At 40.6% G+C, this 72,089-nt stretch overlaps 3 protein-coding genes across 4 annotated transcripts; 2 read left to right on the top strand and 1 right to left on the bottom strand.

The window, feature by feature from the left end:
* Window positions 1-14,915: 14,915 nt before the first annotated feature.
* On the bottom strand, window positions 14,916-20,496 carry luc7l3 (LUC7-like 3 pre-mRNA splicing factor). 2 transcript variants are annotated; one of them, XM_083897096.1, is made up of 11 exons: window positions 20,312-20,496; window positions 19,835-19,901; window positions 19,695-19,734; window positions 19,470-19,614; window positions 19,259-19,336; window positions 18,907-19,011; window positions 18,479-18,640; window positions 17,948-18,303; window positions 17,595-17,785; window positions 17,272-17,492; window positions 14,916-15,475 (listed from the first exon to the last, which is right to left on the bottom strand). In XM_083897096.1, the coding sequence occupies exons 1-10, from the start codon at window positions 20,408-20,410 to the stop codon at window positions 17,305-17,307; spliced, it is 1,431 nt and encodes a 476-aa protein (XP_083753222.1). In that variant the 5' UTR covers window positions 20,411-20,496; the 3' UTR covers window positions 14,916-15,475; window positions 17,272-17,304. The 2 variants fall into 2 exon arrangements, with proteins under 2 accessions (XP_083753222.1, XP_083753221.1); XM_083897095.1 differs by having other exon boundaries at window positions 14,916-17,492.
* Window positions 20,497-21,816: 1,320 nt separating this feature from the next.
* ankrd40 (ankyrin repeat domain 40) lies at window positions 21,817-27,821 on the top strand. Its single transcript, XM_083895974.1, has 5 exons — window positions 21,817-22,227; window positions 23,351-23,499; window positions 23,607-24,239; window positions 24,455-24,636; window positions 25,394-27,821. Exons 1-5 carry the CDS (start codon window positions 22,094-22,096, stop codon window positions 25,535-25,537), a joined length of 1,242 nt encoding a protein of 413 aa, XP_083752100.1. The 5' UTR covers window positions 21,817-22,093; the 3' UTR covers window positions 25,538-27,821.
* Window positions 27,822-35,004: 7,183 nt separating this feature from the next.
* wfikkn2a (info WAP, follistatin/kazal, immunoglobulin, kunitz and netrin domain containing 2a) lies at window positions 35,005-38,255 on the top strand (the record flags this gene model as incomplete). Its single annotated transcript, XM_083896190.1, has 3 exons — window positions 35,005-35,217; window positions 36,580-36,896; window positions 37,091-38,255. 3 exons carry the CDS (start codon window positions 35,005-35,007, stop codon window positions 38,253-38,255), a joined length of 1,695 nt encoding a protein of 564 aa, XP_083752316.1.
* Between the last annotated feature and the right edge of the window lie 33,834 nt (window positions 38,256-72,089).

Raw genomic sequence — 72,089 nt, 5'->3', positions numbered from 1 at the left:
AAATAAGGACATTTCAAAGTGACCCCGAACTTGTGAATGGTAGTGTACATACATACACATAGCTTATCGTAGGGCGAGATTTAACCTTTCCATTTTTCCATTTTAAAAATGAGAAATGGGAATGCGACTGGTTTGAAAACTTGAGTCCGAGACCCTTAAATCTTCTTGCATTTCAAACGCCTGATTTTTGTTCAATCTGGTCCGTCACTGACGCGTCTGTGTGAGTATAAAAGACGGCGCTACAAGCTGCAGAGTTGTCAGTGGACGGGTACATGACTGATCTCTGAACAAGGAAAATAGGGGAGGATCAATGCGGTGTTACTAAAGCCCTGGATTGATGAAAGGCCAATGGATTCACGATGCAGGAGCCACCTCCTAAAACCCTGCAATCGCTTCATAGTGTGAGAGCAGCACATTAAAACTTCTAAAATATACCTGTGAGTGTGTGTGAATACTTGGCAGTAATAAAGGGAGAGCGTTTTGCTTATGGCATCTGCACAGATAAACATTCGCTCCTTGCCGTCAATGGAGAGTCCAAAGCGCTTGTGTGTGCATTTTACCACCTCCGAGGCTCCAGGACATATACCCACCTTTGTGAGCGCAGCGTCGATCAATAACTGTAAGGATAATTCATTGCAAAAGACGGATTCCTTGGGCTGTGACACTTTGCACGTGGATCGTCCAGAAATTACAGGCTTTTGGGGGAGATTTACACCCTCGGGTTATCGTGTGTTTAACTTCCCTGTGACACTAAAGGAAGAATAATGTAAGCAGTGAAGATTGGTTTCCATAAAAACACTGGCAGTTGCTGCAATTTGCAGGTGCAGGTTAGTATTTATTCTGTAGATTCACATCATCACGTGTACATTATACTCAACATCCCATGTTTATATATCCTGCTGAAGCTGCTACTATGGAAATTGGGGGCTTCTTTGGTGTGTTTATTTATTTTTATTTTTTTTACAACCTTAATGGCATCGATAACGTTTCGTCACTGCCTCCTTCGCTGTCCTTCGCACACCCACTCCGCTTATATTCGAGCAGCTGTTCTGCTTTGATGTCCGGCCTGACGCTTTTATCTTGTCATCGTGTTATTTCATTGTAACGCCATGCAAAAGCCTGAGGGGGAACAACAAATACCCGAGGCCCTGCCTCTTTCTGTCAGCTGTGTCTTATGGATGAGAGGAAGGAGCTTGGGTATTGGGCGAGGGGGAGACGGGGAAAATAAAAAGGACCAGTTTATGTTTGAACTAGAGCAGAGGGGGAATTTCCTCTGACCATAGACTGTTTTGACGAGCCTAATTAACGCAATGCATGATTAATGGGATGTTAATGTAAAGAAAAGGGATGCGGTGCATGGGCGAGGGGGGAAACAACGCTGCATCATCAGCATTTTCTTTGAGGGAAGTTAGAGGAGAACACTGACACTGTGTGTGTGTGACAGACCTATTGTGTGTGATTGAGCAACAAAATGTTATAATTAGCAAAGTGAGGGTTTGAGTAATGATATGAGCATTACACCCACTGTTCCCACCGTTATTGCCTGTGTGTATCACCTTCCCGCAACCACCTGACCACACTGGGACTAAGGTCATTCAGCCATACAATAACTGTCACTGCCTTCAATTCCTTTTTTAACCTACATTATTATTTGTTTCAAAGCATGACATGTTTTCACTGTCGTTTGGATAAACTGAAACAATAACTCAAACTACAGCATTATGTTACACGAAGAGGCACAGAAGAAATATGATGAAAAGTTTTCCTACTGAGCCATTTTGCAGCACTTTTATACGCAGCCCCCTAAGTGACATGAGAAAAAATAAAATAAAATGACGGAAAAAATATATGTATTTAAATCTCGAGTTTCCAAAAAAAAAAAAAAAAAAATTTAAAAAAAGGAAAAAAAAATGTTTTCAAATTTTTTTTGAAACTCGAGATCTCGACTTTGAAACTAAGTCAAGATCTCGAGTTTCCAAAAAACTTATTAATAATTTGAAAAAAATAAATTTCATAATTTTTTGGAAATGTTTGAGCGGCTGGCAGTCAAAAGAAACATAAGTTTTCAAAAAATCCAAAAAAGAAAAATTTTCAATCGTTTTATTTATTCATATTTTTTGAAAACTCGAGATCTCGACTTTGAAACACGAGATCTTGAGTTTCCAAAAAATGATGAAATTTTTTTTTTTTTTTTTGGAAACTCGAGATCTCGACTTTGATCAATTTGTTTTCATCAACATTTAGTGCTGAAAAATGCGACTGACCCCTTACACTACAATAGCACAAACCTGGCTCTCTTAAACCTGTAGTGGAACCTTAATGCCAATGATCACAGAATCCTGTCCTTGAATCTCACCCATTTCGTATGAATTAATATTTGTAAGACATTTACCCGCCCATCTATTACATAACTATTACTAAACATTCTTTTGAATTGAGGCACCTTCCAGACAAAGGTTAAAAAGACTGGGAGATAAGCTATGTGCATTAAATCAAACATAGACGTGTAACTAAAAAGTACCTCCCCAGAGAAGATGCACTAGTCATTATGGAATAATCCATAAAGAATCTTTAGGTCTGTAACATATACGTGTGTGATTGACAATGCTTCTTCACAGAAGGCCAAACAATAAATCGATCTCGTAGCCATGCGCACACAAGTGGATCAATACCAATGAACCGAGAGACCAATTATCACCAGATTTAAAACGAGCTAAATAGATTCCTCCTGTAATGAGAAGCCTTGAGGTGCCACTGCCTGAGATCCATGCCTAAATATAAAGGATGTTAATGGTATACTAATGATGCTGGAGCTCATCACTCGCAGGGCTAAAAAAAGAAAAAGAGTCACAGCGCGCAGCTGAAATGAAGCGTGCATTTGTTTGGTAAACTTTATTTTTGGCTTCACATAAAGAAGGAAAGGCAGTGCGATAGTCACTGAAAACAACAAGCGTCCACGTCGATGCTCTTCTCGTTTTTTTTCGGCCAGACTTTGGTGATTATTGTCATTTGTTCTGCTCTGGTGCGGTACAGCGACCAGTTGTTGTTGTTTTTGGTACATATTAGGCAAGGTCAGCTTGAGCTGTTGCCATGGAGACAGTGTTACATCAGGGGGAGGGTAAAAAAAAAAAAAAAAAAAAAAAATGTGTCAATGAGTATGTTCTTCATGGAGCTGAGTTGAGAACTCATCCGTCAGTTGTCAGACTTTCCCCTGTAGCCACAGCGCTGACTCGTCTGAGTTTGTTACATTTACGTTTAACTTGAATGCCACAAGTCGTTAAAAATATCCTCTCCCAATTCCAGCTGCTTGAGCTACATGTGATGTTGTTCCTCTACAAAATAATGCAAGTTATTCTGCCGAAAAATGTCTACCGCACTCTTTTTTTTGTTGGAGGTGGATGCTGATTGGCTGCTTGAGTACATTACAGAGCTATTTGGACACTGAGCTGATGGGATGAGTAAAACATGTATAACTGTGTTTATAACCACATACTAATGAGATTAATTCAATATGTATTAATGCTTAAAGGTGCATTATGTAATAAATCTAAAGCAACTGGCCATAAAATCCTCCTAATATGTCACAGAGACTCAGGAATAATGTTCATATAACAAACTGAACTCACCAACAACAACAGTACAGACAAAATATTTGCATTAAAAAAAACGTGTTGCAGACTGCAAATCATGTTTATGTTTTGAAATCATGTTTTGGCATGTGCCGCCACCTACGTCTCAGCTGCCGCGCAACCACGGGTTGCCAGTTGCCAGTCAGAAAATGAAACCTAAAAGACCTCGGTATTTTGAATTTGAATGTAGTAACCGTTTTTGGCCACATTCTTACATATTGAACCATTAACTAATGCTAATAGTGTGTACTTATTATAAAGTGTTACGTTAAAAATGCTCATTATTATCACTGCTTTTTAAAGCTTTAAGAGGGGAGATGACACAGGGGACCAGGCTTGTCCTCACTTCAGTGCCCGCAAGAAGACTTTGATGCTCGAGTGCTGGGAGGACTGAAAACTGTGATCGGCTGCCTCCTTGGGTTCTGGCTCCAGGTGGCTCATGTATGTGTGGCCAGAACTGCAAACACTGCAGGGAGTAAAGAGGGAAAAGAAAAAGAGGAGCATGAAGGAAGAGATAGTCAGATCGATAGACGGAAAGAAAGAGGGCTGCTGGGCTGTTACTCGTCGAGCCTGAGCCCATTCCTGTGGTGGAGCCATCTGCTGAGGCTCAGGGAAGGAGGGAGACAAAGTGGAGTGCAATCACTAAAGCTCCACGCTGGTCCAGTCACGACCACTGGGAGTTGTGTTTGCACAAGTGAATCTGAAAAAAAAAAAAGGTAAAGGCGTCCAGCTCAATGCAATGCAACCAGTCAGACTGGACTCCGATAAAGTGTATCGGACAGGAAGTGCAGCCTGCGGCGTAAATGATGGCGTATCAAACGCCACACATTTTTTACTTATTTTTTTTTGCCAAACCAATCATACAGAAACAGATGGCTACAGTATTAGGACTGCCATATTCACAACTTAATCAAATAAGTGCACTGGAACTGAGGACCACAGTCAAAACTCACATATGGCAGGAAGTGGAGGCGTGAGAATGACAAAATATGGCTGAATGTGATATAGGGCTCTATTTTGGTGGCAGTGCAATGACCAGCGTTTTTTAAGGAGTGAAATTCATTTTTTAAAATGCACCTTTTCCCCCCACTGTCATTGTGAGATCATTGCATAAATCTGTCTATATTTATCTATGAATTAACGTCGGTGGATCTTCGAGCATCCTTTGTCCACAGCTGATTTATGAAAAGCTTCTCCCTCAGTTCTTTTTAATCTCCACAGCCTCCTGAAGGCAGCACAGCATGTTAATAAAATGTGCAGCCCCACATTCCAGATTTGGGAAGTGCTGCACGCAGAACACCATGCTCTCACACGCGGATGTTCACTTTGTGTGTCTTTATTAAATAATATGCAAATGACACCAGGCTGCAATAAAGTGGCACCGTGCAGAACAACGCACATCGGTCCATCAGTATTCTGTTATTGAACTGGGTGATGCTCAATTACAGCTGCTCATTAATCCGGTGCATCCTTTATTTTTTATTTTTTTTTACACGTTTATTTTTTTCATTACCATCATCATCGCACAAGTTAAACGAAAAATGCACAGCATCTGTCTCTGTCTGCAGATTAGAGCTGATCATTGCTCCACACAACAACCACATGATTTTTAGTTTTTAGGGGTTTTTTTGGGGGGTGAGAAGCCGTTCTCGATCTGTTGTTGTGCATCAATTTGAATGGCACAGCTGTTAACACAGCAGTGAGACAGTGAGAGGATAGAATTAACTTGTCGTCGGTCACCGCAGCCTTAGGATTTGTATTCCAGCCTTCACTTTTGCACTTTACACTCCACCACTATACTACGACAGTACGCTGCACTCCATGACCCTACAGCTCTGTGCGCTTGCATGATTAAAATAAAAAGTGGCACATTATCCATGTCGGCATCAGAAATGTGTGCTAGTGTAAATAGTGTAAATCCAAATTTGACCAAGCTTAATTTCATTCATGATTAACACATGTGATGTGCTTATTAAAGTTTCTGCATCTCAGCATCTCGTTGTACAACTTGTATAATGACAATAAAGGCATTCTATTCTATTCATTGGGAAATACTGTAGATTATGGAACACATATTCACCATTAACTATTTGCTTACTAACGGTAAGTAACTAACGGCTTCTTTTATAGAAACAAGTCTTGTTTCTCCCTCAGATCCAGGAAGCTCCTGATATCTGCAACGTTCTTGCCACTACTTGATTATGGCGATGTTGTGTACATGTGTGCCTCTAACAGCTGTCTACAGTCTCTGACACCAGTCTATCATTGTGCTCTGAGGTTCATCATTGGCAGTAGTCGCCTCACCCATCACTGTGAACTGTATGCTAATGCTTCCATGTATTCCCTCTCTGTAAGACGCTACACACACTGGATGACTCTTGTCTATAAGGCTCTTCTCGGCTTGGTTCCTGCTTATTTAAGCACTTTTCTTCAGAGAACCAGAAGCCACTACGCCTTGCGTTCAAATGACATTTTGCACTTGTCTGCTCCACGTGTTCGGACCGAAATGGGGAAAAAAGCTTTCAGTTTCTCTGCCCCTGCTGCTTGGAATACTCTACAAACTGAACTTAAAATGCCAGCTTTTATTTCATTAGGAGCTTTCCGCTCCATCTTAAAAGACAGACAACAGAAATCCTTTGAACAGTGTCTATGTTCTTAAATTGTTACTGTGATCACAACTCCTGCATTTTATGTTGATCTAGTTGCAATTTTATATTTCAATGTTTTGTTTTGTAAATGTTGCATTTGATGCTTCTTATTTAACTTTTGATGTGTGCTGCTGCCTTTCTTGGCCAGGTCACCCTTGTGAAAGAGATCTTGATCTCCATGGGTCTTTTATCTGGTTAAATAAAGGTTAAATAATAATAAAAAAAACATATATAAGTAGTATAGTAGCACTTTATTTAGTAAATATTAAGCATATTAACACCGTATGTAGGAAAAAACTTAAGTCATGTTGTAAAAGAGGTAGAATTAGGTGTTAATATTTGTTTAATAATTACTAATAAAGGGCAAGTATGCGACTTATGTCGCATATGTTAGTAAGCACCTAGTTAATGGTGAATATGTGTTCCCTAATCTAAAGTGTTACCCAGCATTGTACCTGCTTTCGGACCAATTATTATTTATTACAACAGTGATCACATGTCCACCAGTCTGAGTTGTATTTATGTCTTGATTTGTGCTACTTTGATGACTACTGGTGGAAAGGAGGGACAAAGTTTCAAGACTTCATTTTAACTTGTGAAACGTTTCTTTTCAGGGTGGAATTTTCTGTTGTTGCTGCTGCTCACTACCAGAATGAACCACAAAGTAAAGCCACACAAGCAGGTAAAACGGTAAAGAAGTGCATGCGATGGTGGTGGAGGCACTATAAGATAATGGAGACAAAGCATATGAATGAACTTGCAGCAACATAAACTGCTGCTTTGCTGCAGTTTGGGGGGTTTTGTGCAACACCAGGGAGCAGGTGGAGTGCCTGGGTGGATATATCACTGCATCTCCTGCATGAACAAAGAAAACACACTCTCAGCTTACAATAGAAGATTAGAGCTACAGCTGTGAAATGAGCACTGGATAGGCACACCAGCTCAGCACAAATGGCAGATGACTTGAAGGGAAATTATATTCCCCATTCAGGACATGAGTGACAGCTGATATCAAGTGTGTATGTGTGTGAATTCGATCATTAATCAGACGGCCCATCGACGCCGCTGATGATGAATTGCTTTCCCCGACGCATCATCTACATGCGGCTTTCCCTCTTGAGCCTCACTTTAGATCGACTGTGTTTGTGTCTGTGTGGAAGAGAAAAAGTCGAGGAAAGGAGAGGACAATCTATCTCCATTATCCTTTTTTCACCCCAGTTATTTAGCGTCACATCAGGCTGACTCCCTCAGTCTCCCCCACTGTCTCAGTGTTTCACCCCCCCCACCCTGTCTTTTTCAGCTCACTGTCTTCCATCCTGTTGTTTCCTTCTGTGTTTCTACAGGCTGCAACTCTCACCCTGGGGAAATTCTTTCCTAATGACTTGAACAGATTGTGTGTGTCACAGTGAATGGGATGTTAGCATTGCCTGGGCAAGACAATGTTTTAAGTCAATTGCTAGTGCATGTGTGTCTTCTATGCCCCTGTGTGTGTGTGTGTGTGTAGATGAGCATACAATGAAAAGCTCAATGTCTCAAGATGCACTGCATCTGCTCATACCTACAGTGTAAGAGGTTGATCAAAAATAGGTACATACTGCCACCTGGTGGTCAATAATAATAAGTAAGTTGAATGTAGTGAATGAATTAAGCATGTTTTAATATTATACAAGTGCAATCCTGAGCAGTAAACCAGATTCAGCCACATATCCAGCACCTAAACAAAATAAATCTACTTAGTTGAGCACTTTGCACAACTCTCAAGGCCAGAACCTCCCCTCCATGCTTCATTATGCCATATTTCAGCATCAATCCCAGAAATAAACAGACCATCTGAAGCCCACCTGCTACGGTGGTGTCTTGGGACTGAGAGGTGGGGGGAAAATTACATTATCATTTCACAGCCAATTATAAGACGAGGCTCCCGCCTGTGACTGAGCAGTCACCGGGAGCAGAGGTCACAGCTGGGCTAGTCCACCTGCACAATCAGCCATGATTATGTGTAATTAAAGGATCATCTGCTTGTCGGGAACACAAACATACAACTGTTCTCTATTGAGAAAACAGAATGGAGAACTGCTATTTCCCTGCTGGCGAGTGGAATAATTGAACCAAACAAAAAGTGCACCACGGGACCAGAGGCCACTGACTGTAATCACACTCTTAACCACCATCAAGGGTGATTATATCAGTTCATAGAAAGTGTTTTTCTGTTTTATGCCTTTATTTTGTAGAACAATCTGTGTGGTGTAAGTTATTTTTAAAAGAGATGGCTGCATTGTACCCAATAATTACACTCGGGTGATAAACTCACACAGAGTTCTCCTTGGGTTTGGAAAGGTCAGTGCCAATTTAAAAACAACAAACAAACAAAAAAGGGTATGTGACACATTATGTATGGGTGGGAATAAATGCAAATACTTTACAGTCCTTATCCTAGGTATCCTCTCCACTGAGGTGGGCCCATTTTTCTATGTCTTCCTGTGAATGTTTTCCATCGACACTGGAATGCTTTCCTGCGTACAGTATATACCATAGGCAGGCCAACGTAGTTGTTGCTGTCGATCCCGCAGACCTCCAGGTCCGTCAGCAAGAAGGTTTCCACATGACGCAGAGGGATCATAGTCTTCAGCTGCAGCACGACACGTCTGCTCTTCAAGTTCAGCTGTCTCGCAAGTGCGTCGGAGCAGAACGTTGCAGAAGCGCTGGGACGTGCCACGTCACCCTTTGAGGGTAGCATTTGTGGCAACGCTGCTTCCCCTTTTTCAGCAAATAAATTAATGAAAAAAATGCCCAAAACATGATTTAAATTATAGCTGCAAAAAGTAAGTCAATAGAGAAGGTTACACGAAAAAAAGACCAATTTTTAAATAAAACAAAATGAAAATCACTGAGAATCAGCCTGAGAACGAGGCGGCCAGTGGGGACAGATTCAGTCCGGTGAATTAAAGTGCTTGTGCAGTTACTCATCCAATAAACTCTGCCCCTCTGTGTTCAGCAGTCCCGCTCTCCTCAGCACCTTGTCCACATTGGGAATCAGCCTTGCGTGGAAGTCCCACAGCCGTTTGTCCACATGGTGCTGATCTATCGGCGTTGAGTGGTTAGCCATACGGGTGTGAATGATCCGACAAACTTGTGGCGGTACTTTGAATTGCTGTCCAAACTTCTTAAACACCAGATGAACTGAAGTTTGCTCCACCATCCTTGGTTGAATTATCATCTTGCATGGATTAAATAGGCTTTCAGGCTCCTCTCTATAAATGTGGTCCAGAATGTTATGTCCCAGCACCCCCTTCCATTGCAGCAGGTGGAACCTTTTACTTGGTTCAAAGTGTTGTTTAGGAAAGAGATGGCTCTCAATGAGGAACACCCCCGTATTTGGGTGCTGCGGTTGGAGCATGTTCATCAGGGACATCAAGTTGGTGTGCTGGTACGGCATAATAATCTCATCTATGTCGTTCAGCAGGACGTAGCGTGATCGGGCCATGGATCTGTAAATGCACTCATTAAGCGTGGCCTGCTGGCCATAATAGTGCACTTCGCCTGCATGCTTTGAGAACAGCCAGCCTTTAGAAGGAATCAAATATTGGTCAATGGGCCATGGAACCACCTCCACGAAGCCCTCTTGGATGTAGGCCTGCAAGAGGCGGTCGAGGTCTTGGCCACAGCTGGTGTTATAGATCACCACTCTGTCCACAGAAAGCAACCTGTACATCTCCAGGGTCTGAGCAACCTGGAGCACATTATTGTAGTCCCCAAACAGGCTGGAGATGCAGACTGTGAAATCAAACTGAAATGTTTCCATCACATTCTCTTTCATCTCTTTGTTTCTTATGGGTAACCAAAGGTGGTCGGGTTCAATGTCACTGTTTGGCTGAGTCAAAAGAGTAACAAGTGTTGCGATGCAGTTTTCAGGGATCGGACACGTGACGTGTGTAGCAACGTAGGGAAAGCCAAAGCGCTCTGGGTTTATTATAATCTCTGATGGAGTTGGGACTGACATGTAACCATGACACCAGAAATAACAGTAAAGGGGTTTGACGTCGTCAATTTTAAAAATGCCAATGATGGTTATATCAAAGCCCTTCCTCCTCTGGTCCATGAAGGCTGACACCAGTAGATGTTTGGTGTTGCTGAGGCGGGTGATGGTCTGCTCAGAGATCTGAATGGGGACAGTTTTTGGAGGCCTACCCCAGGTTGGGATGTGCCACAATGTCCTGGATGTCCCGTAGAGGATGAGAGTTAAGATCATGGAAGTAATCAAGACGAAGGTCCATAGTTTTTTCATCTTGGACAAGGAACCAGATGTCTTGTATCATATACGGTAGCCAGATGCGCCTGCGCATGTAGTTGAATACTTACGGGGTTACCCAGGAGCACCGCAGAGTGAGTCAGGAAGTTAGGAGAGTGTTGCTGACACGAATAGGACTCATTCTCCATCATTTACATCATGGATTCCAAACACTACACAAAGTCTTCAGCTGTAGTAAGTTTCTAATGGGCTGGACTCGTGGGTAATGTTTTAATTCATCAATCACGAAGGAAAGAGAAAGTTGTGTGAAGGGTTTGCACATTAATTTCCACTTGCCGTACATCCAAGTTACATCCCTGTCCACATGTATCCAAGCCTGTCTTAGGATCACATATGCATAGAAATATTCCTTTGACGTTCTAGGTTGTGAATGACGATCAATAGGTTCGAACAGTAAGACAACGTAATCCAATATCACGTAGTGACCTGACGGTCAAAAAACCTTATTACACCAAACTAAGTACAGCTAAAACGGACACCAACCCCAATCTGCTATATATTTTCGACATCAAAGGGTTCATGGTGCCTTTTGTCTTAAAGAACAAATCAAAGGCACCGTCTGTAACAATGCGGCCAAAAACAGTTACGATACAAGTCTACCTATTTAACCACTCGACTACCGCTGTTATTCTCTCTGTGCATGTCAGAAGAAGGCCATTAGGTTAAATTAGAAAGTGACAAAAGCCCAATTTATACTCCTGCGTAAAGTGCTCTGCGTAGGTTACGCAGAGACTCCGCGTCGACGTAGAGCCTGTCGGAGAGCCTCTGCGTCAATAAGTGTCCGTCACTCCGTCAAGGGACAACGGAGACGGCAAGGGCTGCGATTGGTCCTCAGGACAGGCCCAGCGGAGCTGCTCTGTGCCGTCTCACAGTGCGCACCGAGCGTCCACAGAGGCGGAGCTGATCCCCGCCGAGAACGTCGCTGCCAAACTATAAATACGTCATATCTTAATACACACAGCACATGTTTAGACTCTAAATGGCCAATTTCTCGCCTCAAATTATCTTAAAACTGCGTTCCGTGACACAGAACAGGCTCGAGGTCATTGTTGGGTGAGCAATGGCGTCCGAGAGAGAAAGACTGTTGTTGTTGGAACAGTGGCCGTTTCTCACTTTTCTGTCATGGAACCCAGTTTTAAGATAATTTGAGGCGAGAAATTGGCCATTTAGAGTCTAAACATGTGCTGTGTGTATTAAGATATGACGTACTATAGTTTGGCAGCGACGTTGTCGGCGGTGATCAGCTCCACCTCTGTGGACGCTCGGTGCGCACTGTGGCCTCCACAGAGGAGCTCGGCCTGTCCTGAGGACTAATCGCAGCTCTTGCGGTCTCCGTTGTCCCTTGACGAAGTGACGGACACTTAAAAAACATTTCTCTCCGACAGGCTCTCCGTTGACGCAGAGGGCTCTGCGTAACCTACGTAGAGCACTTTACGTTGGAGTATAAATTGGGCTTAAATGGCTTAGCCTATGCTCACTACTTATCATGCTAAAAGGAAAACATGTATACCCCCACTTACATCCACATCCCATATTCAGGAACATTTTCACCTTTCCCAGAACTGAATTGTCTGTCGATATCCTCTTTGTGGATAAAGACATGGGATTTTAGGTCAGTCTGATCAAATTAACTTCATTTGTTTTTAGAGATAAAACTTTTAAATCAGTCAAATTTGACCTGAACACAACACAAGGGTATAATGTATACTGTTCATGTATAAAGAAAATACTCTGTTTCAGGCAGTGGTGTTGTGGAGGGAATACAACCTGTTCGTGTCCACCACAAAGACCCAGTGTTGTAAAGTTGCAACAAATAAGTAACGAGCTCTAAATTAAATTTGATGCATCTATTCCACAATAACTAAATATGTACATGCTCTAGACTTTGTGATAACCACAAAAAAGTATATATACAATAATATAAAATACATTTTACTTACTTAAATCTGATGCTTCCAGTCCAATGAAACAAAAATATTTTTTTCGGAGGAAATCTTGAGAGGTTGTGTGCGTTCATGGCCATAAAGGGAGACTTATAAACAATTGTAACATCCACAAGCAGCATTGTGAGACTGAGCAATAGAACCCAATGGCTATGTAAATGTGGTAAGAAACCAGATACAATAATAACGGTTTGTTTTTTTGGGATGGCTAAATGTAACGTTGTAATTTTACAACTGTTGTAAATCACACTGTAACAAGTAATCCTGCACCAATGCTAAACTACACCTAACCCCACATTAGCTACTACAAACAATTTCAGTACTGTATTATTTGACAGATGGATTACAGCCAGAATACAGATGACCATGGACTCTTTTACCAAAAGAATGAGGCGACCCGAGGGACAGACCGATAACAATAGAGATCTCAGCACTCTTAGCAGTCTAGTTGGCATAATGCAATTAGTTTTCCCAGGCAGTGATTGGAGATTTAGTTTTGACCCTAATGTCTATGTTCTGCACTCATTAGTGACATCCTCTGGGATATTTTTGTTTTAGTTTTTGTGTTAACTCCCAGTCTCTTAGACAAGGAGAAAAGCTTCAGCACGTCAAGAGCTAAATTTCACGTGTTGTCTAATTCCAAACTAACAATCTATGGGCCTGATTTACTAAAGCTTTGCGCGTGCAAAAACGTGTGCAAACTGGATTGCACACGCAGATTAGCGTTGATGCTGATCTACTAACAGGGCGCAACGAGGAGCGCATCCCTCAGACGGGCAAAATAGCACCCGCAACCCATTTAGCGTTCTTGCCTTAATGCATATGCAATATGGGGCGTTTACACGCTATTTTGCGTGTGATGGGAGGAGAAAATGTAAATATGTTATTTTAGCACGCGCAAAGTGATTTATCAAACCTGAAACTGATTGCGGTGTTTATTTTTGCGTCTATATTTAGCACGTTTGAAAGGCAGGTCTTAACTGGCACAGCGGTGCGCGGCGCGCACATGGCTGCGGTTATTTATAGTTATATATATTTGTAAATCAGGAAATTACGCTTTCCCCAACTACGCGTTCACAGATGACGCACATTCGTTTCTTATTTGGTATATCTGAATAAATTAAATATTGATATCCAGAGGAGAAATGTATGTTTGTACTGGTATGGGCTTACCTTGGTCTGCAGTTTGTGGTTCAAGGAGGGCTCGTACCTATGTTACCCGGTTAAGACCGGAGGAACGGGGAACCCCGCTTTACCTTAACGTGTCCAGCTCTAACCTGGTCTACACGGCGAAGCGCAGGTGGCACAGTGCGCACACGTCACCAAAACCTCACAGGCAGGTTACCCTAACCCTAACCCTTCCAGTTCCAGACACATTTAAATGCAATAAATAATCACAACAATCACTATTTAATGTAATTATATGAATCAGCTATAGATATATCATCTATATCGACTGTCCCGTCGCCTCTGACGTCAGATCAAAGGCTGTTGGCACGCGTAATGGAAACTCAGCCTGACTGAATGAACACAGATCCAGGGACGGACTGGGACTAAAAAGCCGTTGTGATGATCCGCTTTATTTATTTATTCACTTATCGATAAGAAAGTCACTCATCCATTAGAGCCATAAAAACAGCAGAACTCGCTCCCTGGCAGCTGTCAGTGAGCTGCAGGTGAGTCAGGAGGAGAGCGCAGCACCTTCTTTCTTTTTTTTTTACGGCAACATCCATAGTCCATAGTTTTCTTTGTTTGATACGTCAGGTAATGATGGAGCTGTCCAAAATACCGACGCAGGATTATAATAATAATAATAATATAAAAAGGTCCTATGGACCCGGGGAACAATATGTCATATATGCCTCGATCCCAGTTATCTGCTCATCGCAGAACGTCACTTTCTGTTGAGTGGCTTCAAATTTAATTCAGCGCTTCCGTTGAGTCTGCTCTTTCTCCATGTGGACAACTCTTGACTCGCGCAAAATCCTCATTTAAATAGGGCGGTCTTAACCACTTCTGCGCCTGTAGTCAATTGCGGCCGCAATGTTAGTAGTTCACCCGCAAAACGTAATCCAGTAGCGGGCGCAGTCTTTCTGCTCGCGCAAGCAATTTAGCGCTCGCTATTTGGAATCTTAGTAAATCAGGCCCTATGTGTCTAAATCTGAGCCTTACTCACTGAAAATTACCCGGTGTATTAAAAAAACTGTGGTTTGAATACATTACTAATAAATGTAACACTTAATGTTAATGGCATCAATGGACACACTGCACATATTAGGGTATAAATTGGATTACCTTATAAATGAAAAGAGAAAAAAACCCAACATGGACAAGTTTTTACTTTTTATTCATCAAGACAACATTGACATTAAAAGCAGAGCAAAAGTAAACAAATCTTCAGTCTGAAAACCCTTTGATCAAAATCAAAACAGTATATTTTACAATGAGGGGACAATCAACGTGAGCTCTAAGTGGAGGAGAAAAGAGACACTAGCTCAAACACTGTACAAGCGCTTTTAACTGACTTTATTAAAAAAAAAAAAAGAGGTCAAAAAGTGGAACCTGACAAACCAAAGCAAATCACAAGAACCGTTTTTATTCCATTTTCACTAAATGCCAAGAAACAAGGAAGTAGTATTAAGAGTTTCAAAACAAAAAAAAACTCATAGTGAACTATTTTGGTATTTTAAGTGATGTCTGGCTGGTATCTAGACCAACAAATACATCAGATGAACCACAGCTATACCCTCGTTCAGCCAAAGGATTTGCAGTGAACATAAAAAAAATCAATTAATATCTTTACTCTCATTTACACATGTATGTTTGGTGGATATTCCACTACACATTTGTGGTTCACCTTGTTTTTAAGCAGCGAAGTGTCAGGTTCAGGGTATAGGATTGGGTATGCTCTTCTACTTCTTCCTCCACCAGATATGCCAGCTTCCCCTGTTGAGCAAAAAATGTTGAGAGAAAAACAATGTTAGCCAGGGACCCACAACATGCGTTTGCTGTAACTGCTGCTACAGGAGCAACCACCACTCAAATAATAGTAACTCAAACAAAGTTGACTAACAGGAGATAGCAGAACAAACAAGAGACACTGCTAATGATGCACAAGTACTCACAAGTAATCTATTCACTAGTACAAGGGACATATGTCTGCAAACGTTATACGTTGCAAAATAGTTGAGTTAACAACCTGAAGCCCATACTTCTGGCCACTAGCTTGGATGAAAAACTTTCAAAATTAGTGACAGAACTGGTTGATATTACCTGTCCAAGCTGAAAGTGCACTTGTTAAGCCAAGTTCACACTACACGACTACACGGAGAATGGCTGTGCATCACACACGCTACACGACAAACAATTAGATGACATTTCTAGCAGACTGAAAACAAGATCAGGCTCTACGAGGCATTGGGGAGTCATTGGCAGTTCTCTTCGGACAGATTCACGTTTACAACTGGGCAATTAGCCGTAACTTGCAAATTTTGTCAGTGAGTGGATTGTTGAGCTGAAAATAGTATAGTGTAAACTTGGCATTAAGAACACAACCACATTAATGTTTCAACTCAAATGTTGTCCTGTAAAAACAGTGACAGGATCAACTACTGGCATAGGTATATCAAGCAGGCTGTCTGTGCATCTCAGCATTTAAAAAAATAAAAAAATACGTGTCTCTGACATATTCAGTGACCTTTTCCCTAAAGCTTAAAAATACAAAAACAAAGAAACACAAAAAAATATATTTTTTAACACAATCAAGCTGTCAAAGTTCATGTTTTGAAGAAACTGTTTTTTTTCTGACAGGCAAGAGTATTCAGAAATGGATGTGGGTAGAGAAAGGAGTACCTGGGGTGAGTACCTGCACAGTTTGACAGTCAGAGTATCCATGATTTTTAATTTGCCCTTTTCACATGTGGTCTCGCTCACAACACCAACGCTGTGAGGTATGGAAGTCAGCTGCAATTCATCCAATAAACCCTACCCTCCAGTTAGTTAGTTATGTTAGGCCCCCAGTGCTTTAAGTCCCCCCAAACACACACTGCATGGCATTATCAGGCACAGTAAGCTGGACAACAAATCCATGGCATTTAAGTTATAATTCTGCAAAATAAATTACTTGTATTTCCAAAAACGTTGATGAAAGTACATCTGTGTGTTTAACATATGAGAAAGCGAAATTCTGATATTTGTGGAGATTTATATACATGTATGTATTAACATGTAGAAACAGCCTCCCTTAATGGAGTGTAATTTCTCAACAAATGAAAATCGTTACATTTTTCTACTTATATATATATATGAAACAAAATATATATAAACAGGCAAATACAACTTTTGATTCAATTTTTTTTTTGCCAATTTGTCCACAAAGACAAATATACATCTATAAAGGATCAAAAACCGATACAAAACGAGGGGTACCTCTGGGCATGTTTGCTCAGGGCTACACTGGCCTTTCCCTCTTGGCTTTGAGTGAATGTTTTCTACCTTCTTCTCATTCATCGGGCCTAGTCCTTCATCTTCTGTGCATACTTATGATGCACTATTTGAAAACAGGATAAAGATATATGCATATAGTACATAAGACAAAATTATAGGCATTGAACTGAACATAAACAGGGTGGGAGAGGGGGGAGAGGGTAGGGTGGGGGAAATGGGAGAGGTATAGGGGGGAGTGCAAGGGTGGTAAGGTTGGGTTGAGAGCCAGAGGGGAGCAAGGAGGAGGACGCACTTACCTGAGCCTGATCTGAGGTCCTATCAGATCAGTTTTAATTGGACTGAGTGTCACCTTCAGAATGGAAGAGTTCTTGCTGGCCATTGAGAAGAGGGGAGGAGGCAGAGGCGGCCGCCTCCGACTCCATCGGTTCCACTTCGGATGAAAGATTGATGGCAGCTGCATCACCGTCAGAGTGTTTGTCTTTCTTAGAGCTGCTCCTTTCCTCTGTCGTCTTACGGTCTGAGAGAACATAAAGTCATTAGGAAGTTCATTGTTCTTCACGGTTTAAAGTTACAATTTGGTAAAGTGACTTGCAACTGGTAATTGGAAATTAGCCACTACCTTTGTCTTTCGATGACCGCTCTTTGTCCTTGTCTCTTTCCTTCTCTCTGTCCCTGTCCTTGCTGTGGCTGCGATGGCGGTGAGATTTGCGCTCTGAGCTGCGTGACCTCCTCCTTTCACGACTGCGGGAGCGGCGTTTTCTGTCAGAGCGATCGCGGCTGCGTCTCCTCTCCCTGTCTCTATCCCGGCTCCTACAGAAAGAGGGAAGTCAGAAATATTGTAATATTCTGACTCGAACAGCAGTATATGGTTATGTATAGTCAAGTGGTCCACATATTAGTTAGTTAGGAGGAACAATTTATCGTTACTAAACTAAATAAACTAAGAATATGGTTAAAGAAAGCCAGTTATACCTGCTGCGTTTGCGTTCCCTGTCCTTGTCTCTGCTCCTGGACCTCCGGCGATCACGGGATCTGCTCCTTTTCCTGTCAGAAGCTCGACTGGAGTGGCGGCTGTTAGAGTGGCTACGGCGAGCCCTCCTGTCCCTCTCCCTGTCTCTATCTCGGTCACGTTCTCTGTCCCTCTCACGCTCCCTCTCCCTCTCTCGTTCCTTCTCCTTCTCCCGCTCTTTCTCTCGCTCCTTCTCCTTTTCTTCCTCCTCTTTGCGCTTTTTCTCTCTTTCCTCCCTCTCGCGCTCACGATCTTCTCTGTCCTTTTTGACTGCTGGGGTTTCGCCCGGGGGTTCTTCTGAGCGGCGACGCAGTTTCTCCTAGGAGTAAATAAGAGACATCTTTAGTGAAAACTAAACATTCTAGATGGAATACCCACTTTTATTTCAGTATGTATTTGTAAGTACTTGTATTTCAATCTCTACTTCTGGTGCAAGAAGTATCCAACAACTTATCATCTCATCAGCTATGTATGTAGAGTTTGAGAAGTGTTACCTTGAGCTCCTCTACAGTAGATTTGATCTTGGCATAGCCCATATGCTGCTTGCCCATCAAGTGGTCATCCACTCTGGACTGTGCATCACCCACAATGAGGAAGGCACCACACACCTCACACACCTCCATCTGTTTCTCCTGGGCTGCAAAGCTCTCAATGGTCTGATAAAAAAAATTAGGAAAAATGGTAAGTGTAAAGTCTGAAGAGCACATCTGCTGGCTTGATGTGCACAGATTTTCTTTGGGGACAGTTAATTCAAGGACTGCATTTAATTAAGACACAACTAAGATTAATGACAAGTGGGATCATTTCAAGTCCAAGCTTGGTTTGACTTTTGAAAGAAATTGTTTTTATTAAAAACAAAATCACACAACCAGCACAGAACAGTGTATGTAAGCTGCTGATTAGCCAAAGATAAGTGACTCACTGAGGGTGTGGAGCTAAGCAGTTCCCTCTCTTCCTTTAGCTGCTCAACCAGCTTCATCATCCCCTGGGCCTCCTCCACTCTGCCTTCTGACCCCAGCTCTTCAATCTGGAGGAAATCAAAATAAAGACAATTTCAAGTAATCATTTTACTCATAGACTACATTTCTGTGGGATTCTTTCAATATTTTTTAAAATTTGAAACATAATAATAATAATAATAATAATAATAATATGTGACAGATAATAACATTCAAATGTGTTCTTGTTGTTTCAGTATCGTCCAAATTACCAAGCAAATATGGACTAAGTATAAAGAAATAACAGTGCAAGTCATTTTCAGATGTGTCACAAACCTGTACAACTAGGTCTTCAATCTTATCGGTCAAAACCAGACTTTTCTCGTTCTCATTCTTTCCTGATGGACCAGGACCCTAGAGAAATAAACACACTGCATCTCAGATATCACCAGAAAAAGCCATGTACTTTTAAGACAACAGAGGTCACGTCAGACCAAAGGCACACAGTTAAAGGAAGAAAACCATGTCCTCAAAACAAAGCACCAACCCCTGCATTCTGTTGAGCCTGGGAAAGAGCAAGTCGAGCATGCCCTCTGCGAATCCGCCGTTCCACCTCTGCCAGGAGAGACTGCAGATAGCGCAGGAAGTCCCTCTCATAACCCTCTTTCATGAATCGAGAGCTCTTCTCATACCTGAATAAAGAAGGTAGATTACTGAGCAGAATATGTCAAAAGACACAGAAATGATTTCTTAAATCATGACCACAACTTACACTTTTCGCAGATTTTCATCATGGATTTTCTCACAGGGACCTGGAGTGGTGCATTAAAAGACAATTATTTCCCAGAATGACAGATGCATGTTTCAGCTGTATTAGAGGGGTTAAACGGGGTCCAACAGTTGTTGACTTACCCAAGTCGGAGCGGGTATTCGTGAAAAGCTCTGCTGGACAGAACCCACACAGATAGTATCGACAAACCTAATGGAGGAATAAGATATATTCAAAATTAAACTGAGAGTTACTACACACGTGACGTATGCCAAGCATAACTTTGGTACCTTTAACAAATTTAAAAAAGATTAAATTTGACCTAACAAAAATGCACAGCACCGATATATTAAACAATAGCACTATCTATCACCACGCTAGCAACAACATATCGTTGTATCATTAGCATTAGCAGGTTCATTCGAACACGAGACACAATATATATATATTTATAAACGCCATCTTAAGCGAGCAACCCCATAGTGTTCATTTGTCTACACAAGGGCTAAGGGGCGTTGGGTGCCCCCATCCAAATACCGTTATTCCAGGCATCGAATAACTGACATTATGCTATCTAATAAAAACTAGCCAGGCTAACGTTAGCTGTAATGCTAACTTACGCTTTCATCGTCCCATCGCACGTTTGATCGCTTCTCGTTAGGGGCCAAGTTTCTATCTCTGCCCATTAACTCATCGAGTAACTGGGCTGCTGAGAGCATGTTTGGCCCGAGATTGTGTTGCTTTGCTTCAAGAATACAGTCGTATACTGTGAGGAACCAGTCCGCACCATCTATTGCGCGCAAAGTCCCTCTAGTCAAAATGGCAGTCGTCGTAGGTAACAACAACGCCCGTGCATGGTTCAGACTCGACCAGTGCAGCAGAGACCTCTGAACCGGAAGTGAAAGTGAAGAGCTTATTAACGAGTTAATTTACTGCTATTAATGTCTTATCACTATCGGCAGTTCTATCTCATTCAGAAATTCGTACATAAAATCTTTTGGTTCATTCCAAACATTCCAGCTGACGTTTTTACTTCATATACATTTTGGAAATATTTTATCCCATTGGAAATTAATAAATAGGGCAAATCAAAGACAAGCAGACGGATCAAAGGCAACCGTGTAAACTTCGAATGGTGTACAGCATGCAGGAAACTATTAGAAGAAACATGCGAAATGAGTACTCAATTTCTGAATTGCATTGCTCCAAGGAATGTACATCTTCTTTTGACTTCTGCCTGTGGCGATCATCTGCCTCCAAGGAATGTAAACAATGCATAGAATAAAACAGGGGTAAAACCAAGATAATGCATTAAGTTACTCAAAGACAGAATTAAAACATCCACTATGTCCAAGAGAGATACGTGTTATGACAATGAGAGTGCATGGCTTAATCCTAAAAAAAAACCCATAATATAATAAAATCTGTAACTCTACACATTTCCTGATAATACCACATTTAATGTGAAATAATAATTAAAAAAAATACATATATGTTTATGTTGTTTTATTTATTTATTTATTCAAGGTTTTAATGAAAATGTCCGCAGACCTCTGCAGTAAAATTCGGCTCAATACAATACCAGTCACATTTAGGGACCGTCAGTTAATTCTGGGTAATTTAACTGATTTCAACAAGCTTCCATTTATCCCATCATTTGATCCACTCACTACATATTAATGCCAATGTCACTAGCCTAGATTATATATCACCTCTTGCATTTTACAGTTACAATTTGTATTTATTTAAAAAAATGAATAAACCAATGTGTCATAATGTGGGAATTTATATTTCATTTTTTTCTAACTACTGCCCACTGGTGCCTGCCCCAACAGTGTGCCCCCGTCCCACTGATATATCCCCACATCTTTTGAAATTACCCATTTATCCCTCAAACCCACCGCCGATACGTTCATATTTATTTATTTTTACATACGAGTTTAGTTCAGTACAAGGGAAACAACGTAGAGGGCACAATAACATGGGAACCAACGTTTGGATCCACTGTTGTCACATTTAAACATGTCCCCCGCTGAGGAGCGGCGTTTGGCAGTCCGCTGACTGAGCCCTGGTGCCGCTGATGTGTCGGTCGAGTGTGCCAAGAGAAGCTTGCAAGGACAGCCTTTGTCGCATTGTAATCGCCACCGATTCCGACAAAGAACGCGACATTTCGCCAGGCGAAGCGGTTTAATGTCACAAGCTAGCAGCAAAGATCAAGCTATTACCTTTCCAATCTAGCTAGTGGCCAGGGCTAGCCGGGTAGCTAATGCTAGGTAGCAGGGCTATAATTAGTGACCCGTGTGTCATCGGCAGTAAATTCGTGAGGCGATTAGTATTGACAGCCTAACCCGAGAGGTGTTTCTGTTTCATATGAGCCCACAACGCTAGTTGTTTGTACCAAAATGTCTACGAGTTCGTTGGATAAAGAATTACAGGAGCGACTGAGAGAGGCGTCTGCCATCGGGGACATCGACGAAGTGCGGTCACTGGTGGACAGCGGCGTAAATGTTAACTCGCAGAACGAGATTAATGGATGGTGAGTGTTTTTAAACGTGTCCTCCATTACGCACGCCGACGTGTGTTGATGTGCAGATATCCAGTGCTATGCGCTTTATAGAAAAGTTCAAGTCGGATTATAATCATATTAATGTTTCAGGGATTAAAACGCTCAGTGTAATCTTGTTAGCCAGGGAAAAGTTCATTAGTCAGCCTGACCTGCCGCGTTTTTATCTCTCATCCAGATGACAACATAAATGTCTTGTTTGATAGTATTTCTTGAAGGTTTGAACAGGGTTCCCACGCAGCATGGAAAAGTATAGAATTTAATTTGAGTAATTTCCAGGTCTGGATTAGTATGGACAAGGGGGAACATATGGAAACATGTTTGTGTTGTTTCCAGACTTTTATCTCACTTTCTATAATTAAATATATTAATATATACAAATCAAAACAAGTTACTAACGCAACATCGCCTACCTCTAGATGATATAGATGAAGCTATTCAAACTGGCTGTAGAATGGTGTCGAGTTACCATGGTTACCGTTACTGACTGCGATTCTCATTTATTTATTGTTTTCCATCGTTGAGCCAGCCACCTATTGTCGGCTGCAACAGTGTCATGGGTCGATGCAAGTTTTCTGGGTGCTGGCTTCATGAACAATTAGTGAAGGATTTTAAAACCATTTATTTCCAATATAAGCATCTATTCAGATATTTAATATTGACTGAAAAAAATCCTCCAAGAAGTCTGGAAAAGTATGGAATTATGTAATGGAAAATGCGTAGGAACTCGTTTCTCTTAATACAACAGGTATGACCAGAATAAAACTTGACAAGCCTGTTCTCATTGCTGCTATGTACTGTGTAGTGACTTCATTAAACTACAAAGTGATTTTGGAAGTATGCAACATTTATGTAGTGTGTAATCGGTGAATGTGTTTGTTTCAGTTCACTAAACTTTTGAGTCTGGGGTGATATTTCTCTTAAATATTACATGTCAGTGACTCCAGCTTCCTTATTTAAATACACAGCCTGTGTGATGGTAGGGAGAAATAGGTTGATGCCAGTCCTCAAATCATGTCAACGCATACAAAAATTCACATGTTGCTGTGTTTTCGGTTCATTAAGCTTTGTTCTCTGTCTTTAATAATCCCTCCAGGACATGTCTACACTGGGCATGCAAGAGAAACCATAAGCAGATAGTGTCCTACTTGCTCAGTTGTGGAGCTGACAAAGAAATCCTCACAGCTAAGGATGAGCTGGCTTCACAACTCACATCCAAACCAGAGATCAAACGACTGTTAGGAGGTAATCTACATGCGTCTTTCCCCTTTTTGCTGTTTGTGTTTTTGCCCCCCCCAGTTGTTTCCAAGGAACTAATTCTCTCTTCTGTCCTCGCATAATTACCTTTACAGTTGAGGTGGAGGAAGTCACTGAAGACAAAGAGCCCCAATTGCCAATCATTCCCAACTACCTGTCTAACCCACCCTTCATCTACTCCAAGAGCAAGTCAGAGATCATCCTAGCTCAGCAAGTTACACAGAATGGTTCTGGAGAACATATTGAGGACATGCAGAGCGATTCAGGCTCTATTTCTCCAACCCACGAGCCTCAGATATCACAGAGCCTAGTCTCTGACTGTCCCACACTTCCCTCAAACGCTGCTCCTCTCAGCCAAGCCCCGACTGGGGATTTCATTCCTGTGACTGAGCAAAACGGCATGTCACCCACTTCACCCTCGCCCCACAACCATGCTGTGGTTAACTGCACAGTGCCCATGGACTTATCAGTTGAACCACACCTCGTCAACCATGCTGACTACCCACATACAGTTGCACACAATGGCACCATTTGCTCACCACCGCTGACCTCACCCAGCTTGGCCAGCAACAGTGGGAACCAGGTCCCAGCTCCAGTGGCCAACACTAATCCAACCATGAGCAGGCAGCAGTCAATTCCACAGCAACTGAGCTACAGCCAGGCCAGTGGGACCATGCCAGCTTTCCAGCCTTTCTTCTTCACCAGCACCTTCCCTGTCAATGTGCAAGGTGAGAGTGAAATTGCATGTTTAGGTGTTTACATCCTGGAAAATGGCACAATATCATTCATTGTAAATGACCACTTTTAAAATCATGCTGGTGCCTCTTGAAGTCCATGTAAGTGTACAGTTGTAAAGCCTGTGGGACTTTCACTGAGGGAAATATTAATGTTTTTCTTTAAGCGGCTGTTAATAGAGAATTTTCACTGTGGTCTTGCTCTTCAGAGTTGGTGCTCAAAGTGCGTATCCAGAACCCCAATGCACGGGAGAATGACTTCATTGAGATAGAGCTGGACCGCCAGGAGCTCACCTACCGCTCCCTGCTGAGGGTCTGTTGTCGTGAGTTGGATATCAGTGCTGAGCATGTGGAGAAGATCCGCAAGCTGCCAAACACAATGTTAAGAAAGGTATCGGACCCGAACAGAACCATTAGTAGATTGGACATTAGTTCATGTTGTCACCCTGTTTCATGTTTATACAAGGTAACGTTCATGGTACAAGCAGCTCCTAAATATAGAGCTGAATGCAAAATGTGTAGCAACATTTGAATATGTTGATATTTGGACTTGGACTGGTTTTTCCCTTCATCTTAATACAGTATTTCAATAGAGGAAAAGTTTCAGACATTTACTGCCTTCGCACATTGTGTGGAAGCTTCAACTGAAAGACTTCTCATTCACTTTGAATGGAGCAGCATTGAGTGTTGTAACACTGCATTCTGAGCCTGAATGTGGTAAATGCAGAGCACAAATTGACTATCACTAATTGGTGTGTGCAAAACTACTAATTCTAATTCTCGCTCATGACTCGTGTCAACTGAACATGAGTTGTTTGACAACATGACCCTTTTTTTTTATTTTTTAAAGCTGGTGTACACTCTGTGTCATTACTTATAACTCTCTCTATTGGTCAACATGCCAATTTGCCATTTGTTTTTCAGTTTATTCACTTAAACTGTGAGATGTCAGAAAAATGCCACATTGTTCCCCAAAGCAACATGACAATATTTGATGGTTTCCTCCTCTTTTTACTGTAGTATGTCTCTTAGTTAAGGTATAATATATCTTGAATGGAACTTCTATACTGTTGCGCTAATGGAAAAAAGGAATGATTGATAGTTGAAAAGTTGTTGATTCAAAACAAAATTGTGTCTCTCCTATCCAGGACAAAGACGTGGCTCGGCTGCAGGACTTTCAGGAGCTCGAGGTTGTGTTGGAGAAAGCAGAAGGCCTTTCTCTTTTCTCTGGGACTGGGGGCTTAACAGACAGACCCTGCTACAATATGAAGGCCTCCCGCCTCACCTACTAGAGCTAGCAACAAGCTTGAGGTCTCTTTGTGTTACATGGGCTTCAGTAGCCACCCTCCAGCAACCGTTAACTAGTTGCCTGCCCAAATCCCTTGTTACAGCTTTGTTTGGATTTGGTGTTTCACCAATTTTCTCACTGGGGTTTCCCCCCCCCCCCCAAACGTTCCGTAGCTATTGTACTGTCCTCCTCTGGCCCTCCTGCTGCTTAGTGTACCCAACCAGTTCTAAGCGATTACTGATGCATGGTATACTCTGTTTTGTGAGAAAGTATTTGGGTCCCTCACCCCTCTCATTGTCTGTTTTCTCTCGCCTCCTGCTGCACTTTGCGCCAAGGCTGTAGTAGGACAATAGAGGGGGACATTGCCCTGCCTTTTTCACAGACTGGACTTGAACGGGATTCTGCAATAGCCTTATTATGGACACATCCTTATACCGGATGTGAACTTTGGTCACAGTAGGAAAAAAAAGAAAGAGGATCTGTTGAGACTGGGAGCAGAGGATGACGGGAAGTTTTGACATAACTCTCACTGATAAGATCACCTCAACCTTTAGTCCAGAGAACAGGACGAGTTGCAGCACAGTGGACTTGCACACAGACACCTGGATTTCTAACAGATTGAGGCGTTTTCAGTTCTCGGATATTCTAGCTGGCATACACACATACAAGCTTTAGGCACAAACCTTAGTGTCTTTGCCTTCAGAGAGCACCTGTTGCTGGCCCTCGTAGTCATTGTGAACTCGCAGCAGGGGATAACTTTGGACTAATTGTAATTTATTTGCTAAGAACAAATGCAGAATACTTCATTCTGTATCCATTTGGTTTGGAGTACAGCTTTTCCTTTATATTATATTTAAGTAATTCAGTCATGCACTGTGGAAAAGGAAAAAAATCTTCTTGTTTTCTCTTTAAATACTTATAATGCAGTATCACTTCTAGGGGTAGGGCGTGTTACTCCGTTCAGTTAGCGTCACATTTGAACTGTCAACTAACTGTGAAATTTGTCCTTTTTTTTTCGGTTTTTGAGTCATGTTGATTCTTTCGTAAGAGAAACGCATTCGAGTCAAAAGGTTGAAGTCCCAGCAAAGTTTGTGTATGAGGCTCACTTTTAATTTATCATATAAATTAAGACCTCAGTTAGACTATTCTCTGATGCTGTCTATTTGTGTAACTGTAATTAGAATCAAAACCAAAAACTAACCTAGCCAGCACAGATAATGATTGCAGAAAAAAAAAAGCTGTCACTGCTTGAGTGGAGCCTTGTTCAATTTTATTTTTTTTTTCCCCCACGTTAAGAGGAAAGAAAAATATTACAGCGCATGATCTTGTTTTATTGATTGAGTGCTTCCTTGTACCTCCAACACTAATCCAAATGATAATTCCTGATCTATCTTGCACTGTGCCACTGCAAACAACATAGAATATCATTATGGCTTCAGTTTGTTTGTTGAGGCCAGTATAGTGCGATTATGTATTTTTTATTAAAGAACTTATTCATTTATGTTCTGTCGATGTTTCCTGGTACCTTAAATAGAGAAGTTGGTATCCGTCTTAATTGCAGACATAAAAAAACACATATATATTAGGAAATTAACAGGCTCTTGGCCTGTTGTGTCACAATAATATTGTTTATGCTGCTTTCATCAAGGCTTTTTATTCCTTTAATTCTCAGCGCTGGGTCTCGTTCATTGTAGGCAGTGCACTTGATGCTCATCACATCATACAATCATAGGTTTCTAACCCAGTGGTAACCGTTTAATTTTCAAATGTTCACCTGAAGCTCTTACTGTTCTTTGTATGGTTTCTGATATATTTGTTATTAATTTGTATAATTATTTTATAACCAGCTGGGCCTGTTGTGTTTTGTGTCAAAAAGCCTGCTGTGTTTTTGCGAGAATGGTAGGAGATGTAGGCAGATGCTTTTGTTGAAGCCAGGTTTGGATGCGTGTTTCCAGAAAGTTTGCTGTGTGTGACTTGAGGACTGCAGAGAGTGCTTATTTTTTATGTCCCCACTTTTGTTGTGCCACACGTTTAAGGCAAGAGTTTGGTTGAGAATGTGGGAGGAAAAAAAAGCCTAATTTGTGACCGTGGGTGAGTGAGAGCAGTAGCATGTTTGATATGGGTTTTTATAGGAAGGTCTTTTGATTCTGTGGGAAGGAGATGACAAATACTGTATTTGTCGGGTTGCTTACTGTTCTAGAAAAAATTGACTTAACCTATGCATTCAGAGCCTAATATTTTTATATACAGTTGAGTATACGTCCTGTGTACGTGCAGAAATAATCTTAGGCACTGTTTTATGTTGTGTGTTTTTTGTTCTGGAAACCTGTATCTGTTCTTTGATAAAGCATGGTAAACGACCTGATCTCTTCCCTCTTTGCCTCTCTAAGCAGCCTTGTGTCTTAGGAAAGCTTGGGTTAATCAAAGTCATATTTAATTTTTTAATAAAGGGGATCAGATGTGTTTAAAATATACAGCAATGTTTTAGCTAAGCGAGCCACTAGAGGGTGCACAACATCAAATATTGGCTTTAGTTTGGCCACAGAGGAGTTTTCTGTGCATAATCCATTCCAATAAGAACTATAATTTGAATATGCATTGTTTATATTGCTGGCCCATTTCATCTTTACTCAGAAAAGCATCAGTGTCTGGTTGCATTTGTCCTTGCTGTGCAAGATGATGCAGCTCATGCTCATGCCCTAAGAATAGTTTGAGTAAATCAATAAAACTACTGGGGACTGAATGATGATGCATAATTCTCGGCTGGATGACATCCATTCTCATGCAGCTTATAACTCCTTCAGTTTCAGGACGACTGATAATCGTTATTCAATCGTTATCAATTTTACTTGTTTCCTTTGAACTGATAATTTAAATGTTTAACCAAAATGATTGCAGGTTCAAATGTAGCCGTATTCAGAGGCAGAATACAACATTTATAGAAGATCCTACCTGCACTGTTATTGTAATAAACTGCTAGTAAAGTCGACTAAGTTTCTCAGACAATAATGTGATGAATGAATGGATAAATCCTTTCATGGGAAAATTGTATTTCTCATTAAAGAAGTGTATATATTGAGATTTTCTTGATAAATTAAATTCCCAACTAATGGCAACAGCATGGCGGCAACAGCACCTTTGTGTTGGAGTATAAATGAAAACACAACTAAGCGCTTGTGAAAAGTTCTGGACGTGAATTGTCCTGCTCAAAAAAACCTGGTCGCGTTTGGTCCCGTCTGCCACTGCGCCGATGCTGCATACGCTCAGTCAGTCAGGTCTGAAAGTATCTGTATTATATGTATTATATAAAGTATAAATATTGCTTATTTGGCAATGAAATGTTAAGAAAATTATGCTCCCTCTTTACAGATTCCAGTTCCTTTAAACTATTAGTTTAATATACAAGTTTATTACTACTTATTAGGTGCACTATGATCTTACATGCCCCCCAAAAATGTTCCTTATTTCATGTCTTAATATTGATGCACGCTCCAGCTGTAGTTTTGTCTAGTCCGTTCTCTCCTGACCTGCATTTGAGCAGCAAGCCATCGTTGTACATTCTGTTATGTTCCCTTTCTGATTTAAAGAACATAAACAAAGTAATTTAAGGTCATACTGACCCTTTCGTGGATCTGTGAAATCCTCCAGAGAAACGAGTACAAGTGTTCATGTGGTGAGCAGATGTTCGGACTGTGCGATCTGGAGGCACAAATATTGCGTAAATGTGTGTTTAGAGAAGTTAGTCGTGTGTATTGTAAATGTAGGAACAAGCAATGTCGTAAACAACAGGGTCTAAACATTTCACATGTCTGTCCATCGGCATGTTGGGTTGTGTGTCTAGACTGGGGCTGAAGAATCAGCTTAGAGCCCTGCTGTGGCTGGACGTGTCTCTCTCCTTTGTTCTGGAGTGAGACACTTCTAATAAGCTTAGTATGAACAGTCATAACATTTCCATTGTTTTGAACCTGCTCCACAGGCCTCAGGCGTCGGTGAAAGAAGCCGTGGACCTGCACTTCCGGCCAAGCACTTCCATTCATTTGGACAGTCTGAACAGAGCCTTAATTCTAACCTTAACCACAACTTTAATGCCTAAACCCAACTTCAACCTAAACACAATTCAAATCTTAGCCCTAAACTTGTCCGCTTCCTCAGAAATGAGGCTCGGCTTTATTAGAACCAGGCTTCGGTCGCCAAGGGGACTAGTGTTGTGTCGGTCATGAGTGATTCGTTTGAAAGAACGAGTCACTTGAGTGAACGAACTGCCTGGGATCACTTCGTGAACTGATTCGTTTCCTTCTTAGTTCAGTTGAGCTCAGCAGCGAACGTGGCGGCCGGGAGTGGAACTGCCGTGTTCACTTGTGAAGTCGTTCGCCGACGCGGTCACTCGCTCGTGAATCTTCGGCAAACGACGCCAGCCAACGTGCGCCGAGCGGGGAGGGAGTGACTAGTGAGAAAAGAACTGTGTCTGCCGTGCTGCTGTGATTCGTTTGCGCCGTCAGTCACTGACTCACTCGTGATTCGCGAACGCTGTCGACGTGAATGTCGCGAACGAACTGACACACAGAGAACTGGAGAACTGTGGCTGAGGACATGAATCTCGTTCGCGTTGTCACTCACTCAATGACCCGCGGAGCGAACCTACTGCACTGAAGGGTGGAGGTGAGTCACGTGGCAGGGCACTGGGCTCCTGCTAAGCACTGAACGATTCAGTGAACACATTTTTTGAACGAATCATTTTAATGAACTGATTCAAGTGATTCCGTACACTCAAATGAACTGCCGATCACATCACTAAAGGGGGCTACTGGTCCTGACAAGGTCGGTGTTTATGCCAGAACAGGTCCTAAAGAGGTAACGAATACACATACACCATTGCCAGGACGTGGACACCAGTTGGCATAAGTCCAAATGTCCAAAAACATCCAATCTTATACCACCAATGGAGACATCACATGCCCCCTCTCAGTTGTTTTGAACTGAGCTCAGAAAGATGGGGAGGGTGCAGAGAAGGTCAAAGTCAAGGTCTGTTTTCAGACAATGCATGTCCTGAAGGCAGATAGACAGTCGGAATGCCCTGCATGAGGTCCTCTGCGTGGTTTTATTCGATATTGGACATGCCCTGTAGCCCCAGTGTTGGCTATGCTGAGAATGCAGGGTCTTAAGGGGTAAGGTTAGGGGTGGAGGGCCAGAGGGGAAGAGTGGGAGAGCAAACACTGAAAATACAGCTTGACTATGTTTTTGCCTTTGAATACATTTGAGAGCATATGTGTGTCAATATAAAAGCCATTGTATTGCCTGCTTAACAATGTGATTGTTTGGAATATACTCTTAAGTCTTTTGTGTGCACTCATTTACATGAAGTTGACATGAAACTTACCTGAATGTGTGTCTAAGTTTGTGTTTGTGTGTGGTCTGCCAGCCAGTGTGTGTTGTCAGTGAGAACTCAAAGAGATCAGACCAGACTAGACTGCAGGGTTTGGTCTCAGCAGGGACTCAGCATGGGAGGCTTGTTTGAGTTTTGATGGACATGGAAATTTAAGCAGTTTCTATATTTTCACAAGTGTCACTGACTAAATGAAATTCCTACTGTGTAGTAGTAATAGGGGCCCACGGTTGGTGTAGTGGTTAGCACTCTTGCCTTTGCAGCAAGAAGGAGTTTGCATGTTCTCCCCGTGTGTGCGTAAATTGGTCACTCTAAATTGACCGTAGGTGTGTGAGTGAATGGTTGTTTGTCTCTATATGTTGCCCTGCGATGGACTGGCGAACCGTCCAGGGTGTACCCCTAGGGCCTTTCGCCCTATGTCAGCTGAGATAGGCACAGCACCCCCCGCGACCCTCTGGTGGAGGATAAAGCGGTAGATAATGGATGGATGCTAAAGATTAATACTTGGTTTAATGTAGTTGGAAAATGAGGAAAAATAAAGTTTAAATAGAAGTCTATGGGAAATTAACTACTTTTTTGAGGGGTTAATGGTCTCAATACTAGTTTTAGGTGATGTCAAGTATCTTGCCTTTAAGAGAAAAATCGACACATATGAGTGGACACCAGTGTGTTCATTTCCATCCTCATTCCTTAATCCTTCCGGATTCTTCCTCTCTATAAAGGCTCCTTTCATTTCCTCAGTCCCATCCTCTCCTACCATCACTCCACCCTCTCCCTCCCTATTAGCTTCCAGCAGGCTTGCTGTGACCATGTTACTTGGCATGTGGGAGTGTCGTGTGTGATGTCACCTGTTCCTTTTATCTTTTATTCTTACGTTTAAGAGTTACTTAATAGGCCCCACTTGAGTTGAATAACTGCTCCACAATCTTACAAAGCAAATCAAAACAAACCACTTTTTGCTTAAACGGAGGTCTAGAGCCATCATGAAGTTGAGCCTATCTTCCAAACCGCATAAAGAGTACAAGATACTCAAGATACATCCATCTTTAAGCGAAAAGGAGGCACGGGCCACTCTGTTCCTTGCCATGACGGTCTTTCATATCTTTAAGAGGACTGGTGCAATCAAGGGACTTTCTGACAAAGAGATATCCTCCCACATCTCTCGTGTGGTGTTTAAATCACGGAAAGGAATTGCTGTGGCCGCACAAAACGTCCCTCACATCAGAAAAGCCAAGTCTTTGGCTAAGGCTGTCATTGAAGAGCTTCAGAAGAAGTATGGAGACCAGCTGAAGTACATGCTGCTCGAACAGAATCCGGTTGTGGAAGGTTTTGTTGTCCGCTGCCTCAAGAAACACATTAAAAGGCAGTTTCAGCAGAGGAACCGGAACGAAGAAACCAAGGAGCGTTTTCCCTTGCTCCTACTTTTTTTGTCCCTTGCTGGTTACGTCCTCATGCTCATTGGCTTGACAATGGGGATCTTTGTATTTGCATAGTCCGAATACACAAATCACAGTTTTGCCTTGGCAATCATGATGCACATTTCTCTGTCCTTGGTTCATGTAAGGAACAACTTACTCCGATAAACTTTAAATTTAGGAGAAAATGGTGATCCTGGCTGTGCCAGTATACAATGTTCTGTAGCACCTACCAAAGGGGAGAAGTTGTAATGAGTCCCGGTGTGACTTTGCCTGATTTTCCACAATGAATAGGGAGCTGGTTTTCAAAAAACGATCCTGTCTGCAGACCTTATCCGTTGCAGTCTGTTCTTGTCCTGTTTGGTGACTCGTCCAAAGTGGACAGTGACGGAAGTACAGCAATCAGACATTGGTTATTGCTGTATAGCAGGAGATCAGCAACTCATGTGGCAGGCTGAACTTCTTGAGCTGGTGCAGGAAGCACATCGTGTGGATCCCAGAAACTTGTATGGCAATGGGGGGGGGGGGGGTTTGTCATGAAGTCATTGTCTCCACAGTCTTAAGCATGTTCAGCTCCTGGTCGGTCTGACAACTGTGCAACCTAGCATCTGTTTGCAGACTTGTTACTATCTCTGATGAGGTTTGTAACAGTTGCATAGTATGCAATGGTCAGGAGTTTAACAGAACTGTCACTTAAGGCGAGGTTGTTGGTAGAGGGAGAAGAGAATTTGGGAGAATGCAAATCCATGGTGGATCCAGAGATGTGTGGGTCTCTTGCATCTCCTGCTCGTCCCACTGAGAGTCGCCGCTACTCCAGCTAGCGGCAACTCTTTCTGGAACAATGAATGGCAGAGAAAAGGTCTGACCTTCCTCCTGAAGGTATCAGATCACTGAAGAATGAACTTAAAATGCACTTAATTAAACTCACACAAACAGAAACCGTATCAGTGAGTGAAGCACCGACACTGCCTTCAGTGGCACCATAGAGCTTCCCTCGTGTCAGTATCGAGTGGAGTCATGGCCTGCTACCAATCACCAACCATACAAACCAAACAAAAAAAAAAATACATTTCCATACTTTGTACCACTATCATTGGTTTTAAATCCTAGAGGATTTATCATCTCAATTTGGTTCAGTGTAGTGTTCATTTGTTATTGAAATTTGTTGGAAGTTTCATAGCATGTCATGACCAGTTTAAGAAGAGTGCCGGCCTGAACCCTGAACCGTCATTGCACCTCCTACAGGCAACAGGAAATGAAATGTTTTTTTTTTTCCCTGTAACTTCCCTGCACATTGTTCAAAACGAACTTGATCTGTGTGATAAGAGTCCTGCCCCAAAGAATGTATGTGAATATTGACTCAGTTATAGCGCCACCAGCTGGCAACAGGAAATGCCATATTTTAGGTCCCTTCCCAAATGTTCTGCAGAGGAAAAAAAAAAAACAGAAAAAGTGGAAGGGAATCCATATTGTAGGCCTCAACCATATAAAGTAATCATTGTAAATGCCACGTGTATTAGTAATATAATATAATAAAATATATTAAAACAACATATTTCATGGAGGAAGTAAAGCATCAGTGAGTTTGGTGCCATCTTCTGGAGATTAGCCATTTGTTCTGGTGGAGAGCAGAGACTGTTTTATAATGCAGCGTCTAGTAAATGTGTTTTAATCAGATTCCATGGATAATGGGGAACAAAGGGATAATGAGCCATATGATGACTGTGTGAATAAGGAGGTGCAGCTATATATATATATATTTCTACTTTTTGTAATGTATTTATAAGTGCAGACCATAATCATAATGTTTAATTTGTGCACTAATGTTAAACGTGCCATATGTAACAAATGTGGCCAAAAACGGTTACTACATTCAAATTCAAAATACCGAGGTCTTTTAGGTTTCGTATTCTGACGTAACTGGCAACCCGTGGTTGCTCGGCAGCTGAGACTCAACTGACTGCAGTGATTGGTAGACGGCGGTAGGTGGCGCCACATGCCAAAACATGATTTCAAAACTTAAACATGATTTGCAGTCTGCAAAATATTTTTTTTAATGCAAATATTTTGGCTGTACTGTTGTTGTTGGTGAGTTCAGTTTGTTATATGAACATTATTCCCGAGTCTCTGTGACATATTAGGAGGATTTTACGGCCAGTTGCTTTAGATTTATTACACAATGCACCTTTAAAATCTTCCTCCAATTATAACAGGTTAAATGAACCTCCCTTGCAGCAACTTTGCAAACTAAGGGTTAAGGCAGCAGCAGCAGCAGCAGCAGCGCCTTGCACACAGGTGTCTTCTCCCCAGTCCTTTATGTAACAGCCCATGCAAACTGTGGGACAATTCTCTTTTTCTTCAATTAAGTTGATCATAACTGTAACCCAGCTGGGTTTCGCTGTGACAGGTCACTGTAATCCACTCTGCGTTAGATGTTAAGTGGGGTTTTGCGCAGCGCAGCCTTAATCTCTCGCTACTACTAACACGCGGGTGACAAACCTGAAGAGCTCTCCACATCGACGCCGCTCTCGCCTGCTTCGCTGCGCCTGATTCCAGCGCTCAGGACTTTGTTTTTGAGGAGAGAGAGAGAGAGAGTGTCTCTTCCAAAGCTGTGCCATCGCTGGAATTTGTTTTCTCCCAGGTCTCTCTTGTTGGTTGCGTTACGCGCCCGACATGTGGTGGATGCTGTTCCCCCGCTGGATTTGGTTTCTTGTGGGACACTGGTACATTTTGCCCCTTCACGTGGACAGATGCCGCGTCAGCGCGATGCCCATGTCGGTGGCCAAAGTGGTGTACTCTCACGCGGGTCTGTGCCCGAATGAGCTGAACCCCAACCTGTGGGTGGATGCGATGAGCACCTGTATGCGCGAGTGTGAATCTGACCAGGTGAGTGGTTCACCTGCCACTGATGCGTGTGTGGAACTGTGAAAATGATGCCTGTGATACGGAATATATAGTGATTTCCTTTATACACTAGTATAACATGAATGTCATAAAAAAAGAATATATATATATCTATAATATTGCAGATATAGTTGTGACATAAATGAACACCAAAGAATGATTGTTTAAAACCCCCCCCCCAAAAAAACAGAGTCCAAATAACACATTTATTATTTTCTACATGTTATTACTAAAACAATTGAACCACTGATAATATGTGCCTTCATATTTACAAGTTAATTGTATGCACATTGTTCAAGTTTACAGAATTTGAGAAGTTTTTTTTTTATATTGAATATGGAGTTTACAATAATTGTCAAGGTTAAAGCAGCAAAAACATGACATGAGTGTGTGAGTTTGTCTAATATAGTTTAGAAGAAGCTTGGACATCAGTGTTGTCCTCTATAGAGCAGGTTCTGTCATATCCTGTGGTAGACTTAGGGTCTCATCACTAAGCCTGTCTAAATGTATAAACAGCATAATGGCTTGATTATTAATTCCTGTCAATTTCTGCTTCTTCTTCTTTTTTATTCATTTGTGGGTTTTTTTTGTATTCTGTTTATTTATTTTACTCTGTGTTGCTTCCTGGAGAGTTACAACTAAAATCAGCACGCAGGAAACAAATTCAAAAAACCCCAAAACCCCATGTTATGCCAATATAAACCCCCCCCCCACGCTGTATGCGTTATTTTATCTGTCATTCTTTTACGCAACCTTTTTGAAAATGGCAGATATATAAAACTTCCAAAAAAGAGTACAAAAAATAGAAAAAAATGTCAGATAACTTACTCTAATCATGGGTTACGCAGTATGAGGAGTCAATAGAAAACCCTTGGGGATCAGTCTATGATTCAAAAAACGTCAGTTCACACCTCAGTCTCTTGATCAGTTCTCATCCAGTTTCAGACCTCCATTGTGGATGCATCTTTTGGACATATATAGTGAGCTCCAAAGTTTATACTATAGCTGAATAACCACATAAGGTAGTTTAGGTAACAGTTTCAGGTTTAAAATACAAATAAAACAACAACATTGATTTAATAAGATTTTAGTCCCTCCAGTGTCTTCAGATAAAGAGTCCTCCCTGATTTCAGTGTTTAGCTCTTTCACCTAAGCTTGTGCTATTATGGAGGGTCCACATTGAGGGGAAATGGACACAAAATCCCAAACTAAATAACTAGCCCTGTGGGGGGGCAGGGGTATATCCACAGGCAGGGATTTAAGAGAGAGAATATTATGCCGCACGTAATTTCTTATTTGAAATACCTAAAAAAAAACAATTGTTTTTTTTTTCTCCAACCCTAGGACTGTGAGTCGTTCGAGAAGTGCTGCCCTAATGTGTGTGGCAATAAGAGCTGTGTGGCCGCACGCTATATCGACATCAAGGGCAACGGGGGACCCATTGGAATGCCAAAGGGTGCCACCTGCGACAAATTCATGTGCTCCCAGCAGGGGTCCGAGTGTGACATCTGGGACAGTCAGCCTGTCTGTAAGTGCCGCGATCGCTGCGAGAGGGAGCCCCACTTCACGTGTGCATCCGATGGCATGACATATTATAACAAGTGCTACATGGACGCTGAGGCTTGTTCCAAGGGTATCTCTATCTCTGAGGTCACCTGCAGGTAACATGTTAAGTATTTTAGATCCATCTACTTTCTGTTTTTGTTTTGATGAGGTAAAGTTTCCTTTCAGTCACCGTAATCGAAAGCACTTCTAATAATGGATGATTCCAGTATGGATGCCAAGTTTACAGTACGGCAGTTTTTTTTATATAAGAGCGTTTGACTAATTCCTTTGTTATTCACCTCACCTACAGGTATCACCTGACTTGGCCAGACACCAGCCCAATCCCCGCAGAGACCACCCAACACCCCACCACTGCCCGACAGACCACTCTCCCGGCTGACATCCAACTACCCATGATACACAGCGGCCCCAGCGAACTAGCTGTTTTTGTTGGCGAGACGGCTAGTTTCCTGTGTGAGGTTTCGGGGAAGCCTCGTCCGGAAGTCACCTGGGAGAAACAGCTGAAGGGCAAAGAGAACACCATAATAAGACCTAATCATGTACGTGGGAACACTGTGGTGACTAACATTGGCCAGCTGGTCATATACAATGCACAACTTCAGGATGCCGGCATTTATACATGCACTGCCAAGAATGTCGGCGGAAGCGTGTCATCACACTTCCCCTTGGCGGTAATCAGTAAGAGTGCAGAAGGGAATAGTACCGACCTGCCTTTCCCAGCTGAAGAGTGCCTCAAGAGCCCGGACACGGACGACTGTGGCGACGAGAGCATGAGCTGGTACTACGAGCCAAAAAGGAACAATTGCTTCACCTTCACCTACAGTCAGTGCAATAAAAACCGCAACCATTTTGACACCTATGAAGCCTGCATGCTGTCATGCGGAGGAGAGCTCGCAGCTCCCTGTAGCCTACCAAGCATCCAGGGGCCTTGCAAGGCGTATGAGCCTCGCTGGGCTTACAGCAACGGCATCAAAAAGTGCCAGTCTTTTGTCTACGGAGGCTGCGGCGCCAACGAGAACAACTTTGAATCCAAAGAGGCCTGCGAAGAGATGTGTCCCTTTCCAAAGAATCACAACTGCAAGATGTGCAAACCCCGAGGCAAGATGGTCAGCAGTTTCTGCAAGAGTGACTTTGTGATCCTGGGGCGCGTGACTGAACTGACGGAGGAGCAAGAGTCAGGCCACGCGCTGGTGACAGTGGAGGAGATCTTGAAGGACGAGAAGATGGGTCTGAGGTTCTTTGGCAAGGAGCCGCTGGAGGTGACTCTTCTGAACATGGACTGGAACTGTCCCTGCCCCAACATCACTGTCAGCAAAGGGCAGCTCATCATTATGGGAGATGTTCAAAATGGGATGGCCGTACTGCAGCCTGACAGCTTTGTAGGCTCCTCCAGCACTCGCAGAATCAGGAAGTTACGTGAGTTTATCCACAAGAAAACCTGTGACTTTCTTTAAGATTTCTCTACCCGGGTCTTTTCAAATCTCGCAATCGCATTGTTTTCAGACGATCACAGTAAATGCTCCACTTACCTCACCAGTCTGCACGAATGCAAGGAAACACAGATCTGGTCACTTAATGCAGGTGACATTGCAGGTTCTCTTTCCAGTTGTCAAGGTTTTTCTTTCTCTCTTTTGTTCCTTATTGCTCAGTTGACAAACAAATCTGATAATCACGTGTCATAGTTTTGATATTTCTTGATCATTTTCATTCATGATTTTATTCACAGTCAGAACTGTATTTCTTTTTCTTATTAGAATCACATTTATGTAGTTCTCATGTCCACAACTAAGACACTGAAAAAGGAATATGCATTTACTCTGCGTACAGTATTTAATCTATGTAACTGTTAACTGATTATTATTAAATGTTATACTGTAGCTTTCATTGACAAATGTTATATGTAATTACTCCAGTCTAATTCTTTTAGCATTGTGGTTTGATATTTGACTTGTCTTTATGCAGGGCCATCCAAATAGACTGTTCTAAGCTCATAATAATGCAATGTGATGTGAAGCCTCATTTCATTGACCAGAATCAGAATAAGCTCTTTTGATAAGTTTTCATTTACAACACAGGATATATGTATGTGCTCTTCTATCTATGTCATATTTATTTTATTGTTTTCTTGATATATTTCTTATAGGGCTACAGCCAGTGGACTTCCAGTATGCATATATTATATATTATATATATATATATATAAAAACATTCATATTTTTTTATTTTATCAACATATATTTCAGTGTTCAGTGTATGAAGTAATATGATGGATGAAAAAAGAATAAAGGTGATTTAGAACATATAACAATGTTCCTTTTTATACGGTGCTATGTCCATCTGCTACAGACAAAAAGACTCTTGTGGCCAGTGAATCTGACATTCTGTCCCTCCATGCATGTCCTTCTCCCTCTCTACTTGCATTTCACACCCACACATTCTTGTACAGCATTCTTATTGAGGACATTCATAGACATAATGCATTCCCAATCCCCGTACCCTAACCTTAACCACCACAGAAAAAAGACCTCACCCTTTAATCTAACCTTAACCTAAACCCAAACGTCTTAACTCTTTCAAAGCCCTTTAAAGCTGTGGCTGGTCCAGCCAAAATGTCCTCAAAAGGTCAAAATCTCCCCACAAAGACACATTTGAATCAAAATGTCTCCTCACAGCCGACTACAGACACTCTCCACACACACAGGTCCCTTGTCTGGCATTAAAATCTGAACAGGTCACATTCCAGCCCAGCTGCGGTGGCCTGCGGAGCTGTGTGTTGTGTTGTGTCTGGGTTCTGGGGCCCTCGCATAGCACACACCCCACCGGCCATCCATTGGCCTTGTGCGGCCCCTTTCATGTGCAAGAGGCCGGGGTGAAGGAAAGAGGAGGAGGAGGAGGTGGAGGAGAGGGATGTTGGCTGATTCTCTTTCTTGCCTTTTCTCAGTCAGCCACATCTGTGTTAAAGCGGCATAAAGGAAAAACAGAGAGAGGAACGGAAGGAGAGCGATAGGTCAAATAGAGAACACAGTCTCTGGATTCTAGTGAATTTGTGATAGAGTAGGATACTTAGAAATAAAATGTCCATTACATTCAAGCCGTTGTCAAATGAGTTGTGTGCTCATATGCCCACGTTCAGCTTGTCAGCATTAGAATGTTTCTGTTCTGGCGTATGGCTATAGTGGTTAACACAGAGTCTTCCTACCATCCACAAACTTTAAAGAGTCCTGAGGTTTGCCGTGTTGTTGCCGCGTTGTTGCCGCTGGTGTCTTATTCTTTCATGTGCCGGCTTCTATTATTTCTGTGTGCAAGCTGGGGATGGGGATGCATGTGCAGGACCCCCACGCCAGCTTGAATCTTACTCTATTCAGACTGAAAGAATACATGCAGTTCCCAATTGTGATATCTGAGCGCGTTAGTCTGACTAGTCTGTATTTGTACTGACAATAGCAGTCACCCGGTGACATTCCCTCGTTGCACACAGGAAGTGATTCTTCTTTGTCACGACAGGAAACGGCGACAGTAAAGCGAGACGGCTACAAACACGATTTAGTCAATGAATCAACCAATGTTTATTTACAATATATAGCACTTTACGATATCTGCAAGGTACTCACAGTGCTTCACAAAAAGTTAATTGCTCAAAACCCTGTAGTTCCTTTGCAGTTTGACACGATAAATGCTTCTTGTTCCTGCACACCCATGCGCTGCTGCTGGATACGCTTAAAAGCTCCCCTGTCTGGTCTGATAGTATTACTTGACAGAGCCTGTTTGCAGAGGAAGGATGAAGCATATACACATAATGTTACGTCCTCTCTGTTCACAAAGACCAAACAGAGGAAGAATAATAACATCAACATCAACAAAAATCACCAACACACATGATCTATAGAATTGCGAGATTCAGATGCTGAGATTGAGGCTAATTTCCTGAAAACATACACACAGTAGGACCAGCTGGACATTCAGGAAACGAAAAACGTATGGAGTCAACTAGCCACAAAGAGTTTCCCCCCCTTCCCCCTCTGCCCTTATATCCTCTTCTCTGATCCCCTTCCTCAGCCGTCTTCCTCAACTTTCTACCCACACAGACTGACAGACAGACAGACAGCCTTTGGTGGCGACCTCTGACCCGGCTAATGAAAAAGAGGCCATGAAGGAAAAGGCCACTTTCATTAGAACTGTTGACAAGTGTTAAGTCGGCTGGCTGAGCTCCAGACTAGCTCCACGCGGCCCCCTTGATGCTCCGCACACCACAGCCAGCTGCTGATTTCAGTAACAAGTTCACTGAGAGACCACCAGCCAGGCAGGCTGCCAGACAGACCATAATAATAAGCCAGACAGACACAGGTACAAGGGGGTGCAGTGCCCTCGCTGACATAATAGGGTTGTTTAACTTTCTTTCAAGATTGTCCTTTTGACCACTAAAGTGAAACTGATCAGACGTGATACAAACAATAAGTAACAATGTCTGTGTATGATGTAGTATAAGCAGAAATGCATTACTTTTGCATTAATAAAGTTAATAAGCAGTCAGGGCAACAAAATAGAAATGATCATGAATAATAAATTGCATTGTGGTGCGTGGGTTTTCACCAGGTTCACCATTTTCCTCCCACAGTCCAGAAACATGCAGATTTTGTGGATTAGGTAAATAGGACACAATAAACTGACCATGGGTGAGAGAGTGAATGGTTGCGACCCTTGTGTGGAGGATAAACCGGTCGAAGTTGAATGCATGAGTAAATATTAAAGATGATGAAAGTCATTTGCTTGTCCCAAACAGTTGAGTGAAAACAGTGATTGCTTTACATCAGTTTGTCACTATGAGTAATTGTGTTTAAGTTGTAAGTAAGAACTGATGTGTACTATAACCATATCATGCATGTTATCTTATTATACAGTATTTGTCTAGCTTACAAGTGTATATAACTAACATTTCATTTTGCGTTGGTTTGTTTTCTACCCACAATTCCACTGAGCTTGTTTTAAGGTTTATGTTCAGATTACACATAAAGCATTTATATGATTTTATGGGTAATTTGCTTTAGTTTTTTGCATTAACATCCATCAATCTTGATGTGGGCGCTCATTGACACATGTATGCTTTTTTTGTGCAGTTAACAAAGTTGTCCACAGGGGGGCAGCACAACACTTAACATAGATGGTGTATTTACAGAGAGCCTCTATAAGATAGAGTGTATTAAATGAGACATAAAATAAAAATGTAATAATATAGACATAACATGTCAGATTAAATGTTTTCACTCCGTGAAAATTTATTTTTATAGACCAGGGCCGTGTCTAGCTTTGTGGAGGATGCTGTTTGGGGGCCCGTATAGTTTGCCAAACTATTATACCAATGATTTTGACTTCACAAAAACACCAGCCACAGCCTTATCATTATTGCAGCTTAACGTTTATTTTTTTAAGCATTAAAGGATTTAATAAACACATGAGACTGCTACAGATAAAGAAAGGCCATTTAAAGGCTGAACATGCAGCTTTGGGGCCCTCTGGTGGCTCAGGGGCCCTATGCATTTGCATAGTCCACAAGACATGGCATGGACATGTTATAGACATAATTATGTCCAGGTGAAAAAAAAAATTGTTAGCATACTGGCTTCCTTTTCAAGCTTCTAATAATAAAGAAAAATACCAAAAGTGTGTTGCTAGAGCAGTAGAGGTTGTTGTTTTGACCTCAGAGATTTCCTTTTTTGGAAATTTCTTTATTGTTCCCAGTCTCTTATTACACCCACAGAGGCATGTTCAGCGTCACTTCCTCTATCATTGTCTCTATAAGCAGTCAGCCAGATGGTCTGGTAGATTGCACCGTGGATGCACTGGATGTCGGGACGTGATGTGTGCACACACACACACACACTCACACAGATGCACAAGTACAGGCAGGGTCTCCAGAGCTCAGCTGCTCTGCGTGTTGAATACGAACAGGAATTTGGCACAGAAATTGTGAACGGATAGAGAGGGATATAGGGTTGTAAATGACCAAGATACAGTAAAAATGTGGAATAGCATAACACACTCCATCAACACAGCAACAAATGTATTAACTCTTGTGGTATATATGCAAAAATGCGGACACCACCACGCACAAGATGTATCTTCTCTCATTCTTATCATGATTTAAGATAGTCAAAGGACAATGGAAGGCCACTATGAGGTCTGGGCACATGGGCGTACACAGATAGACTCCAGGTGGTGCACAAGCATCCGCCCCTCCCTGGCTCCCTTTCAAGTGTTGCTGACAGAAATAAGAGAAGTGGGGGGGGGGGGGGAATGAAAAGCAGGGAAAAAGGTGGATAAAGAACGGTAAGGAGACACTGGAGAAGACGACAGAGTGTTGGTGGGGTGAGGGGAGCAGAGGGATGAGTTTGATGAAAAGGACGATGAAACAAGAAAGGTCATTGTATAGCATTGGGGGAGTGTAAATTGTCCAAAACATAAATCTGCTGCTGGTTTCTCCCCCCCACGTTTCTGCGTTCTAAAAATAGTTCCAGCTCAGTGTAAGGGGAAACTAGGACACCGTTACCTCACATTGCTCCCTGTTTTATATGTTCTTAGTGTATTACCTCCACATGCTTAATATGTATTTTACCTGTGATGGTAAACGAGCAGGAGATTCACCCGTTTAGTGTCAACAATAAACATGTTATGGAAGAGGAATATAGTTGTTATAGTTTATGACGCTCACATTATTCATCCTAAATGTGTAAAGGCTGGAACATAATAGTAAATATCACCTAATTGTACAAACAGTGCGTGTAAATGTTGTGTGGAATGGATTCACAACCTTTAACAAAACAGTGACATGAGAGGAAATTTCCATTCACTCACAGTCACTGACGTACATTCTGATCAGTTTGCATCTGCTACATTAGCATGTGTGTGTGTGTGTGTGTGTGTGTGTGTGTGTGTGTGTGTGTGTGTGTGTGTGTGAACCAAAATAATTTACATTTCATGATCCCCATAGACATACGTGCTGATAGATGCATTATTGGAATAAACAACGTGTGTGCTTTAAATAAACAAAAGTTGTCTGAGGTTTTCATTTTGCCAAATGTAGATGTGCTTGCAACATCTCTTTTTTTTTTTTCTTACTAATTCTGTTGCAGCTAGGAAGGAGCACAAAACAAGCGCGCCTCTTTAGTGACGTCATAGCACTCGCACATCACTTCACGACACATGAATGAGCTGATAATCTGGTGGGGAATGAGATTGTTCATTAAGTACAAGTGTGTTAAGAGCACATCGGTTTCTGTCTTCTCTGAAACAAAAGATGTCTCGCAAAAATGCTGCATCCTTTCTGTGTGAATGTAACACTTAGGACCTTATGATTCACCCAAAGATAAAGACAGGTACAAATAACAAAGCTTTTATTTTCTAAGCTTGTGTGCACAGGAGACATTCAAACCAGGCTTCAGTTTTTTTTTTTTTTTTTTACTTGTGTAGAACATATACCAGTCCTTTCCTCATTGACACACAGACTTAATTTCTATGCAGGCACTGTAAACAGCTCACGGCCACAATGACTGCACACTCCCTGTTGCTGTAGCATCGGAGCAGCCAATGGATGTGCAGTCTCTGCTGAAATGCCATGGAGCTCTGCAGACACTGGAGGGAGTGCGAGACTACTACCAGGGAAAGTTAGTTTGACAGCTTGTCTGGCCGATGCTCGACTTGTTGCTCTGAGGTCAGTTTTTTCGCGTTGTTCTTGGTTGGAGAAAAAAACATCAAGCACAGAATCAGTAAACTGCCAAACTCTTTGAGTTCACAGGTACAATAAAACCCTTTTTTTTAACTTGAGGTAAGATAAATGCATGATCAATTATTTGTGTCAAGGAAAATAAAAAATCCAGTTAACTTAGCAATTTAAATGACCTATACAGGTATTCAGGGACTCATTTGAAGAAAGGGAAAGAAGAGGGCTTTATTGTAAGGGTTGTTGTTTGGAAATTGGCTTTATAATTTTTATTGTATATACAGTATATTGTATATGTAATAAGTCACTGGGGTAGTTGACAAGTAGGTACACTCTTAGAAATACAAGTGCTAAGTAGAACCATATAAGGTTCTTCGGCTTGAACCCTTTTTGGCTCCAGGTACCTTTTTTTTTATAAAGGTTCCACCAAGTACCCTTACCCTTTATTCAGGAAAGGGTTTTTTAGAAGCAAATGGTTCCAGGTAGAGCCTCAGGCCTTGTAGAAGGACCCTTTTGGAAGCCTTATTTCTAAGAGTGTGCATCAGATAGTTTCCACGATCTTTCATAGTTTCCTGGAAACAAGAATATGATATTGCGTGTTTGCATTTCTTTATTTTGAAACAATCTTTGAGGTGTGACTTGTTCATCGTCGTTCATCATATTCATGTTTCATTGTATTTATTATTTCTTTACATTGCCTGCTGTTAAACGACTGCTATGCGTGGATTTGCCCTCACACTAAAGTTAATGTACGTTAAAAAGGCTCAGGTGACTCTTGAACTTATTTGAAGAGAAACGTTGCATAAGTTTTCACAGCCTGAAATGTCTGGGTCTGACAGAGACAGAGAATGAGAGAGAAGTTGCGGCCTAACTATATTTAGATTGCAGTCAGGTTCCTCGCTTCACAGTGTGTGTGTGTGTGTGTGTGTGTGTGCGCCTCTCTGCTGTGAGAGAGTATGAATATTAATCAATGCTTTTATCATTTGTTATGGAAAAGCTCCCTCTGTGTGTGTTGAAAGGCAGGGGAGCCATAAACCTATTTTCCCCTCTCTGCCATATTACCATATGAGTCAAAAACATTTCACAGGGAATGAGAGCAGAGAGCTTGTTTGAACATAAAAGCCGCTGTGTGGAATGGAAGCTGGCTGCATGGGTGAATAATATGCTCTTTCAGATTTGTTTAGAGAGGATGATTAGTAATCAACAGGTAAAGCACAAGATAAATTAAATTTTCCACAGATGGGCCTGTGTCGGGCCGGAAAGCATGTGGGTGCTCGGATAACTGTGTTTGTTTATATTTGTGTCTTGGCAGTAAAAAAAAGACACTTGTAAGGAGACTATATACGCCAAAATCATCACCTAAATAAGTGTGTGTGTGTGTTTGTGTGAGTATACTTTATATTTTGATGTCACCATCAAAGGGCTGTTTAAAGGTGAAGCCCAGGTGTGAAGGGAAGAGGCAGGCTTTTCAATTTGTGATGTTGAGGATTTAAGAAAAGGATTGCTTTGTATCAGGGTTAGGGATTAAATAATGAGAACCAGTGTCCTCATGAAACCGATAAAAGCTGCTTGTATAGAGTCCTGCAGGCTGAAGAGAGATCAAATTGTATGTTTGCCCTGGGATGTGACTTTAAGTGTTGCTATGACAACAGGAGCTCCTGCCGAAAGTGGTATGAAAAAAAGTTTGTGGATGAATTCATAGACGGATTAAAAACTATCTCGCACTGCATCAACACGGCAACAGTGGCAAGAAATACCCAAAAACAAACAGAGACGCAGCATTTTATTTGTTTTCTTTTGTCACGTTTTCTATGACGTATATGACGGTGCCTTCATTCTGTTCCTAGCAATAAATAAAGGGAATTTAACATCGAGATCGTGAAACAGTAATTCATATGCTCATTTATTAGATGACTGGATCACATGGATCTAAACCATAAATACACTTTTTCATCAGCTCAGAAATTCTATATACTAAATGTATTTCATGGTCTGATACTGTGACACATAAAAAGGTAAAATGACTCATTTGATTCCCATGCTCTGAAAATGGACTATGAGTACATATATACACACATATATATATAATGTCTCGTCACCAGGTTGCCTGATTGTGTCCTTGCGTCCTTCTCCCATATGCCGTGTGTCGGTTCTAATGTCTTTTCTAATGTTAGTACGGAGCCTAAATCATCGTCTTGAGTAGCCATTAGTTTCCACCTCCAGCTCCAGTCGACTTTGATGTGCAGTGTGTGTATATTACGCTTATGTGGTGCACGCAGCAGCAGATGGCATGTGCTGTCATCTGCCAGAGCTTCTACCTCTCACTGTGTGACACACACACACACACACACACACACACACACACACACACACACACACACACACACACACACACACACACACACACACACACACACACACACACACACACACACACACACACACAAGCGCACAACCAGCATCTACGATTATCTCCCTTGAAGTTTCATCTGCTCAGGATATTGTCTTGGGAGTTGGGACAGAACAGGAGCTGAAGATATTACGGCACCTCTGGGCTTTTTGCCGTGATTGTAAACACAGACAAGATCATATTCTATGATTAATGAATAGTTATTTGGCCATTTGATATGTATTCAGTTTAAGAAGTGTTTAAAGGGAGGGTTGGAGACCGGAAAACAGTTAGAGCAGATTCACGAGCTCTGCGCAGCGTTGGTAACTTTCAATAGTTTTTTTTGGATACTTCAAATGAAGTACCTGTCTGTCCAGTAGAAATGGAGCCACCTTGGCATCACTTTGCAGCCCTTTCTGGGCTTTCAGTCGTCGCCACCGTTCATACGCAGCACCGATCCTCACTCTGGTTTTGAATCGCTCTGCATCAGTTTCTTGTCACTAGTTTTCCTGCAAAAAAGTATATCGTTTGCGACCAACACCTGTTGTTGGCTCCTTTTGTGCAACGGTCTCCTTGGATTTAGCAAGCTAGCATAAGCTCTGGCGTTGTTTTCTGAGCAAGCGTTATTAGTGCACTAATAGCATGGAGGGGATTGATAGATGCATCACGATCCAATTCATTCGTCCGGGCCGTTCGATATGATTAGATGGTGTTTTTACAGGCCATTGTTTCATTTTTGTGTCATTGCATTCTTTAATTGGTTACAAAAATGGTTGGTAAAAATGTGCCGGAAAACTGATCCCACCACCCTATCTTTAATGTAAGTGTTTTACACTCGTATAAAGCCCAATTGCAGCTTTACTTTTCTTGACCAACCACAATGCAAGCTTCCTATATTTGTATGAAGGTATATTTGGCGCAAAAGTCACGAGCACATTTAACTGCAGATTTCACATGCGCACACTAAAGTCACAAATGTGTAACCGTGAAGTTGAAGTTGTACATATATTTTTTTTTATACCTTGTTAACACAAAATAGGGCTACAGGTATACAAAAACAAATCCTTGTTACAGGTGACAAATCCTATCCTGTGCATCACAAATTCCAACAGTCATGCACTCGACACTTTTGCTCCAATCGTTGCGGTGCAGTTGGTGCAAAACACATTTTGCACATCCGTGTTTCATAATCTTTTGTCGAATCATCTGTCTTGAAATTTCAGTCTACATGTACATTAATGCACTGCATATAAATGGAGGTATGTGTGTTACATGTATTGATGATGGCGACACTGTTCTGTATTTATCAGTCGTCTGTTTGTGCCTGCTGTGCTTGTGTTGACAGTGACAAAAAAGAAAACAAAAAAAAAAGTTGAATGGGAGCTATAAGGTATATATAAATATATATTTGACTTGTTTTTGAATTGCTCACTGATATTTCCCTTTAGTGTGTATGACTCAGTACTTTGCCTTTCACATAATTATGGTTGGAATATTCGTGTGTGAGGCCCACAGTGACAGGTGCGGAGTGTATTATTGAGTTAGCGAGTCATTCTGGCTGTCAGACAGTTTTTAAAACGCCCAGGAGAAAGGAAGCTATAACCTTTATCGCTGCAGTGCATTCGCGCAGTGTCATGCAAGAAGAATGGACGGACAAGAATGCCGGAGGCTTTACATCGACGATCGAAAACGACACATGCACACACGACCTCCAGCTTTAGCTCACATGCCACAACCCTCAGTTTTCCCTCAGACACTTTAACACGCGCACAACGACAACACGTGTCCTTGTGCTCATGCAACCTTCGCTAACCCCGAGTTTATTGTGGGGGTTTATTGTGATCACACGCCACACCCCTGCCTCACTATTTGCATTCGCGGTTGCTGTGAGTCTGACGTATGGGCCGTTTATAGCCTCGGCGCTATCAATAACCGATGATGACCAGTGCTGCAGAGCAAACCACAAACACAGAACCATCACGTGTTTGTCATGTGTATAACGTGTGATTGCAGATATACGTTTTTAAAGCACATGTAAATGTGTGATAAAACAAATGCAGATGAGGTTTTAGGTGGAACATTTTCCCAGTAATCAATACAAGTTGCAAATTCATCCTCCTCCTCTTTCACACTCTCTCTCTACCCTTTCATTTTTATGTCTCTCTTCCATAGATCCATTGTAATGCAGCACAGTGCACTCCACACATGGCCGTTACAAAGACTGCCTGTACTCTGGTAGACCTTGGGCTGGGAGCCTTTGTAGCAAAAGTCTGTGACCTCACTCATTTCTTCTTATTACACACACACACACACACACCAGAGGAAAAACACACACTGTAGAGGTGGATGTGTTTAAAAGGAAGACATCTATAATATTGTTCTGTTTACAAGTATAAGCTCATGCCTCATGGCACACACACAAACACACACGCACCAATTGAGCTTTGCACAATGCTAATGGCCTTGGTGCTATGAAAGCTCAGAGCAATATACACAATTCTGCCCCACTCGGCATGTGAGTGAGTAGGCTGCGAATTGTGTGATGAATGGATTTGTGTGTGTGTGTGTGTGTGAGAGAGATAGAGATAGAGAAAGGGAGTGAGAGAGAGAGGTGAAGTGAAGAAGCCATTTGTCACAGCCATCCACAGGGTAAGTTTCCAGAAACAGGCCGTGTTTGAATACAGTTCTTTTTGTGTGAGGACCCTGACACCGGGGCAAATGGACAAACTGTGTACACAATAACTCAACACACATCATATTTTTTCACAATAACACATCTAAATCTAACTAATCTATCATGACATTACCATCCATCTTTTTGTACTAGCTAAATAGTGGGTCTATAACATTTAAAGCTCTCATAGAGTGGTCCTTTTGCACATATATGTGAGTTATGGAGGTCTACTTACATACATTAACCTGTTTTATGGTCAAAAACCTCCTAGTTGCTGTAAATGAGCCGATACAAATCTCTCCTCACTGAAGCTCTCATCAGCCACGCTGTCTGACTGAAATCTCACCCCCAGAAGACAGAACTGTGTTGTGATTGGCCAGCCAGCGTAGATCTTTCCCATCTGTCTTGTGATTGGCCAATACCTGGAAGTGACGTAATTAGCACACCAGCTCTCAGAAGTGCAGCTCCCCCCTCTGGGATGGTGGATGCACTGCTACTCATTATCAAAACATTGTTTTAACAATGTTTAAAAATGGCTTCGTCACGACTCCCTGCCGCAGTAACGCCTTTGACCCGGAGTCGGACACAGAGTCCGAAGACACTGTCGCTTGTGAAACACCTCTACAATGGAAGTTCTTCTTCTGCGGTACAATGTACGTAACCGGATTTGTGCCCGGGACTATTGCCCGGACCAGGAAGATCCGCTGTGAGAAATGATATTTGAGAAATCTCGCTGAGCCCGACATAACAATACAACACAGCGTTCTCAGACGTGGCTGAACTGTTTGTTTCGAACCTTCAGGGCTTCATAAACACACACAGAAAAAAAAGCGTTAATTGGAACTTCCGTTCTATGGGAGCTTTAACTTTATTGTTGTGACACAAAGCTGAATGGTTCTGCTCTGCTATTAAGGGAGTGTAGTTGACTTTTTTAACTACCAGTCTTGCAGTTCGGGGATTTCTCTTGGTGTATCTTTGCAGGCATTTAATTTATTCACACTGGTGTGGACATGACCTTGTCTCTTAGTGCTATAGACTATAGTGCTATAACCACACCAGGGTCATATCTATCTCATCTGACCAAACAGCGACATGCAAAGCACCTGTGCTGACAATTCACAGTGTTGTAAGCAGAGAGAGGAACAGAACAGATGAGGACTTCAGCAATAATGCAACGGTGGATCTGTGTGTGTGTGAGAGAGAGAGAGCCATGCTGAGCCAGGCCTCTCATTATGTGGCATGTAATCTGAGCTTTCGGGGCCTGCACCGGCCCTCCGACTGTGCTGAATGGGGGCCGAGCACTGGCCCCCACTGTCTTTCCTGTGCTTTCACTCTGCTTAGCTCGGCAACTCTGATTATAAACAGAGAGGGTGGGGTGGGCGTTTGGGGTGGGGGAGCAGTGGTGGTTTGGGTGGATCAGGAGTGGTGAGTTAGTGGCTAGACTGAGTCAGGCTTGCTGAGTTGTATAGTTAAGCGCATGGAGTTTGCAATTTGTGGTCTTAACTGCATATGCAGTAGAAACACATCATGTAAAGCAATGAGAATAAAATGTCATCCCACAATCCCTCTAACTATGCCTCTGTCTTCCCCTTCCATAGATTCGGAAGAAATGTACAAAACCTCCAAGAATGCTGAGATACATAGTGGCAGCCACCTCCAAAACTATTGGAATGGTATTTCATCTATACATTTGTATAAGTGTGAAATCATTTTAAAGGTGCTGAGTGGAAAAACTGCCAGCTGCTAAGCATCAGACGACGATACTTAAAAACGAACATAAAAAGCCTCACTACCCTTCTCAAAAACATCTCAACCAGAGGAGAAGAAAAAATGAGAAAAAATCTGCAACAGACAGATGAATATATGAAATATAGACAGAATGACAACAAACACACAGAAAATGATCCACACGTGTGTGGATCATTTTCTTCCAGACAGGGAAACAAAACAGAAAGCTTCAGTCAAGGCCAGTTAACACTTCCTCTCTGCACCTCTCTATTCCAATTTGTCTGTGGATATGTAATCTATATAATGTTTTATGGTCTGTTGCTGTAGCTTTATAAGTGTTCCAAAGCAGACACAAATAGGTTTAATGTTTATAAACGTAAGAGAGACATTGGGACAGTTATATATTTATTAGTGTTTGTGCATGAACACAGTGTAACAAATCCTAAATCTGGCAACCTACTTAAACAATGTTTCTGCGACGTTTTGCGTCGGGATTGTAGCTGTTTTAAACATTAAATATTGCTGTTGTACATATTCTACAAACCTTTAAAATTATAATTTGGTTTTTGCCACCCTAGAATAAATCTTTTAAATGTACTTTAGGCAAAAATCTTGCTGTATAGAGGCCGTCATTTTCTGCTGCCATGTTTCCATGAACCAGCCAGAGCAAGCATTTCATTTTGAACCTGAAGCTTACTATGAAGAAGAAGGACATCATTTCTGCTGTCTACTATTGAGTCTACTACAGACTACAACTGAGCCAGTAGTAGATCGGATTATTTTTCAACCAGAACGTAGTGGGTTTGATCCCCAGCTCTGCTAAGCGACATGCTGGTGTGTTCCTTGGCATGATAGGGTTATAGCCCCATGTTGCACCTGTCAGCTGTGCCGGAAACATGTGAATGGGTGTGACAGATGTGCGATAGAAAAAAGTGCTGAGTGAATGGGTTGAATGGCAAAATGGTGGTGTAAAGACGCTTTGAGTGGTCATCAAGACAAGAAAGGCGCTATATATAAACACAGACCATCTAACAGGCTTGGGAAAGGGAGGGGTGAGCAAAGGACGCTTCCGTTTCCTACAATATTCTCACCACTAGATGTCACTATGTCTTACACAGAGGGCCCTTTGAAGAGACAAAATAGTGTGTGTCCATCCATCCATCCATCCATCTTCTACCACTTTAGTACATGTCTTAAATAGGCCTTTTGGACCAATATTGTCAAACAATGCTATCGTTGTGGGGACATTTTGAGGGTATAGGGTTAGAATAGGTTTAGGGTTAGGGTTATGCACTAAGTTGTGATAGTAAGGTTAGGGTAAGCGGCTCTGGAATGCATTATGTCTATGAGTGTCCACACAAAGAAAGCAAAAACCAGTGTGTGTGTGTGTGTTGTTAGGGTGACAACATTGTCCCTTAGAGCGAGTGCGACCTTACAAAACCGAGTCCCATAGCACTATATGCACTTGATGCTAGGGCATTAGCTGAATACAGCAAGCACAGCATTACCCTAGGTGAATATTCATCAAAGAAAAGCATCATATATCTCACTGCAGACATTATAACCACTATTTAAATAATGTGTCCTACAGCCAATAGACATTACACCACGTTTCCTATTTCCTGGCAAATAAATAAAATAAAAGGGGTTTGAATAACTGCTGGATTAGAGAGGACGAATAAAGGGAAACTTGTGTGGTGACCCTGTTTCTCCGTGGCAGAAGTGGGTCTCTTTAATGTAAGATGAGTGCAATGGGGGTGAGTGTGTTCTTGTGAGTTGTGTCTACATGCAGAGTATATGTGAGTCTTTGTGTGAATGGGGTGGTGTTTTACCTCAGGGGGGACTCTCTGCATTCCTTTATGAGCGGGTATGTTTATTTTCTACCAGTTATAACTGGAGGGGTGACTTAGTGTTGTCCTCTCAAGGGGGCACGTTATTAATGTATAGCCAGTTCTGTCTAAGTACGGGTTCTTTTTTTTTTTAGAAAAAACAGAAGCAGGATGGAAAATAAGTTGTATCACAGGTTATATTTACTGTGTATTCGTTGACTTGTTGCTATAATAGGCCGTAGTCTAATGTGAAAACTTTTTCATTAATCCTTTTTTCACTTTCTGTGTTCTGCCACCCCCTCTGTGTGTGTGTGTGTGAGGAGGGTGGTAGCTGGCAACCTACACTGCCTGTGAGTCAGCTGAATCACTTAGCACAGCATGTCATTAGAGAGAGAGAGAGAGAGAGAGAGAGGGGGGAGGAAAAGAGTGAGAGAGACAAGCAGATGACAAGAAAGGGCTGAGGCTCATGACAGAGGGCACAGAGTATTAAGGGAGAAGGTGTTGCTAAAATCTGACATGGCAGCAGATGACGATGTGACTTGTTACTCACTACACTCACAGGAGAAACTCATTTATTGAGAGAGATTAACGTTAAAGGGACCAGTCATGCTTATTCCCAGCTCTACGTTTTGACGGTCTTTGTATTGATCTAATAAAATGAGCACTAAATCATGTCACATAAGCTTCAAATGCTGCTAAGACTTGTTAGCTTTCATATGCACATGATAATATAATTCAATTTATCATACTTTGACAGTGAGCTGACTATTTTTTCAAAAACAAAACGTTTCGGGGTGACTTGAAATTTACCATTATAATAGTCGGTATCGCCCTGAACAAGGATCCATTGAAAATATTTGCAAACCTCTTAAGGAATAATTTTAATGAATTTTTGAAATTCAGGAAATTATCCATTTGCCCTGATGCACTTTGACAGTGAGCTGACTTTTTTTCTCAAAAACAAAAAGTATCTCAGAATGACTTGACATTCACCATCCTAATAGTCGGTATCGCCCTCAACAAGGATCCGTTGAAAATATTTGCAAACCTCTTAAGGAATAATTTTAATGATTTTTTGAAATTCAGGAAATGATCCATTTGCCATGATGCATTTTGACAGTGAGCTGACAACAGTTCTGTATGATGATGCTGATAACGCCTTAACTGCGTTCTTTACTCATGAACCTGTTTTATACTGGATTCTAACTGTGACTTTGTTTGCATAAGGGTAATTGTGTCCAACAGCCCACATCCAACCTCTGAGGAGACGCTGTCTGCCTTCATTTACTCTCTTGGATTTCTGTCAAAAATGTTTCCAAACCGCAGAGGAGCGACGGAGACAGGGAACGTGAGAGCGGACGCACAATGGCAAGAGAGGCAGTTTGTGTACGAGAGACAAATATAAGGAAGGAGAGGGGGCTGGTCACAAGGCAAAGAAAATGTTTATGAGTGTCTGTGTTGAAGTCTTTAAAGGTAAGAATTTAATAGTAAGAATACAGTATATAACAAGCAACACCTTTGCTCACCCCCTCTGTTCCTGTAACTGCATTATGGAAGTTTTCATAGCATAGTATAGAGCAGGGGTCACCAACCTTTTTGAGACAGAGAGCTACCTTAAGGGTAAAAAATAATATGGAGGGCTACCACATTAACATTTTTTTTTTTTTGTTTACCATTTAAATGATTAATATTATGCATTTAACTGCATACACATTCATTCCAGTGCTTACTCCTAACGATTACCAGTTTTTATAAACAATATCAAAGATATTTTACTGAGCGATCATACAGATACATGCAAGTGAGGTGAAGTGAAGTGAGCCCGCGGGCACCGTATTGGCTGCCTGCGGGCTACCAGGTGCCCGCGGGCACCACGTTGGTGACCCCTGGTATAGAGGATGTCCTTCTCTGTTGCTTCTACTTTACAATGCAAAACACAAGCTCTGGCTGGTTTGTCCATTTTGAGCAGCCACAAGATGGTGGCCTCCATAAAGCAAGGCCTTGCCTAAAGTACATCCTCACGCGTGACCCTCATGAGGAGGATAAAGTGGTAGAAGATGGATTAAACACATTACAATGTGTTTCCTATGATCAGATTGTAATCAGATACCGTCTGACCATTTGTAAGTACAGGTGTAAATACACCCAAGGAAGGATTGTTATCCGATTGGTCAAACCACTTCAGGAGGTGTTCACAGGCTCATTGTGAGTCTCACATGAAAGACTTCACGTACGGCTAACGTTGCTGTTGATATTGTGGCGTCAAATTATGTGATGCTGTCGTCTGCCGCTGGACCGCGATCGGATACCGATCGGATCTCGATGCGGACACCGGAGATGCATGTTAATACCAGGTGTAAATACAAGAGGTGAAGTGCCAGCTGATCACTACCTGATCACAGGAAACACATTCTAATGCCAGGTGTAAAGGGGGCCTTAGAGATAAAGAGTAGCATCAACATCACCCGCGATCCGTCTGAGCCTCACTGGGCACCAGCTGTGCGTCAGGTGTCACCGGCAAACCAACCAACTAACCGGTTCATTGAGCCGTACGGTCTCAGATGAGCTTGGCCTGCTTTTCTGGAGAGTGTTATGCAATGCCTCATAAAATGTGCACCAGACACCAGACAGGAAGGTTGCCTGCTCAAAGATCAGCGTCAAAGTTCATCTCAAGTTTATCAGATGGACTCGGCAAGAGGAGATCAGGTGAAATCTCACGTTACACGCTCTATCAAATAAGTAGATACAAACGAACTTATATTTTGTGTTCTCCCTTTCTAAGACTTTTTAGATCCATGAACCGTTTAAAAAGTCTGCACGTCGCATGAAAGTTGTTTTCATGACACAAACAACTATTAGAAAATGAAACCATCAGACCATCTTGTAGACAATACATCAGTTTTATGAGCTTACAGACATATAGTAAGAGAAGATGAACTGAGCAACACACAGGTACATTCTCGATTTGAAAGGAGCCTGTCGCTTCAAATTAGGCACAGAACTGTTGACTCGTGTCCTTATTCTTAGCACACTGCATCAAATGTCCTTAGTATAGTTAGGTTGGTGCATTATCTATTTCAGTCCTCCTCTGTGGACAAACATACTGTTAGTGGGAAGGAGGTGAGGGGTGAGGCTGGAGGGAAAGAGAAAGAGAGTAGTGGTTGAACAACACAGTCAAACCGCACTGGGAAACCAAGCTGTGGTTTTTCAAATGGTTTCACACTTTGGGTCAGCCTACTCCAGGAGTGTATCATGCTTTTACTGTTAGTACACAGAAAACAACAGATATGTGTTTTAACAGGAGTAAATGTCAAGAAAGATTGAAAAGACGTCAAAAAGCGAGTCAGAGCTCACCTAATCTAACCTCATTTTATTTTACTGAGAGCTAAATGTTGAGTTTGATTGAGCATATCTCTAAGTTAAATATATTTGTAACACATGCACTTGGTCAAATGAGGACAGACATCCATGAGCATGTTTGTACAGTTTATTCATGTAAACCCACTGGTATCAAACATCCTCTTCGACAGATATTTTCACTATTTCGGTCGCAGTTTAAAAACACACTACAAACAAGCACAGAGCTGGTTTAGCAGCAGCCTCACAGCAGGACTCATCTTAAATTGGACACATTTAACGTAAATGGCAGAGCTTTTCAGGAAAGACCAAAATAAAAAATCCCCCCCAAAAAAATCTTTCTTCACATTTACAAGCAAACCAAAGGCATTAGTGCAGAAGCAGGTGCAGTATCACAAGTGATCTTATGGTGTTTGAGGAGTAATGCTATGAATCCAGTGCATCATAGAGCCACATTTTGAACACATAAACACCCCTAAACAATCCTCAACAGAAGTTGTTTTATTCTTTAGTCGAACACTTTTTAATCCATAGTTGTAATATTTTTCCACATGTTCTCAGCCACTATTTTCTAACAATTATAATATAGGAAAAGGAGAATCCCTGTATTTGCTTGACAGGACTTTACAAATCAGGCAGTCACCAAGATCTCCATCAATATTTTCTTTTTTGTGTTTGGATGCTTAAAATTATGAAATATGAAGTAATATAAGTAATGATTTATGCTTAAGTGGGTTGCAAATGTTATATAATATAACATATTACAAATGTCTCCTTAAATGTGTAGGGTTAAGGAATTTGCAAGCAAAAGTTCTCATTTCATAAAAGCAGTCTTTACGATGGCTGTATTTCATGCATATCTCTTCCTGCACATGCTTTCAAAACCAAATTTGGCAAAGATGCCGTTCTGGGAAAAAGCCATTTGTTGTAATTTACGAGCGCTCCCTGCCTTTGCCAGACTGGTGCATGTTTCTCAGGAGAGCCATCTTGAATAGGCTATGTTATCACTATTAGGGACATAAACAGAACAGGCTCATCCTTTGCTCAAAACCTTCTGTAATTTAATCTATCTATCTATCTATCTATCTATCCATCTTTGACAAAGTTTGACAAAAACGTCATACTACACTATGTCGTCCAAAATGTGACAATTTTTTGAAAAAAACTATTTTACAAAAACGACATACTATACTATGTCGTCCAAAATCTGACCATTTTTTGGAAAACCATTTTTTTGGTCCAAAACTTGAGAAAGAAGTAATACCATACCATGTAGTACGTCATACTATACTATGTCGTCCAAAATCTGACCATTTTTTTGAAAAAAAGAATTTGGTCCAAAAATTGACAGAAACGTCATACTATACTATGTAGTACGTCATACTTGGGAGGCAGAGAGGGGGAGAATGACATACCGGATCGGCCACAAGACGTGGGATTCGAACCCGGGCCACCTGCAGAGGGGACAAAAGCTTCAACAGAAGGGGAAGGTCGGGTGCTCAACCATGTCGTCCAAAATCTGACCATTTTTTTGAACACCATTTTTTTGGTCCAAAACGTGACAAAAACGTCATACTATACTGTGTAGTACGTCATACTATACTATGTCTCCAAAATGTGAACATTTTTGGAGAAAAAAAATTTGGTCCAAAATTTGACAAAAACGACATACTATACTATGTCGTCCAAAATCTGACCATTTTTTTGAAAACCATTTTTTTGGTCCAAAACTTGAGAAAAACGTCATACTATACCATGTAGTACGTCATACTATACTATGTCTCCAAAATGTGACCATTTTTGGAGAAAAAAAATTTGGTTCAAAATTTGACAAAAACGACATACTATACTATGTCATCCAAAATCGGACCATTTTTTTGAACACCATTTTTTTGGTTTAAAACGTCATACTTGGGAGGCAGAGAGGGGGAGATAACATACCGGATTGGCCACACGACGCGGGATTCGAACCCGGGCCACCTGCAGAGGGGACAAAAGCTTCAACAGAAAAGAAAGGTCGAGTGCTCAACCACCTGAGCTAAAGGCCCGGATGTGTAGAACATTTTTTTTAGGAATATTTATTCAGTCGAATATTTGACAAAAACGACATACTATACTATGTCGTCCAAAATCTGACAATTTTTCGGAAAAATTATTTTTTTGGTCCAAAACTTGACAAAAACGACATACTATACTATGTCGTCCAAAAACGGACCATTTTTTTGAACACCATTTTTTTGGTCCAAAACTTGACAAAAACGTCATACTATACTGTGTAGTACGTCATACTATACTATGTCTCCAAAATGTGACCATTTTTGGATAAAAAAATTTGGTCCAAAATTTGACAAAAACGACATACTATACTATGTCGTCCAAAATCTGACCATTTTTTTGAACACCATTTTTTTGGTTTAAAACTTGACAAAAACGTCATACTTTACAGTGTAGTACGTCATACTATACTATGTCTCCAAAGTGTGACAATTTTTGGAGAAAAAAAATTTGCTCCAAAACTTGACAAAAACGACATACTATACTGTGTAGTACGTCATACTATACTATGTCTCCAAAATGTGACCATTTTTGGAGAAAAAAAATTTGGTCCAAAATTTGACAAAAACGACATACTATATACTATGTCGTCCAAAATCTGACAATTTTTCTGAACACCATTTTTTTGGTTTAAAACTTGACAAAAACGTCATACTATACTATGTAGTACGTCATACTTGGGAGGCAGAGAGGGGGAGATAACATACCGGATCAGCCACACGACGCGGGATTCGAACCCGGGACACCTGCAGAGGGGACAAAAGCTTCAACAGAAGAGAAAGGTCGGGTGCTCAACCACATGAGCTAAAGGCCCAGATGTATAGAACAGTTTTTTTAGGAATATTTATTCAGTCGAATATTTGACAAAAACGACATACTATACTATGTCGTCCAAAATCTGACAATTTTTTGGAAAAAATATTTTTTTGGTCCAAAACTTGACAAAAACAACATTCTATACTATGTCGTCCAAAATCTGACCATTTTTTTGATGACCATTTTTTTGGTTTAAAACTTGACAAAAACGTCATACTATACTGTGTAGTACGTCATACTATACTATGTCTCCAAAATGTGACCATTTTTGGAGAAAAAAAATTTGGTCCAAAATTTGACAAAAACGACATACTATACTATGTCATCCAAAATCTGACAATTTTTTTGAACACCATTTTTTTGGTCTAAAACTTGACATAAACATCATACTATACTATGTAGTACATCATACTATACTATATCTCCAAAATGTGACCATTTTTAGAGAAAAAAATTTGGTCCAAAATTTGACAAAAACGACATACTATACTATGTCGTCCAAAATCTGACATTTTTTTGAACACCATTTTTTTGGTTTAAAACTTGTCAAAAACGTCATACTATACTGTGTAGTACGTCATACTATACTATGTCTCCAAAATGTGACCATTTTTGGAGAAAAAAAATTTGGTCCAAAACTTGACAAAAACGACATACTATACTGTGTAGTACGTCATACTTGGGAGGCAGAGAGGGGGAGATAACATACCGGATCGGCCACACGACGCGGGATCCGAACCCGGGCCACCTGCAGAGGGGACAAAAGCTTCAACAGAAAAGAAAGGTCGGGTGCTCAACCACCTGAGCTAAAGGCCCAGATGTGTAGAACAGCAATTCTAGGAATATTTATTCAGTTGAATATTTGACAGAAACGACATACTATACAATGTCGTCCAAAATCGGACAATTTTTCGGAAAAATTATTTTTTTGGTCCAAAATTTGACAAAAACGACATACTATACTATGTCGTCCAAAATCTGACATTTTTTTGAACACCATTTTTTTGGTTTAAAACTTGACAAAAACGTCATACTATACTGTGTAGTACGTCATACTATACTATGTCTCCAAAATGTGACCATTTTTGGAGAAAAATAATTTGGTCCAAAACTTGACAAAAACGACATACTATACTGTGTAGTACGTCATACTATACTATGTCTCCAAAATGTGACCATTTTTGGAGAAAAAAAATTTGGTCCAAAATTTGACAAAAACGACATACTATACTATGTCATCCAAAATCTGACAATTTTTTTGAACACCATTTTTTTGGTCTAAAACTTGACATAAACATCATACTATACTATGTAGTACATCATACTATACTATATCTCCAAAATGTGACCATTTTTAGAGAAAAAAATTTGGTCCAAAATTTGACAAAAACGACATACTATACTATGTCGTCCAAAATCGGACATTTTTTTGAACACCATTTTTTTGGTTTAAAACTTGTCAAAAACGTCATACTATACTGTGTAGTACGTCATACTATACTATGTCTCCAAAATGTGACCATTTTTGGAGAAAAAAAATTTGGTCCAAAACTTGACAAAAACGACATACTATACTGTGTAGTACGTCATACTTGGGAGGCAGAGAGGGGGAGATAACATACCGGATCGGCCACACGACGCGGGATCCGAACCCGGGCCACCTGCAGAGGGGACAAAAGCTTCAACAGAAAAGAAAGGTCGGGTGCTCAACCACCTGAGCTAAAGGCCCGGATGTGTAGAACAGTTTTTCTAGGAATATTTATTCAGTCGAATATTTGACAAAAACGACATACTATACGATGTCGTCCAAAATCGGACAATTTTTTTGAACACCATTTTTTTGGTCCAAAACTTGACAAAAACGACATACTATACTATGTCGTCCAAAAACGATCCATTTTTTTGAACACCATTTTTTTGGTCCAAAACTTGACAAAAACGTCATACTATACTGTGTAGTACGTCATACTATACTATGTCTCCAAAGTGTGACAATTTTTGGAGAAAAAAAATTTGCTCGAAAACTTGACAAAACGACATACTATACTATGTCGTCCAAAATCGGAAAATTTTTTTGAACACCATTTTTTTGGTCCAAAACTTGAGAAAAACGTCATACTATACTGTGCAGTACGTCATACTATACTATGTCTCCAAAATGTGACCATTTTTGGAGAAAAAAAATTTGGTCCAAAACTTGACAAAAACGACATACTATACTATGTAGTACGTCATACTTGGGAGGCAGAGAGGGGGAGATAACATACCGGATCGGCCACACAACGCGGGATTCGAACCCGGGCCACCTGCAGAGGGGACAAAAGCTTCAACAGAAAAGAAAGGTCGGGTGCTCAACCACCTGAGCTAAAGGCCCAGATGTGTAGAACAGCAATTCTAGGAATATTTATTCAGTTGAATATTTGACAGAAACGACATACTATACAATGTCGTCCAAAATCGGACAATTTTTCGGAAAAATTATTTTTTTGGTCCAAAATTTGACAAAAACGACATACTATACTATGTCGTCCAAAATCTGACATTTTTTTGAACACCATTTTTTTGGTTTAAAACTTGACAAAAACGTCATACTATACTGTGTAGTACGTCATACTATACTATGTCTCCAAAATGTGACCATTTTTGGAGAAAAATAATTTGGTCCAAAACTTGACAAAAACGACATACTATACTGTGTAGTACGTCATACTAAACTATGTCTCCAAAATGTGACCATTTTTTGGAGAAAAAAATTTGGTCCAAAATTTGACAAAAACGACATACTATACTGTGTAGTACGTCATACTATACTATGTCTCCAAAATGTGACCATTTTTGGAGAAAAAAAATTTGGTCCAAAATTTGACAAAAACGACATACTATACTATGTCATCCAAAATCTGACAATTTTTTTGAACACCATTTTTTTGGTCTAAAACTTGACATAAACATCATACTATACTATGTAGTACATCATACTATACTATATCTCCAAAATGTGACCATTTTTAGAGAAAAAAATTTGGTCCAAAATTTGACAAAAACGACATACTATACTATGTCGTCCAAAATCGGACATTTTTTTGAACACCATTTTTTTGGTTTAAAACTTGTCAAAAACGTCATACTATACTGTGTAGTACGTCATACTATACTATGTCTCCAAAATGTGACCATTTTTGGAGAAAAAAAATTTGGTCCAAAACTTGACAAAAACGACATACTATACTGTGTAGTACGTCATACTTGGGAGGCAGAGAGGGGGAGATAACATACCGGATCGGCCACACGACGCGGGATCCGAACCCGGGCCACCTGCAGAGGGGACAAAAGCTTCAACAGAAAAGAAAGGTCGGGTGCTCAACCACCTGAGCTAAAGGCCCAGATGTGTAGAACAGTTTTTCTAGGAATATTTATTCAGTCGAATATTTGACAAAAACGACATACTATACTATGTCGTCCAAAATCGGACAATTTTTTTGAACACCATTTTTTTGGTCCAAAACTTGACAAAAACGACATACTATACTATGTCGTCCAAAATCGGACCATTTTTTTGAACACCATTTTTTTGGTCCAAAACTTGACAAAAACGTCATACTATACTGTGTAGTACGTCATACTATACTATGTCTCCAAAGTGTGACAATTTTTGGAGAAAAAAATTTGGTCCAAAATTTGACAAAAACGACATACTATACTGTCGTCCAAAATCTGACCATTTTTTTGGTTTAAAACTTGACAAAAACGTCATACTATACTGTGCAGTACGTCATACTATACTATGTCTCCAAAATGTGACCATTTTTGGAGAAAAAAAATTTGGTCCAAAACTTGACAAAAACGACATACTATACTATGTAGTACGTCATACTTGGGAGGCAGAGAGGGGGAGATAACATACCGGATCGGCCACACGACGCGGGATTCGAACCCGGGCCACCTGCAGAGGGGACAAAAGCTTCAACAGAAAAGAAAGGTCGGGTGCTCAACCACCTGAGCTAAAGGCCCGGATGTGTAGAACAGCAATTCTAGGAATATCAATTCAGTTGAATATTTGACAGAAACGACATACTATACAATGTCGTCCAAAATCGGACAATTTTTCGGAAAAATTATTTTTTTGGTCCAAAATTTGACAAAAACGACATACTATACTATGTCGTCCAAAATCTGACATTTTTTTGAACACCATTTTTTTGGTTTAAAACTTGACAAAAACGTCATACTATACTGTGTAGTACGTCATACTATACTATGTCTCCAAAATGTGACCATTTTTGGAGAAAAATAATTTGGTCCAAAACTTGACAAAAACGACATACTATACTGTGTAGTACGTCATACTAAACTATGTCTCCAAAATGTGACCATTTTTTGGAGAAAAAAATTTGGTCCAAAATTTGACAAAAACGACATACAATACTATGTCGTCCAAAATCTGACCATTTTTTTGAACACCATTTTTTTGGTTTAAAACTTGACAAAAACGTCATACTATACTGTGTAGTACGTCATACTATACTATGTCTCCAAAATGTGACCATTTTTGGAGAAAAAAATTTGGTCCAAAACTTGACAAAAACGTTATACTATACTATGTCATCCAAAATCGGACAATTTTTCTGAACACAATTTTTTTGGTTTAAAACTTGACAAAAACGTCATACTATACTATGTAGTACGTCATACTTGGGAGGCAGAGAGGGGGAGATTACATACCGGATCGGCCACACGATGCGGGATTCGAACCCGGGCCACCTGCAGAGGGGACAAAAGCTTCAACAGAAAAGAAAGGTTGGGTGCTCAACCACCTGAGCTAAAGGCCCGGATGTGTAGAACAGTTTTTTTAGGAATATTTATTCAGTCGAATATTTGACAAAACGACATACTATACTATGTCGTCCAAAAGCTGACAATTTTTCGGAAAAATTATTTTTTTGGTCCAAAACTTGACTAAAACGACATACTATACTATGTCGTCCAAAAACGGACCATTTTTTTGAACACCATTTTTTTGGTCCAAAACTTGACAAAAACGTCATACTATACTGTGTAGTACGTCATACTATACTATGTCTCCAAAGTGTGACCATTTTTGGAGAAAAAAAATTTGGTCCAAAATTTGACAAAAACGACATACTATACTGTCGTCCAAAATCTGACCATTTTTTTGGTTTAAAACTTGACAAAAACGTCATACTATACTGTGCAGTACGTCATACTATACTATGTCTCCAAAATGTGACCATTTTTGGAGAAAAAAAATTTGGTCCAAAACTTGACAAAAACGACATACTATACTATGTAGTACGTCATACTTGGGAGGCAGAGAGGGGGAGATAACATACCGGATCGGCCACACGACGCGGGATTCGAACCCGGGCCACCTGCAGAGGGGACAAAAGCTTCAACAGAAAAGAAAGGTCGGGTGCTCAACCACCTGAGCTAAAGGCCCGGATGTGTAGAACAGCAATTCTAGGAATATCAATTCAGTTGAATATTTGACAGAAACGACATACTATACAATGTCGTCCAAAATCGGACAATTTTTCGGAAAAATTATTTTTTTGGTCCAAAATTTGACAAAAACGACATACTATACTATGTCGTCCAAAATCTGACATTTTTTTGAACACCATTTTTTTGGTTTAAAACTTGACAAAAACGTCATACTATACTGTGTAGTACGTCATACTATACTATGTCTCCAAAATGTGACCATTTTTGGAGAAAAATAATTTGGTCCAAAACTTGACAAAAACGACATACTATACTGTGTAGTACGTCATACTAAACTATGTCTCCAAAATGTGACCATTTTTTGGAGAAAAAAATTTGGTCCAAAATTTGACAAAAACGACATACAATACTATGTCGTCCAAAATCTGACCATTTTTTTGAACACCATTTTTTTGGTTTAAAACTTGACAAAAACGTCATACTATACTGTGTAGTACGTCATACTATACTATGTCTCCAAAATGTGACCATTTTTGGAGAAAAAAATTTGGTCCAAAACTTGACAAAAACGTTATACTATACTATGTCATCCAAAATCGGACAATTTTTCTGAACACAATTTTTTTGGTTTAAAACTTGACAAAAACGTCATACTATACTATGTAGTACGTCATACTTGGGAGGCAGAGAGGGGGAGATTACATACCGGATCGGCCACACGATGCGGGATTCGAACCCGGGCCACCTGCAGAGGGGACAAAAGCTTCAACAGAAAAGAAAGGTTGGGTGCTCAACCACCTGAGCTAAAGGCCCGGATGTGTAGAACAGTTTTTTTAGGAATATTTATTCAGTCGAATATTTGACAAAACGACATACTATACTATGTCGTCCAAAAGCTGACAATTTTTCGGAAAAATTATTTTTTTGGTCCAAAACTTGACTAAAACGACATACTATACTATGTCGTCCAAAAACGGACCATTTTTTTGAACACCATTTTTTTGGTCCAAAACTTGACAAAAACGTCATACTATACTGTGTAGTACGTCATACTATACTATGTCTCCAAAGTGTGACCATTTTTGGAGAAAAAAAATTTGGTCCAAAATTTGACAAAAACGACATACTATACTATGTCGTCCAAAATCTGACATTTTTTTGAACACCATTTTTTTTGGTTAAAACTTGACAAAAACGTCATATTATACTGTGTAGTACGTCATACTATACTATGTCTCCAAAATGTGACCATTTATGGAGAAAAAAAATTTGGTCCAAAACTTGACAAAAACGACATACTATACTGTGTAGTACGTCATACTTGGGAGGCAGAGAGGGGGAGATAACATACCGGATCGGCCACACGACGCGGGATTCGAACCCGGGCCACCTGCAGAGGGGACAAAAGCTTCAACAGAAAAGAAAGGTTAGGTGCTCAACCACCTGAGCTAAAGGCCCGGATGTGTAGAACATTTTTTCTAGGAATATTTATTCAGTCGAATATTTGACAAAAACGACATACTATACTATGTCGTTCAAAATCGGACAATTTTTTTGAACACCATTTTTTTGGTCCAAAACTTGACAAAAACGACATACTATACTGTGTAGTACGTCATACTATACTATGTCTCCAAAGTGTGACAATTTTTGGAGAAAAAAAATTTGCTCCAAAACTTGACAAAAACGACATACTATACTATGTCGTCCAAAATCGGACAATTTTTTTGGACACCATTTTTTTGGTCCAAAACTTGAGAAAAACGTCATACTATACCATGTAGTACGTCATACTATACTATGTCTCCAAAATGTGACCATTTTTGTAGAAAAACTATTTTACAAAAACGACATACTATACTATGTCGTCCAAAATCGGACCATTTTTTTGAACACCACTTTTTTGGTCCAAAACTTGACAAAAACGTCATACTATACTGTGTAGTACGTCATACTATACTATGTCTCCAAAATGTGACCATTTTTGGAGAAAAAAATTTGGTCCAAAATTTGACAAAAACGACATACTATAAACTATGTCGTCCAAAATCTGACCATTTTTTTGAACACCATTTTTTTGGTTTAAAACTTGACAAAAACGTCATACTATACTGTGTAGTACGTCATACTATACTATGTCTCCAAAATGTGACCATTTTTGGAGAAAAAAAATTTGGTCCAAAACTTGACAAATACGACATACTATATACTATGTCGTCCAAAATCTGACCATTTTTTTGAACACCATTTTTTTGGTTTAAAACTTGACAAAAACGACATACTATACCATGTAGTACGTCATACTATACTATGTCTCCAAAATGTGACCATTTTTGTAGAAAAAAATTTGGTCCAAAATTTGACAAAAACAACATACTATACTATGTCATCCAAAATCGGACAATTTTTTTGAACACCATTTTTTTGGTCCAAAACTTGACAAAAACGTCATACTATACTATGTAGTACGTCATACTATACTATGTCTCCAAAATGTGACCATTTTTGGAGAAAAAAATTTGGTCCAAAACTTGACAAAAATGACATACTATATACTATGTCGTCCAAAATCTGACCATTTTTTTTAACACCATTTTTTTGGTCCAAAACTTGAGAAAAACGTCATACTATACCATGTAGTACGTCATACTATACTATGTCTCCAAAATCTGACCATTTTTGTAGAAAAAAATTTGGTCCAAAATTTGACAAAAACGACATACTATACTATGTCGTCCAAAATCTGACCATTTTTTTTAACACAATTTTTTTGGTCCAAAACTTGAGAAAAACGTCATACTATACCGTGTAGTACGTCATACTATACTATGTCGTCCAAAATGTGACCATTTATTGAAAAAAAAAATTTGGTCCAAAATTTGACAAAAACGACATACTATACCATGTCGTCCAAAATCTGACAATTTTTTTGAAAAACATTTCTTTGGTCCAAAACTTGACAAAAACGACATACTATACTATGTAGTATGTCATACTATACTATGTCGTCCAAAATGTGACAAAAAAGTCATACTACAGTATGTCGTCCAGAATTAGACAATTTTTAGGAAAAATATTTTTTGGTTCAAAATTTGACGAAAACGTCATACCATACTATGTCGTCCAAAATTTGACAAAAACGTTATACTATACTTTGTCGCCCAAAATCTGACAAAACGTCATACGATACTATGTCGTCCAGAATTTGACCATTGAAAAAAAAAGAAAAAGAAAGAAATATTTTGGTCCAACATCTGACAGAAACGGCATACTATACTATGTCGTCCAAAATTAGACAATTTCTTGGAAAAAAAAATTTGGCCCAAAATCTCACAAAAACGTCATACTATACTATGTCGTCCACAATTTGACAAAAATGTCATACTACACTATGTCGTCCAGAATTATACCATTTTTTGAAAAATATTTTTTGGTCCAAAATTTGACAAAATCAACATAGGATATTTGAGATAAAGTCATATATAGTTATGTATTTCGTATAGTTATTTTATTTAGACATTTAGTATGTCGTCCAAAATTTGACAAAAAAGTAATAATTTAAGTATTTTGTCCAAAATTTGACAAAAAGTCATACTTTAGTATGTCTTTCAAAATTTGACAAAAAAGTCATAGTTTGGACACTGTCCGTAGAGCGTGAGTGCGAATGTTTGACCACTTTTGTCCAGGGTGTACCCCGACTTTTGCACTAAATCAGCCACGATTGCCTGCAGTCTACCTTTATGTTGTGGATAAAGCAGCAGAAAATAGATGGATGAAAATTGATTGAGAAAATGTATTCATAAGGTTTTTTTTTTTATTTGTTACATTTGATCTATAAATTATTCTCTGGTCTCTCTGTCACACACACATGCACACAACACACAAACAAATAGTATATAATCAGTGTCTGCAGTTTCCTGTTGGAGGGGAAGGCAAAAGGCTAAATGATGATCTTTATGTTGTGGTTCACTGAAAGCCTGTGGTCTCAGTGTAAGTCAGTGTACAGTACGCTTCTATTTTGTGAGTGCATGTGTATGTCACGATGTAACCGGCCATTACCATGTCTGCTGTGTTTGGCTGTCAAGCCACCATGAATGTGACTGCATCTTAGATTGCAGAGTGGGAGGAAGAAACCAAGAGCTTATGGCTAAGGGACAACTTTATATTTTCATCTCTGGCTCAACAACAGCATTCAGTTTCTCAGCCTGAGAAGGAGACGATGGTGAAAAGACGTCTTCAGCGTCTGAACTGAGTGCGTTTTATAGATCAGTCACTGTTTTAGGAATCACGCCGGCGTGCTCTGTCATTCGAAGGTCATCACTGACGTAGACGTCACTGCTGCTGTTTAAAAGTGCCATTACCATGATCATTATTATTACTGCTTGGTAATCCAGACATACACTGTGATCATTATTGTCATTTGTCACATTGCCATTATCGCTATCGTTGTCAACGTTATAATTGCAGTACATTTCCATGCACACTTGAGTGGTACGCCGTTTAAATGGACAAACGTCCTTGTCCCCCACTCACTATGCAAAGTTTAACCCTTTAAGGTACTACTCAACCATTCGGTCGACCACACTTTAAGTCACTATATTTCATTGAAAAATGCATCAAGCTGAACTCACTAACACTTAATTAATGTGACTTGCTCTGAATGTTGTACTTATGCAAACCAGGTTTATTATGAACAGACATCTCAACCGTTTGTTAGAGGCCTGTATCTAAAATACTGTAGGGTCAAATGAAAAAAAACAAACTTTTTTTTGGTGCGTACCTTAAAGGTTTAATCGAGCTAAGGCCAAAGTTCGAGTAAGACAGGCAACAGGACAACTTGCCGAGTTTGAGTACACATGAAATCGAATTTATTATCTGTGTGTGTCTGACTCCGCCTCCCTAGGTGGCGCTGTATCTCTCTATAAGCTAGTTCATATTGAATCAGTTTCCTGGTGACCTTTACAACAGAGAAAAACAAACCGCAAACGGGGAGATAGATCTTGCTGTGGTTCTGTATGTTTTGTACCTGCTGTGCATGTTAATCGTGACGCGTGATCTTTCTACTTCCGGGTCAAAGAACGGAGAGGAAGTTAGTAATTTGAGTAATCGGACTATGAATCACGTTATCCAGGTATGTTAGTCCGACTAAGACTAGTTTGATTTTAGTCGGACTAACGTCTTTCGTGACATTAACGAATCCAAATTATTGTCTTAGTAAAAGTCGATTCCCCGTCGCACTGACTGATTTTTTGAATGACGTGTGTTCACCTCCACTACACTAGGTGGCGATATGCCCTCTTTCAGCTTGTCTTAGGCATTTCCTGGTTGATCTGTTATTTCAGATGACGACAAGTTTAACTGGTGCTAGCGTGTGGAGTGCCATTACGTGTCTTTCTGCCATCTAATGACTTTTAAAATGTTTAATTCTTTATGATGACAGCGTAAATTCAGTCTCATCGTCATTCTAACTATGGAGCATGTGCAGAGTGCTCAGCACAACCTGGGTCCGACTGAGCGTATATATGTAATCGGACTTCCAACTGCATTATCTGGGTGTGTTGTGTGGGTAGCACAGTTTCAGTCAGACTAACATGTTTACAGATCACAGTATGCATTTGGCACATGGAAACAAAACTATGTGCCCACATATCAGGCATTAAAAAACACATAAGAAGAACACGTTTTTTTGTTTTTTTTAAATAATAAGGTGTTGAGATAAGCTAATAACAGCATTTCCCCTGAGACGGTGGAGCTATTGCCTTCAATAAAGAGTGCCTTCCTGCTGGAGACTAAACTGGAACATTGCTGTCTTCTATCACATGGGGTTAAAGTGCTGCACTGTCAACTGTGGATGACACATTCACAGTATAACAGATTAATTTTAGAAGACTGTGAGAGGCTGGTGTGTGTGTTTGTAAGCAGTCACTGGGGTCAGATATGAGGTTTTTATGGATGGCCTGCATGTCTTCAGGGGAACTGAATCATTGCGTGGATTTGAGTGTCTTCTGATCATTCAGCTTAAATATACAAACAATTAAATAAGTAACATGACTTTTAAAAATGGTTTTATATTTTAGGAAATGTTGCTTCTTAGTTCTTCTTCTTACAGAGTTAGGTGACCAATATTGTGCATAATCCAACTAAATTTAATACATTTTCTACAGATTATATTATATTTTATTATATATAATATTATTATATTATAGCCAGTTGTTTGCTCCTGATACATATTTACTGCAGAGATGTCAGAGTTGTGCTAATCTCCTCCTAACTCTCAGCAAGAAAGCAAACATGCATAACTTGTGAAAACGCCAAAAATCGAAATCTGATTTAAGTCCATGGCTTATGTGAGTAAAACAGATAGAACTGTGTTATCTGAGTTCTTCTTCATTTTTCTCCTCAATGGATACAATTATTATGAGTAGTATGTTTTTCATCGAATAGAATTATTAATATATCCAGATTGGATGATAATGATAGAACATTTGCATTATCAATTGAGTGTTGTTATGTTCTAACAAATAATATGTAAAGAATATAGCTTACGCTATAATTTTTGGCCACATTTGGTCAAAAAACGAAAGCAATTCTCTTCTGTTTCTCTCTGTCCTCCGACAGCTCTGCCCATCGCTCTTTTTATCATCTATTTCAGTTCTTCCTATATCTCTCGCTCTCATTTCTCCATCCATTCATGTCCATGGTAACCTCTTCATCATGTCAACAGTCCATTCTCGCTTTCCTACCTCTAACTTTCCATCTTCCTTTCTCTCCATCTGCTCTCTTCACTGCTGCTGACGTCTGCAGAGGCCGGGGAGCTCAGCCAAGAAGTGGCCTTAAATCAAAAACGAGTCTGAAGTGTAAGTCACACAAGCATGCACACACGTATGCACGTACACATGGGACAAGATGTGCTCCAGGCCTTCGTTGAAGTATGTGCACATATAAAAAGCTCCCACACCAGCATTTTTCATATTGAAATGAAAAGAAATCAAAGAAAGTGAGTGTTTCTCATGTGTTAAGACTCCTTTACTCCTTTTTTTTCTACAGCAACTCTTGTAGCCTTTGCTAACTCAAGTAAACCAAACTTAAGAGCATTGGGTATTTTGTGTAATTATGTTATAATTTCCCATAAGAAAGCTGTTTATTGGGAACATCAGATTACGCAGATTTGCTTTATTCCACAAAAATGAATGCATGGCTGTATCAGTGGGCAGATTTCAGGCTCCAAATATAGACTCCATCTCATAATAACATCATCTGCTA

Source organism: Microchirus variegatus (assembly GCF_963457635.1).
Source record: "Microchirus variegatus genome assembly, chromosome: 10".
Lineage (NCBI taxonomy): Eukaryota > Metazoa > Chordata > Actinopteri > Pleuronectiformes > Soleidae > Microchirus > Microchirus variegatus.
Note: the sequence above shows the minus strand (reverse complement) of the source record. Positions and strands in the feature narration are given on the sequence as shown.

Bases quoted from the DNA above. Each gene is read 5' to 3' on its own strand.
- luc7l3 (XM_083897095.1), bottom strand. From the start codon at position 20,410: ATGCTCTCAGCAGCCCAGTTACTCGATGAGTTAATGGGCAGAGATAGA. The intron at 19,012-19,258 runs GTTTGTGACACA...GATTTCCTCCAG, and splicing joins TTGAAGACCTAGTTGTACAG to ATTGAAGAGCTGGGGTCAGA. The intron at 18,641-18,906 runs GTGAGTCACTTA...TTTTTTTATCAG, and splicing joins TGCTTAGCTCCACACCCTCA to ACCATTGAGAGCTTTGCAGC.
- ankrd40 (XM_083895974.1), top strand. From the start codon at position 22,094: ATGTCTACGAGTTCGTTGGATAAAGAATTACAGGAGCGACTGAGAGAG. The intron at 24,240-24,454 runs GTGAGAGTGAAA...CTTGCTCTTCAG, and splicing joins CTTCCCTGTCAATGTGCAAG to AGTTGGTGCTCAAAGTGCGT. The intron at 24,637-25,393 runs GTATCGGACCCG...TCTCCTATCCAG, and splicing joins CAAACACAATGTTAAGAAAG to GACAAAGACGTGGCTCGGCT.